General features: G+C 36.9%; 2 protein-coding genes across 2 annotated transcripts; both read right to left on the bottom strand.

The window, feature by feature from the left end:
• Nucleotides 1-14,744: 14,744 nt before the first annotated feature.
• On the bottom strand, nt 14,745-22,913 carry LOC149248974 (uncharacterized). Its single transcript, XM_089456144.1, has 3 exons — nt 22,661-22,913; nt 15,959-16,088; nt 14,745-15,840 (listed from the first exon to the last, which is right to left on the bottom strand). The coding sequence occupies exons 1-3, from the start codon at nt 22,893-22,895 to the stop codon at nt 14,994-14,996; spliced, it is 1,212 nt and encodes a 403-aa protein (XP_089312270.1). The 5' UTR covers nt 22,896-22,913; the 3' UTR covers nt 14,745-14,993.
• A 44,300-nt stretch (nt 22,914-67,213) lies between these two features.
• On the bottom strand, nt 67,214-68,025 carry LOC149248975 (amino acid transporter AVT3B-like). Its single transcript, XM_089451550.1, has 3 exons — nt 67,912-68,025; nt 67,628-67,699; nt 67,214-67,477 (listed from the first exon to the last, which is right to left on the bottom strand). Exons 1-3 carry the CDS (start codon nt 68,023-68,025, stop codon nt 67,214-67,216), a joined length of 450 nt encoding a protein of 149 aa, XP_089307676.1.
• Between the last annotated feature and the right edge of the window lie 4,064 nt (nt 68,026-72,089).

Consider the following 72,089-nt stretch of genomic DNA (forward strand, 5'->3'; position numbering starts at 1 on the left):
GTTCTAATAAAAATATTGTAAATGTGTGTCTTGGCACCGTCATTCTTTTCCTATTCATCATTACCATCTTTCCTCATCCATTCAACATCCCCAACATATATCCCACATTACAAAGCAGGTTTAGCCATTGGCTACCCTAGCCTAACACTTGGGATTCCATCCCCATCCCAACAACAAAAGGTACTTAGCCTGGCCCTACAACCCATCTGACTTTATTGATTCCCACTCTTGGAAATTGTTCACTCTACACCAACACTCCTCCCTTGGCCAATTGTAGCCACCCATGGTACAGACATTATTGCTACAACTTCCCATCCTACACTAGTTGGCCCTATTATAGACCGTTTCCTTCACCCATTATGGCTACACTAATTAATCTTACACCAAATGTTTCCTAAGATTACTTTTTTTAGCTAAATGCTTCATCTACTAGAGAATCTTCATTGATTTCTAAATTATTCACGGTGAGGTCATTTGTTCATGAAATATTTATCCATAGTGAATGAAATTGATTTTAGTTGTCTTGATTCAATTGTGTTCTTTAATTTTTCTAATTATTATAGGGAGGAATCAAAAGGAGGTCACAGTTGTAGATGAGGGAAACTGCCGCATCACTTGCATTACTATATCTAGTGATGTTTCTTATATTGAATTATAAAGTATCATTTTTTTTGTTAATTTATAGAGTTATGAAAAATAATTTGCAGGAATGTTGTTTTCTTTTCTAGTCTCTAGAAGGGTGAACAACTCCAAGATGTAAGACGACTTGATTTTTCTCTAGCTTTAAGAGAATTAAAATTATATATTGGGATGCACTTGGTAGTGTCAAGCAAGGTGGGAGTAAATGACTGAGCTACTACATATCTTAGCCATGATTTTCCATTTTGGGCATGAAGAGCCACTTTTCATCTATGGCATGAGCTATCATTTCTCCATGATTGGGCATGAGGTGCAATTATTTTTTTTGGGTGCAACATACCATTTTCTATCAAATGTATGATTTTGACATGTGTATAATGATTTTATTATGATTCATATTTTTTTGTTAATGTTATGTTATTATTCTATATTTTTTTTCTTATTTGATGTTTATGATTGAATCAACTGTGTAATTTTAGTGTTCAGTGTTAACCTAATCATAACCACACCTTTATATTTTTATTCTTACCATGTGTAATGGATTTACCATTCATAATCTATATCAACAATTGTGAACATGTGGAATGTATAGCATGTATAAGACTAAGAGTAATTGTGTGCATAAACATAATGTTCATATTATTATAACCACAGTTATAAACTACGAACTTGTCTTTTGATTTAATATTTCCCTACGTATGTGATTTTTATACATGAACATTAAAAATATTAAAAATATCATTATTTGGATAATATTGAAATTATTATTACTTCAAAATTTAAGGAGAGACTGTGGGGTGATAAAGAGTTAGATGAGAAAAGGAAACAAAGATATTTATAAGGAAATGATTAACTCCAATCTCAAAAATCAAAGTATCTCTTCAAATTCAACCCAAAAAATGTTTCCTAAATTTGCCTTTAACTTTTTCAAAAACCCCCACCTTTGGCTCAAGTGAGGATGATCCAGGTGGGTATTAGTGGCCACCCACTAATTCCACTTGGATCCCCTCTAGTGCTTCTTTCAGTTTTTTCAATTTCCTTAATTATAACACAGTTTACTATTTTTAGCAGTTTTTTGGGTCCTAAATTTCCGGAGCCGTTTTGAGGCCCTAAACGATGTTTTTTGGGAAATCTACCACCAACGATTTTTTTGTGTAAAGGTCATCTTTTCCGTCATAGTCCTCGGAGAGATCTTTCCAACGGGCTATCATGCATGTCAAACGGAGATAATACGACCAATTCGCGACCTCGGGAAGTTGAGTACCAACTTACCCAAAAACGGGGCCCACAATTTGGCGTTTCATCTTCTAGGGTTAGGTTTTGGAATGTGAAGGGTTTTCCATTGTTTCTCAACAATAAATAGGCCTTCGAGCCTCATTGTAGCATAGTTCAGAGGCATGTAGCCACACATCTCTTCTCAGAGATAAGCTACCATCGCCCTAGTTGGTTTATTTCCATTTCTGGTTGTAAGCATATTTCAGTATTTTCCATTAATGACATGAAGTATTATTTCTGCTGCATCTTTGTGTATATGGTTATCTCTGTAATTTGTTGCATTCCTATTTAAGTCTGGATCAGTGGTATCAGAGCGGTCTACTTTTTCTCTGTTTTTCTTTGCATGTCCCCAACGAGGTCGGGATATAAGGAGTTAGGGCTTGAGCTGGTCAAACCTTTGCAAGACCAGCCTCGTAAACCCCGACAGCCTCCCATGGCGGATGAGAAGAAAGACGAGGGAGCAGGAGATCCTATCAAAATCTTGCTCGAAGAAGCCCTCAAGCGACAACGGAACGCGATGATGGACAACTTTGCCCAAATCCTTCAGCGGCTACCCAAAAGTGACGTATCGGCTTCGAGTAGCTACTCTGGAAATGCCATGCCCTTTAAGGTACAAGTTAATTTTGAAATCCCCATATTCGAGGGTCAAATAGATGCAGATGTTGTAGATAAATGGTTAAATCTGCTAGAGGGTTATTTTCTGTTCATGAATTTTCGAGTCAGGAAAAGATTGTTTTCGCTCTTCTCAAAGCAGCACCCCACATCAAGGACTGGTCGGAAACCTACTGCGAGCAGAAGGATGAAACTACAGGCTCGCTATTTTTAGCCGCACCCACCTGGAATTCATTCCGGGATGCCATTAAGGAGCAATACTACCCTGTTGGAAGCTATGAGGACGAATACATAAAGTGGACCACGCTGCGGCAGGGAAGGGATCAAGATGTGCCGGAGTTCACCAATCTTTTCCATACCCTTCGCACGAAGTTGGGTATCAAGGATTCAGAGCAGCATTTGATAATCAAATACCGCGGCTGCCTGCATAAGTACATCTAGGAAGAAATGGAATTCCTGAACATCTCATCGCTAGGCATAGCATACCGATATGCCATCAAGATTGAGTAGAAGTTTAAACAAAAGAAGAGAGACTTTGGATCTGCGAATCCAAAGCAAGGGAAAGGTGCCCCTAAACCATAGAACAAAAGACAAAGCCAAGGTGGGGAAGCCCAAGACAACCCACCAAAGCTACAAGCAAAGAATAGTGCCACATAGCCGAAAAAGGACACGGGAAAATGGTGTGAGTTCCATAAGAGCTCCACTCACAACACAAGTGAGTGTCGGGCCAAGCAGTCACTGGTGGCTGAGCTAAAGGTTTCAGAATCAGATGCATGTTCCAACTTTGAGTCAGAACCTGACAAGGGGAATGACAAAGAAAAGCAGATCGTTGATGCGGATCCCAACGCCACTATTGCTACTACCAAGATCCAGAAAAATGAACCCGAAGATCCAGAGGAGGAGGAGCCTCTCTTCCACTCCTAGATGTGGGTAAGGGGCTCCCCGCTACAGTTCATTGTCGATAGCGGGAGCCAAAAGAATCTCATTTCAACGGAGGTCGTGAAGCGGTTTGGCTTACCAACCATAGCACATCCACAACCATACACCATCGGGTGGCTGCACCAAGGACGAGATCTTCGCGTGAGCCAACAGTGTCGCCTTCCACACAACATCAAGCCCTTCACAGATGAGGTATTGTGTGAAAATGCTTCGCTTGAAGTTTGTGATGTATTATTAGGACAACTATACTTGTGGAACTGACATGCTGTGTATGAATAAAGGCCCCGTGCTGTTCTTATTACATTGGGAAATCAGCTGTACATGATGCCAGAGGTAGCACTGCCTACTGCCATCTCTTTGAATACTGCAAAAAAATGCAGTAAGCTCATTTCCAAAACTGGAAAATTTGTTTTCCTGATGATACGCCCTCAAGGAAAGAAGAAGACGGTGGCCACAACCTCCAGACAGGGCCCCTCTACACGACAACTACAGATGGACAAGGTCATGGAGGAGTACGAGGACATTTTCACCTCCCCCATAGGGGTTCCTCTGCACTGTCAGGTCAAGCACTCCATCGATCTGACCCCAGGTGTGCCGCTACCCAATGGACCAATTTATCGACGCTCCATTCTGGAGAACGATGAAATCAAGAGGCAGATTCAGGAGCTGTTGCAGAAAGGCCACATCCGTCCGAGTTCATCGCCTTGTGGGAGCCCAATTATGTTGGTACAGAAGAAGGATGGGACTTGGAGACTCTGTATTGACTATCGAGCACTGAACAAGATCACTGTCTGTAATAGGTACCCGATCCCGTGGATTGATGACCTCCTGGACCAACTAAAGGGGGAAAAATATTTCAAAAAGATTGATCTGAAGTCAGGATATCACCAGGTACCAATCGAACCCTCTGATGTGTGGAAGACTTCCTTCAAAGCCAAGGAGGGCCTTTTCGAATGGTTGTTTATGCCTTTACGGTTGACGAGTGCTCCTGCAACCTTCATGAGGCTAATGGATGACATCTTATGGCCATTCACCAACTCATTTGTAGTGGTATACTTGGATGAAATTCTAATCTTTAGCCAGAGTTGGGAAGAGCACCTCCACCACATCCGACAGGTTCTCCAAACACTGCGGCAACACAAGCTATGTGCCAATTTAGAGAAATGCACTTTTGGCATGACCCAGGTTCAGTATCTGGGATACATTATTGATGAACAAGGGGTGCATGTGGATCCAGCCAAGATCAAAGTCATTCGGGATTGGCCATCTCCAACCACTCTGACAGAGCTCCGCAGCTTTCTAGGTCTTGCCAACTTCTACCGCAGGTTTGTGTTAGGGTTTTCCCATATCACTTGGCCTTTGAGTCAAGTCACCAAGGGAGGAGCGAAGGAAAAATTCTTTTGGTCTGAATCTCAACAGAAGGCATTCATAAAGTTGAAAGATCACCTCTACACGGCACCAGTGCTCGCGTTACCAGATTTACAACAACCATTTGAGGTCAAGAAATATTCCTCTGACTATGCTATTGGGGTAGTCCTTACTCAACACGGGCATCCAGTGGCATATCACAGTGAAACACTTTCAGACACAGTCCGGGAGTATCCCACTTATGATAAAGAGATGTATTCCATTGTGTAGGCCCGTTGACAATGGAAGCATTACATTTTGGGGAAGGATATGGTCATCCACACAGACCACTGACCCCTGTAGTTCATACAGACCCAAGGGAAATTGCAGAATGATCGCCATCAGAAGTGGTCCACATACCTGCAACAGTTCCATTTGAATATCAAGTATAAGAAGGGAAACACTAATAATGTTGCAGATTGCCTGAGTCGACCACAGATCATGGCGTTAACCACCGTGCTCAAATCTTGTGGGCACGAGACTTCTAATTGGCCACTGCTCTATAAAAGCGACCCTGAATTCGGCCACACATACCAGAACCTCTTGGAGGGTCAGCATGTTCCAGATTTTCACCTCCAGGATGGCCTGTTATGCCACCTAGGTCACCTTTGTGTTCCTTCAAGTGAGCGTGCCAAGATGATTTGGGAAGCACACTACAGTCGGGCTGTTGGGCATTTTGGGGTCGAAAAACAATGGCAGTACTGTAGAAGTAATTCTATTGGCTGAATCTTCGATAGGATGTCGGGAAGTACATCAGGTCATGCACTGCCTGCGCCATTGCCAAACCAGCCATTAAGAAGCAAGGCCTCTATACCCCGCTGCCTACACCTAGTCGACCTTGGGAATCCATCTCCATGGATTACATGTCAAGCCTTCATTCCACTAAGAATGGAAATGATTGTGTTTTTGTGGTCGTCGACAGGTTCTCAAAGATGGCCATTATGGCGGCCTACAAGAAGAATATCACAACAGAAGCCACTGCTAAACTCTTCCTTGAATGAGTGTGGGTACTCTCAGATCGGGACAGTAGGTTCCTCAGTACATTTTGGTCCAGTCTCTGGTTGATGCTGGACACCAAACTCACTAAGTCCACAGCCTTCCATCCTCAAACTGATGGCCAGACAGAGGTTGTCAATAGGATGATCGTACACATTCTGCGCATGTACAACTCAAAGCATCCACGCACATGGGACGAGAGCCTCCCCTATGTTCAACATAGCTACAACTGGGCTCTCCACAGCTCGACTGGCCACAACCCTTTTCAATTGGGCTTGGGATTCCAGTCACTATGTCCCATCGATGTGGCCATGCCATTTGCAGCTACTCATGTAGATTCTGCTCATGTCCAGTCTGAAACAGATAAGGCGAACAACTTCATTGAGCACATCCAACATATTCGTCAGCAGGTCCATGACATTCTAGAGAAATCAAATGCTAAGTACAAGCAACGACATGATCATCATCGGGTGCCACGCAAGTTTCAGGTGGGTGACAAAGTCTGGTTGCATTTGCAAAAGGAATGCCTTACCGGAACCTATCGGAAACTTAGACCACACCGATATGGCCCTTACACCATTACCAAGGCTGTGGGAGACAATGCATTTGAGCTCATCATTCCCCCATTCCTTGTCCTACACCCGGTGTTCAATGTCGACTGCCTTCGGCCATACTTTCCACCATTACTAGACACATTCGACATTGCAGAACAACTCACACCCACAGAGTTAAATACAGCTTGCATGGAACAAGTTGCAACTGATCGGATCATGGAGACACAGATCAACCACACTCGCCAGCAGAATATCCAACTGTATCGAGTTGTCAAAGCAGGACAACTCCTTCACCAGGGCACGTGGCTCACCAGGGACCAAGTGCAATAGAAGTTCCCTCATCTCACGGAGGAACTCAACGCAATGGGGACCATTGCTTCCTAAGGGGGGAGGAATGATCCAGGTGGATATTAGTGGCCACCCGCTAATTCCACTTGGATCCCCTCTAGTGCTTTTTTTAGTTTTTTCAGTTTCCTTAATTATAACACAGTTTACTATTTTTAGCAGTTTTTCGGGTCCTAAACTTTCGGAGCCGTTTTGTGGCCCTAAACGACGTTTTTTGGGAAATATACTGCCAACGATTTTTCTGTCTAGAAATCATCTTTTCCGTCATAGTCCTCGGAGAGATCTTTCTAACGGGCTATCATGCGCGTCAAACAGAGATAATACGACCAATTCGCGACCCCGAGAAGTTGATGTACCAACTAACCCAAAAATGGGGCCCACAATTTGGTGTTTCATCTTCTAGGGTTAGGTTTTGGAATGTGAAGGGTTTTCCATTGTTTCTCAACAATAAATAGGCCTTCGAGCCTCATTGTAACACAGTTCAGAGGCATGTAGCCACACATCTCTTCTCAGAGATAAGCTACCACCGCCCTAGCTGGTTTATTTCCATTATTGGTTGTAAGCATATTTCAGTATTTTCCATTAAGGAAATGAAGTATTATTTCCGTTGCATCTTTGTGTATATGGTTATCTCTGTAATTTGTTGCGTTCCTGTTTAAGTCTGGATCAGAGGATGACATAAGGATGCCTAGTCTTGGCTTGACTATTGGGGGATAACAGAAGAGATAATTTTACAAAATATGGATAGTATTCAAAATATTACTACTTCATTATTTAAGGAGAAATAGTGGGGTGATAAAGAGAAAGAGTTAGAGGTAAAAAGAAAACTAAGATATTATAATGGCGTGATTAATCCCAATATCAAAAATCAAATGTATATGTCTATATTAACTAAAATGAAGAAGAAAATGAATATTGCTAAAATAAGAACAAATTTTCACAAGCTTCATAGTGAAACTTGGCATTGTTCAATTCCCAAAACACCATGGAATGGAACAATTTGTCACCTTTATGGCACTAAGAGGTATAAAAATGAAAAAAACTTTCTTATATTTTCCATCTTATACTCAAATTTGATCTAATTTTTAAATATTTGTCACACTATCGGCCTTCTTGACCTTTTAAGTCTACCAAAACTATGGTGATCTTGGAATTCTTTTTCTACTGCAATTAACCCATATAAATAAGATGATAAAGAATTTCAAGTAATATCTTACCTTCATAAGATTCAATACTGATATAGGTGTATATCATCAACCACCCACCTATTCCCCTACTTCAAAGCATAGTTCTTCACCTTCAACATTTTTCTATATTTTCAATAACTAAACTTCTAGGGCCATTTTATGCCCCAAATGTTTTTTTTTTTACGTGGAATTGCACTTGTCCATAGTTGTAAGCTCTGGTCTAGGCCCCATCCAAATGTGTACTTCTTAGTTAAGCCTTTCCAATGGGCTACTAAGTGTGTCAAACAGAGATCATATGGAAATTCCACAATGTAGGGAAGTTGATGGACCAACTAACATCATCGGGGCCATAAAACATTTGGTGTTTCATCTCCAAGGTTTAGCCTTTTTGATGTTTAAGGTTTCTTCACTCCTTTATGTTAGAAATGGCTTTTCAGCCTCATTGTAATACACTCTAGTAAATGCACATATCCATCACATCTCTTCTTAGGGATAAGCTACAACTATTCAAGAATGTTTGTTTTATTCTTCATTATTTACACTTTCAACACATTCCATTTATTACTAAAAGTCAAGTTCTATTGTATCTTTTTGTTTCTATTATAAAAAGGTATTTCATTTCATTCCCTTGATTAATCAAAATTATATTGACCATACAAATATTAGTGGATGTTAATGATCACCATCATCAAAATCATATATAAACTTAAAATATATAGTTATGATATTATAGATGAAGAAAGATACATTTGGTTTATTAATGGGTGATTGTGATGAGGGAAACTAGTCTCCCCGCCAGTTTAATGATTATAAGTGTGATCAACATTATGTCTAATTTATCTAATAAGCTTCAAAAAAGTATCTTCACAAAACAATAGTAACTAGATTATGACCTTAACATAGAAGGGACGTTGGATCTACTCCACTACCTTCCCTTCATTGGATACCATGTCTAGCTTTTCCAAAGGTTACCTTGGAGCTAAAGGATGGTCCTCCCCCTTAGAAATGATGTGCTGGTTGGCCACCAACCTTTTCCTCCTAAAATTGAATGAATTTTTGCTCTATGACCTGAGTTACCATGAGCCCCACAATAAAGACCCACATAGCATCTCCAACTTGGTGTAAAGAAATATGGATATTATGCAAGATATCCTCCACATGATCTTGATTTAGTCAATCTATCATATCTCACATGTGTTCATGGGATATTAAAGAGAAGTAGTATTTCAAATTGATATTGATAAATACATCCCAAAATCTTTTATTTGGAAGCCCCTCCCAATGCATATTTTCAATAATAATAAAAACATTACTTTAACTAGTACCCATTTTTATATTGCTAATACCTATAAACTCCTTAATACACCTCTCCACCCAACCACACCCTATCCTTCTTGCCCCCTAATACCTACAATATGTTGACTATACTTTTGATAATTGAAAACACACCTCTATGAATGAATATGATAATAAATTAGTCAATAAGGTGAATCCCTTGTGATATCCTCATGGGCTACCTGGGTTCTCTCTAAATATTGAGATGTATTGCTCTTTAGGACCTAATATGTTTCAATAATTTTGAAGTATTTTATCTCTATAGAGTGAGAATGGATAATGTTAGATACCCAACCCTATAATATTCAACAATCTGGTCCTCAATTGGGTCCTTCCTCCTATAATCCATCTCTATATTTATCTCCTCAATCACTTTTTTCCCCTTCGAGCACTTATGATGATATCATTTTTCTACTTACTAGGCATCTTCAATAGGTCTAGAACGGTGGGTGTGATGTGTAGAAGATGAGAAATTTAAATAGTTCTTCCCCTTTCTCCCTCCTCTCAATTTCTCTCATCCCCTCACCATTATACCTTGACGAATAAATAACTTCCAACCAACATGACCCGCACCTACCCTCATCCCACTTAGACAATGAGATAAAAATAGGGATCCTTAAACAAGGAGTGTCACTAGCTATCTAAAACTAACCTTAGGATATGAGTTGAAGTACTCGCATTGTCAAGCTTAACCTATATATCCTACTCTAAAGGGTCCTTAAATCTAGAATAACCTCAAATGACATAACAGGAATAATATGCAAAGGCAAAATGATAACATAAAGAGTCCAAAAAATAACTATAAAAATATCAAGCAAAAGCATACCCTCACTAGCCAATCCCACCATGCTTAATGAAAACCCTCACTAGCCAACCCCACCATGCTGAATGAAACTATTTTCATATCCTATAAATACCTAAATCCCTTCAAAGTACTAATGCATCTTTTCTAGTCATAATATCACCCTTTGAGACCATATATCCTTTGCTAAACAAAACCTACATCCATATTACTCATTGTTAGTGATGGTAAGGTTGTAAGCCAAACCTTTCCTACATCATGATGGTATTAAACATAGAAGAAGCTCACACTCCACCCTATCATTCCATTGCATGTCTAATCCGAGTAGAATAACTATCCCCTATCCTAGTACATGTTCGTGTGTGTGGCCATATGGAAAGGTGGATGCATAACAAGTTAGAGAATAATGTCCTCTTTGGTCACTATCCCAATTAATAAATACAATCAATTTTCTTTTATTATAATTTAATAAAAATATGAGAATAAATTTTATTGAAATATTATTTTTGTTTTATCATAATTTAATAAAAATTAATTATATACTTTATTTATTTTAAATTATAAATAAAATTATTTTTAAATTATTTTTGGTTACTTTGAAAAATGGTTGTCATCATTATTTTTATGAAATATTTACAAATGATTTAATATAGTTAAAATACGATATTCTAATTAATTTAAATATTAGTTTAATTCTGTTATTTTTTATATATTTAGAGTGCAATTTAAATAATAAAAATCTAGAATTTCCCCATAACTTTATCACTAAGTAAAAAAGAGAAAATTTAAAATCATTAAATTACAATTTAATCTAAACCTATGTGTGTGAGGTTAGGTTGATTATCATTGAGTGGTATGTTATTTCTAGAATCTAAATATAATGGGATGTTATCACCTACTAGGTTTGTGTTAATCTCTGATTTTGGATGCCCTTTGGAAAAGTTTAATTTTGCCAAAAATGACTTCCATGCTAAATATACTTTCACAACTCTATGTTATCACCTACCATGTTTGTGTTAATCTCTGATTTTGGAAGCCCTTTGGAATAGTTTAATTTCCCCAAATATAACTTCCATCTTCATCTCTTTTCTAAAAAGTTTAAACTTGAAATCATATAAAATTAAATTCTAATCAAACTAAGTAATTTAAATCTCATATATTTTATATGAGATAATTAATAATTTGTTAAAACTATATAACTATAAAATGTTTACCAATAATTTAATATAATGTTTACCAATAATTTACTATGGAGGAAGCGTATTAGTCTGAACTATAAAATTTAATATGGACGAAGCATATTACTCTAAACTGTAAATATTGCCATATATACTAATACGTTCACTATTTTTTTTAAATCTAAAATATAATTACGCTGTAAGGCGTTGCCCTCTGAAATCAACTCCCCTCTTGCCCACCTATCATTATTGTGCACCATGACATTATATGTTAGACGATTGGAAAAGACTCAACTATTCAATTAGGGAAAAGTGGTTACCAATTCGTTGCAAGTTGTATACGGTTCCAAATCATAAGTAGCAGCTCATCCTAATGCCCTTGTAGATGGCAAGACTCTTTTCAATGCCACCAAGAAACAACCAAAGCCAACCAGATTGATGGTGAATCTGTTGAAATCATCATCATCGGAAGAAGAACAGAAAGACACCGTTTGCGAACTCCGTGTGTGATGTTGTGCTTGGTATTCATCGATGTGTACAGTGGTGATGCCGAGGTTCAAATCCCCACCATCAAGCAAGCCATTGGTGTTCTAGCAGCCTTTCTCTGAGCCCTGAAACCTTTCCTGATCTGGACTGCATTTCTTGATCTGACCCCCCCACACGTAGGAAACCTTTTCTTATCGCTACACTATGGGATTCTGATGGGCACTACATAACCCCAACTGAGCCATTTTAAAACCCATCAATGTATACCAAATTCATCTATTAAGTATCTTAAGGTATGTAAAGATGAATGTTCGATAAGGTTCAATTTGAGTTAATTTATCAAGAGATTATAGAGTTAAAGAATCTACAGATTACTATGGCTATTATTTCAAATAAATATGGTCTTATTCTTAGTATGTTACACAATGTAGGTTTCCTATATCAGTTCCAACCTTGGAAGTATGGGATTGGCCAATCTTTACAAGACCGTAAGGGAACATAGACTAATAGCATCATATTTTATCTCATTCAGAAGCAGAAAATGTTAAGGGAGTGCTTTGGAAGAGGTATAAAACACATGCAGTCTTGCAGAGAATCCAACTCCATCCTATGGGAAATCCCCTCAAATATGACCAATAGCAGTTTTTGAAGGTTACTCATGCATGAATCAACCGGGAAACGAAGTTATACAAAACCCTTCCTTCTTATTCATGTGAGCTCACTGATGTCAAAATTCCTTATTTTATTCCTGCGCTTATTCTCTTTGTACTGGGACCTCATGATGTTCATGGCCAGGGTGTATTGCTCCTACACCTATTTTTGTCGACTGTGGAGCAGGGCAGGGTAAGCCCATAAGCACCTTCGCAACAAAGGGAAGAGGTAGAAGAGCATTTTGTTTGCAAGTGCAATCACATTCCCTCACTAGGATTTGGAGATCCAAGAATTTAGTTTTTCTCAGTGAGGACATCTGATGTTACATGTAGGCAAAGCCATCATCACCAAATATCTCATATGCATGTGCTAAACACAAATGTCAACCAAATTTTGGGGATCAAATTTTGTCACATGAAAGTCATGCAGTCTCCATGACCAACCAGAGGATGGATGGCGAGGACATATAACAAAGCAACTTAGACGGATATCTACTTATAATGGGACATAGATTCATCCAACAAGTTGCAGTATCATAAGGAAAGAGATCAAGAAAATAATACTACCTATCCTTTATATTAAGACAAACGTATAGAAAGTAGGATATTAGCAAGGCTTGTAGCAACTGTGTCATTTCTAACAATATGGGACTCTAAAGGAAGGATTAAAATTTTTATGATGCCATTATAGTGTTATAAATTTCAGAAGTTGGTAGTATAGGCAAGAAAAGAAGGAATGAATTGCATATAGCGATTTTCATGATAAGATGTGCATCATAAAATCAAATACTTAGATATCATCAACTTCTATTTGAGATATTGTAACTAACAGCTGACACTGTTTTCCTTGTTAAATCTATTTATAAAACAAATTGAACAAATTTAGAGCATTCAATACATCTATGAAAAAATATCATGTCATAATTTTTTTGGTTCTTAATGTATAGAAAGAAGTGGGGTACTCTATGGTGGAGGTGGGGGAAGATCCCTGTAAGTTTAATGTATCTAGAGTTAAGACAGATGAATACTGGTTGAGAGAACTTTGTTTTCAATGTGCATACGGGAAGTACTGTGGCCGGGAATTTAAGTATGAAGTGTTATGATTGCAAAAATTATTGTTCATATTCTTAGGTCTTATTTCAATTGTTGACGTAGCTACTCCACTATTCCCCTGCCCCACTGTATAGATCCCAAAATTTTCTTAATTTATTATGATCACAGAAGCCTAAATTCAGAAAGTACTTCATATTGGATGATTCTGAGGAAGTGGAGAAGACAATGGATGACTCCAAGGAAGTGGAGAAGACAATGAGAAGTTGCCAATCAAGCACAGTGTCTGTTGACATTGTACATATCTCATGACTTGGAATACATTTTCTTTGTTTCTTGGCATTCAGATTGTGCTATTTTTGGTGTTTTTAAATCTAGTTTATTTTAATATTTTTTTTTTAAATTGATTATTTGGACTATTTAAATAGTCAAAATTTAAGGACTAAGTTTCATGAACAAGTTTTCTTTCAAAGTAAAATTCAAAAATCTCAATTTTATATGTTTGTAGTTGATGGGGATTTTCAACTGTGATATATATATATATATATATATATATATATCATTTCATTCTAATGAGATCCTCACTATTCAAACAATTCAGTATATGCTTCCTTGCAACTTACATATAGATAGGCTTAACAAGATTTCCATGTTGACATGGATCCATATTTATGTTTGGGTCAGTTCTTCTCAATTCACGCCATGATTGCACCTTGAATTCTCAATGTTCATCATAAATTGTGAAACAAACCTTTGTACAAATCGTCGCATTGATATGGGAAAATCCTATGCCCACTGAAATGTCTCATTAAGGCTTTCATGCCTTACATTGCAATTTTGTAGAAGCATGACTTATGCTTCCAAGATACACTTGATAATAAAATAATAATAGCAAACGAAATCAAATTGTGGGATACTTCTCTTACTTAATAAAAAGATAATGACTCTCGTTCGCCCCAAAAACTTTTATCTACAAATCTATGGCATTGCCTTGCTGCTTTTTCTTTACAACATATGATGCAAATACTAGTTATTATAATAACAAAACATACATAGTCATAAATTTACTATTATTTTTTTAAATCTAAAATATAATTATTATAAAAAAAACATATATACTAATAAGTTTATTATTATTTTTTTAAATCTAAAATATAATTTTTATAATAACAAACTACAACCCCATTGCAAATATATAATAATGAAATTTAAAATATTTAAATAATATTTTTTTAATACTATATGTTAAAATATACACCGGCTGAATGAGGTCATGAATCACTCTCCTGTGCATACAATCATATTAGAGTATTGACTTAAAAAGGTCGAAAGTAAATTACAAAGGATAACCCAAAGGCTGAATGCTCTGCGTTGATTGACTGGTTAGCTATAACAGATTTGATCTCGTGGCTACAGTGTAAAGGTGCACTGTAGCGTTGGCTTCCTCGTTGCCCACTATTAAGCAATCCTATTGATCACCAACCACTACTTCTCCCATCCAAGGCAACTCTTACCTCTTCTGCCTAGCGACATTAATGTCAATCATCCTGATCTTGAGACTGGATTTTAAAGTACTGATCAAAGTCGGCCAATAAAATTGCTGGCGCACTAAATTGGGAGAGGGGATTATGTGGAGGGTATGGCTCAGCTCCTGGATAAACATTACTGAAATCAGCTGCATTTGGATAGGAATAAGTACCGCTCCATGCGTTTTTTCCAGAAGATGCTGTGAACGACAGATTGTCGATCATCATGTCATTGTCATTTTTATAAATGACATGTCCATCGTTTTCACTTTCCCCTTTCAACGAGTCGCTGATCTCAACCAGAGCTGGAATGGTGACTGTACCGCCGAGATCGTTGTTTGCAGAGCCTGGCGCTGCAGGCGGCAGCAATGTCCTCCATGTGTCTCTCAGTTGATCGTATCCGGGCGATTTTGCAGTTTGAACAGTATGTCCTTGCGCTTGCAGACCCGGAGACGTAAAAGCCTCTGTGAAGCTGTCATTGGTGTGATCAATCAACAGTTGTGAACAAGAAGTTTGGTGGTTGTTGGTGCAGTCTACATCAATTACATCAAATTGCTCATGTTTTAAATCGAATACGTCCTCAACACGATAGTGCTGATTTTCTGCAGAGGCAACTACATTAAAGATGTTATTAATTGACTGCATGTGACTGTCCGGAATAACCCCCAACGGCTTGGCAGAGTGAAGCGACATATAAGGATCTGGAGCGTGCGAGGGAATATTACATTTTGTGTTGTTACCGTTGGGTTCCGTGGAGGAGGAAGAGAGAAGCCCTCCCTTCCTCTTGATGCAAGAATTCCAATAGTTCTTGATCTCATTGTCTGTACGTCCAGGCAAATGGACAGCAATTTGAGACCACCTGCGTAGGTAATGCCATTCATTTCCAAATCAAAGGAAAGGAAAGTGAGCATGGATTCACTGGAACAATTATTAACAAAGAAGATTAGGGAAGAGCAGGAATTGACAAAAATGGAAACCTGTTGCCGATAAGGGAATGCAAATGTCTGATCGTTTGGTCTTCCTCGTAGGAAATCGGGCTGTGGTTAAGGCCAGGTCGTAAGTAGTTCATCCATCTCAGCCTGCAGCTCTTTCCGCATCTCCGCAGACCTGTATACACGTTCAGAAAAAACTTATAAGGTGCTCTACCACTCAAAGTTGTCTTTTATTTTTGCATTTACTGAGTTTATATATTTTATATTTTGGTTTTTCAGTCACTGCTAATATAATTTTTAGGTTATATTAATATTATATATATTTTTATTTAAATTAAAATTTTAAATATATGAGCTAATTTGGTTTTTAAAGTTATACTGAATTATATAAATTTAGCCATTTAAGTGTCGAGTTTCCAGAAATTTAAATTTAGCCATTTAAGTGTCGAGTTTCCAGAAATTTAAATTTATTTATTCAATTTGACCAGTTTATATTGTGTGGTATTGGATCGAAATTTATTATTGTATTGTGTTTGTATCGAAATTTATTATTGTTTAGATCATTGGTTTAGGTTTTTTTTTCAGAGGGAAAATCAACATATGGCCTAAGCCGGCAGATATTTACAACATATGGCCGAAGCCAGCAGAATTCAGAATATTACGGCATAGCCATTACAAATCAAAGGCCGAAGCCAGCAGATAACCGTCGTAGGCCGAAGCCAGCAGATACGCGGGGTCCACAGCAGATAACCGTCGAAGGCCGAAGCCAGCAGATTTTATATAATGAATTTTTGAATTTATAGTTAATATATATTTTATTGGGATGTTGGACAAATTTTTCCTGATGCAAATATCCATATAAAAGTATATTTTTCAAATATAATTGTTTGAAATTTAAATTAAATAGAAAAATTAGTATTAACACAATACAAATAAATACAAGTTTAATAATTGCAAAAAATATTTCATAGAAATCTGTGCATTGCATATGAGAGTAACTTTTTGTGACTTTTCTAGCTTATATCTCTCAACATTACCATCAAGTGCTTTCTTCAATGTGTAGACTCATTACATACAACAATTTTTCTAACTTTAGAAACTTTTACCATGTCAAAAGTTATCAACTCCTTTCTTCAATGTGTAGACCCATTACATACAACAACCTTTTTAACTTTACAAACATTTTCCATGTCTCAAGTTTTATTCTTCTCTACATTTTTTCTTTCATTGCCACCTTCCATTTGGAACTATGGTTATTACTTCCTAATAACAAGAACGTCCCGATTCAATGGTAACCAAAATAGCATATGAAGTAAAATTGATATACCTTGTAGGAGGGTTTCTCTCCCTTGTAGATCTTCAAAGTTTTGGTTGTGGGATTACGACATTTCCCTGAATGTCTTTAGCACTTATTACTTTTTTATCATTAAAAGTTTCTTTTTTCTTAGTTGTGTCTATAGATAGTTGGGTTTCCAACTGAATTTCTTGATTTAATGACCCACGTTTTTGCACATATTCCTATTCCAAAGGATCTGCTACACTTTCTAACTTAATGAGAGGAGATTAATCAAATATCACATCGTTGTTGATGATAATGTTGTTGGTAGTAGGAGCCCAAAATATATATATCCCTTGGCAACATCATGATGCCCAACAAATATATCATTCTTTGATCTATGGCTTAAGTTACAATGTTGATTCTTAGGAGTAGGAGTGCACACTTCACAACCAAAATATTTAAATTTAAATAATCATTAGGATGAATTTCCGAGATCTTTTCAGGGATTTTACAATTTGTTGCGACTAATGGTGATGAATTTACAAGATAAAAAGTAGTAGTGACTACTTTATGTCCACAACTCTTGATGCAAATTGACATTGTTGAGCATGCTTTTTGTTCTTTCTAGAAGAGCCATCTTCATGCTTTCTTCTATGCCATTTGCTGGGGAGTATATACAAAGGTTTTGTGTGTCACTATCCTAGGTTCTTTCCAATATATTTTTAAATTCTAAAGAACATAGCTCACCTCCATTATCTATTCTTAAACATTTGCTTGTTTTCCCAATTTTATTTTCTACCATTAGTCGAAATAGTTTAAATGTGTTAAACACATCAAGTTCTCTTTTGACAACATAACCCACACTTTTCTCGAGAAATCATTTACTAATGTTACAAAATATGACGATCCTCCAAAATAAAGAGTAGGGGATGTCCCACAAACATTAGAATGAATATAATCAAGAATTCCTCTACTAGCGTGACTACCTACTTTAAATTTACGTCTACATTTCTTTCAAAATATACAATGTTTGGATAAATTCCAATCCAGATATTTCAAATTTGGAAGTAATTTATGGTTCATCAGTACTTGTAGTACTCTTTGGCTCATATGTCCTAGTCAATGATTCCATAAATGAGTGGATTTAGTTGCATCTTCACATGTTGTCATCACTTTATTAACATAGATACTTCCATCTAGCTTATAAAAATTTCATGTCTTAGCACCATTAATAACCCCCAAAGTGCCCTTGGATGCTTTCAGTGCTCCATTGTGAGCTATAAACTTATGACCTTAGAATTCAAAGCTCCCAAAAATATCAAATTATTCTTTAATTCAAGCACATCTATAATAATGGTTAATGTTCTTATAATACCATAACAAATTTAAATTTTTGGCGCTTCCCACCTAAACAATCTTACAAGAAATACTATTTCCCATTAGAACAATTAAACCATCATTTTTTCATATTAAGAAAACCAATTTCTATGTGGACACATATGATGAGAGGTGCCAGAATCTAACAACCAATCTTTATAGTGTTGAGAAACATTACTATAGAAAAAACTTCATCAATCCTACTTAAGTTTAATTTATTTGGATCTGCCTCATTTTGATGTCATCCTTGGAATCGTGTCTCTTATCACAATCCTTCTTAACATACCCATTGTTGTTATAATACCAACATCAAATTTTACTATTTTTTCCTTTGGAATTTGATCTAGATGTACCTCTCGACTTTTCTCATTTTCCTTGTACTCACCTACAGTAGTTTTTTCTTCTCATATAAAGGTTTCAATACTTGATGTATTCCTCATCGCATTAAACACCAATACTCCAATAACATAATCAAATTCAAGAGCTTCAATTAATCTAATTAATCGAACTTACAAAATAATCCCGTGATTCAAAAAATGAACACGGTGGTGTAATTTCCTTATCTTCACAATCGATTTTAAAATCCATGCTATTCAAATTACAGGCAAGAGTATTAATCACATTCAAGTGATCTACAATTTTTCTGCCTACTCTCATTTTCAAACTATATAGCTGCCTCTTCAACTATATCTGATTCATAAAATTCTTTGTGATATAAAATCCTTCTAACTTGGTCCATAAGCCTATTGCTATTACTTCTCTAATTATGTTAAACACGACAACACTAGCTAGACATAACTGAATTGTACTAAGGGTTCTAACATCGAGACCCATCCAATCTTCATCAGTCATCATTGCACATTTATTCTTGTTGCCCCTAATGCCTTCTACAATCATTGTTATACTAGTAAATCTCATATTTTTAATTTCCATAATTCAAAATTATCTTTGCCATTAAATTTCTCAACTTGAAATTTAGTATTTGTCACCTTTTCCATTATTCTCTACACGAAAGCTCTCCATCATTTTTTTGTGTCAATTTGAAAAAAAAAATACTTTCGCGACCCCAATTTTTTAGTTTAAAAACCTTATTTTAGAGAAACACGATTTTTCATAACTTGTTTTTTAAACCCCTAAAAACCTTATTTTTGAACTGATTCTCAAACTCAATTACTTGGAAAGTTTATGTATATTACTAAAATATATTTAGCCTTCACCTAAATTTAACTTCCATCTAACTTTAATTAACTATATACACTTGTACAACATAAAAACATACCGTGTTCCTTTGACTTCTCTACATCTACAGTCGACGTGTGTTGCGTGGGGAGTCATTCTCATAGCTCAACTTCTTAATGAATTCAGTTCTTTTCCAAGGTTCTTTCATTTTTTTCTCACTATGACCTTGCTCGACCTCTTCTAAACATGGCTTGGCTAGGGTTTCAGGAATAACCTTTATTTTGCACATTGGTAACAGACCCTCCTTTGCACACAAATCAAAGACCCGATGGCTTCCAAAACTATGGTTTTTCCTTTCCCTAATATGGTTCAAAGGCCCAACCTCCTCAGTAGCTCTCTTCAACCTGAAAACCCTCAATGTACTTGACATAATTCTTTGTGATAACTCTCTTCCACTCATTGACCCTCACTTTGTCGAGTGTTGTAGCCCTCTATGGCTCTCTTCCCTTGAACTCAACAACAATCTACGACTCCATTTTCACCCACAATTAAGTCTTTGATTTGTAGTATATGGCACCCTTCAACAACTCCCTTTTCACCCACAATTACCATCTATACTCAACGTCATGCTTAGATGTCCTATGGTACTTTAGGACACCAATTCTTTAGGAAGAAAACTGACATCAAGAGCTACCTTCATGTCGATTCATACCATCATTCATCCCAAAAATTTGGGGTCCTTAACACTCTTGCTGTTAGAGCCCTCACAATCTCTGATGTCGATCACCTTGATGAGGAGATTAAGCACTTAACCTCTGTCTTTAAAGATATAGGATACAAGGAAAAAGATATTAAAAAGGCTATAGAAATGGTTGAAGAAAAGGTCCTCTCTAAGGGCCCTAAAGAAAATTGCGGGAAAATTTATCTTACATTCATTCAAGGGGTTATGGATAAAATCGCCAAGGTTCTAAGAAATAATGACATATTCACTCAGTTTACGACTTGTGGAACAATTAAGCAAAAGATGAGATCTATCAAGGATAACATCGATCAGCATGAGCTCAAGGGAGTTGATAAGATTGATTTTTCTTGTGGAAAAACTTATATTGGATCGACAGGGCATTCCTTAAAAACTAGACTTAAAGAACATGGAGCAGATATCAAGAATGGAAGATCACACACTTTAGCACTTGCAGAGCACTCCTCAAAAACCAAGGATCATGTTTGTCTCGAGAGCACCAAGATTATCTTTAGGGAAGATCATTATCCAAAAAGGAAAATCAGAGAGGCGCTTGAGATTAGGAAATGTCTGAATAACCTCAACAAGGATGGTGGGCATGAGATAAATGAAAATTGGCTTGCAGTGATTAGACATATCAATACTTCCAGGTCTTCTAAGATATAGTACTCAAGTATGAACCCTCTTCCCTGACCTTACTCTCTAATGATTTATGAAACATAAATAAATTAATAAATAAATACTTATAAAGAGTAATAAATGGATTTAATTAATAATTAAAAATTACTCCTTATAAGAAATTTATTAAAAATTATAAAAATTATAACAAACTCGTCATGAATTAAGTACTAATTATTAATAAATTAATAATTAATTATTAATAAATGATTATTTATTTATAATATGTTTTCATAATAATTATTTATTTGCTCATTAATAATTAAATTATTAATCATTATTAACTAAATAATTAAATAATTACTATTAATATTATTATTATTTATTAGTTAATAATCATTATTATTTTATTTGTAATATATAAAAATTAATTCTATTTATCAAAATTAGGACTTTCTCTTAGTAATAATCTTGTTATTACTAATAGATATTAATATTAATTTAACATAATAATTCTAAATAAATAAATGGTTATATATTTCATCATAAAATTAATATAATATAAATTAGTAAATTACTATTACTCATTTATTATTAATATTATTTATAAATTAATTAATTTTTCAGTTTTTAATAAATCTTTATCAATATTAGTTTACTAATAATTAAAACAATTGTTTTATTAAGTTAGTCTTTCATATTAAAGAGATATTAATTTATTACATATTTTATAAAATATTCTAATAATAAGTTTTATAAAATTAATTAAGTTGAGGATGTAAATTACACTTAAATTAAAAATCTGTATGAAATAAAAATATTGGATATTTGATAATAAAAATTAAAAGCAATGATTATTAAATATTATTTAATAATAAAACAATTAAATATAATAAATTAAATATTTTTATCTATTAATTAGTCTTACTTAGACTTAGGTTTAGTTTTTAAAAGTTAAGTAGATTTTTGTTTGTATGCAATTATGAATTAAGTATTTATTTGTTCTGGAATTAAGTATTTATTTGTTCTGGTTGGTAAGCTCATCTTTCAATCTATCACTCATGTCTTAAAGATGGATCCCCTTTGAAATTAACAACTTCGACAAGAGACACACAATACTATAGATGATCACCATAAAAAATCTCTAAAAAAACAACTAAAAAATGTAAAATCTAATATAATCTATATTTTTATATAACTCCTTTTACATGACTTATATTTTTATATAAGTCCGTAATCTCTCGGAGATCGTGTAGAGACGCACATTATCAGATCAACCTAAATAAATAAATAAGTTATTTTAGATTTAAAAATTAAATAGATATTGTATTATTGAACATGGCTCCAATACTATAAATTGAAAAAAGAAATTGTTATATATAGAGTCATTTGTATTTCGTTGATCTATATACCGACACTAAATTTTTTGGGAAAGCAAAAGAGTAATCCGCTGAATGTTACGGTTGTCACTCAGCTATTTAAAGATATTGAATTGAAGATAGCAGCAGAATAAAATTGAAATTAAAAGGGAATGGGTACTTCATTGTTTAATTACCACTTTGCTTTGCCACCCAATTCCAGGAGCAGCCCATAACGTACTTCTTCATCATATAATTGATGAGTTTCTCATCTTCTTCAGCTGACCAGCGACCTTTTCTCATTTTTTTTCCAAGGAAATGGGATCCCTTCTCCTTGCGCTCGTGTGATTTGCCTACCGATTGATGCTCTATCCAAGTGATCGAATTTGGTTGTGTTCTGGGACTCTTCTCGTCCAGGATTTTTAAACACATGCACCATAAGAGTGATTGAAAATCCTGCAGAGGGATGAACCAATACCGCGTAGTGTATATATATATATATATATATATCATTTTTACTCATTTCTTCTCTTCCTTCGGATGACAGGAATCCTACCGCATATAACATCTCAACGAACATTGCAGAAAACGTCCAATCACTCACTTGAAGTTGAAAATGATAAATCATATATTTTTCTGACTATTTGCCACATTTTTAAACACAAGCACGACCAGAGTGATTGAAACCCCTGCTTCATGGAATATTATACATAGTATTCGCCACTTTTACTCCCTTCCTTCGGATTACAAGAACCCCAACTCTCTACATATCAACGAACATTGCAGAAGACGTCCTACCAGTTACTTGCAGTTGAAAATGATAAATCATATATTTCCACTTACTCCTAATTCGCCCCGTGCTTCCATGTTCACAAAGCAATCTGTGTTCATAATACGTGGCTTGAATTTCCACCACATACGTATAGTTGTTGAATATTAATAAAATCAATTCAAGTCAAGATCAGCTTTAATTCTTCCCCAGCTTTTCATAGTCGGAGACCTTCTAGTTGAATTGATTCGCAAGCATTTTATTTGTCATCGACGGCCAAAAAGTACAAGTTACGTGAAATAAATTATTAGCACAGTATATGGATGACTCGGCTGTAATTTGGTGAAATCGAAAACCTACTACGCGATATATAATACCGTTAATTATTCAAAATCGTCGTAATTTGGAGAACCAATTCCAAGTGGTTTGGAGATTTCATACAATTTCATTATCAATTAGTTTGGAGATTTCATAAAATTTTGGTTTCAATTAGTTTGAGGCATTTAGGTTTTTAGACCGTGAAACATGGAAGTACTAAGAACATAGGAGACAACAAATTTTTATGTCATCTAAATAATTATTTACCATAATGGTCAATTCAAGAAGACGAGAAAAATCTTTATTAATTCTCACTAAAGTTTGTACGTGTTCTTTCGCATATTTCATGACACTGACGCGAACGTACAAGTTGGTCCAGCGCAGGAGTCTGATCAAAATCAAACTACTCAATGAATGTGATCGTTTACATAATTTTCGTGTTCGGTTTAATGGTTTCTAACCAAGTAAATCGACGAGTTAGAGAAATTTGTAGTAATATCTGATTGGCAAGTTGTTAATAACAAATCCCATCTTTGTGTTTGTGTTGATCATATAACACATCTAAACTCTCTGCGGTGATCATATAACACATCTAAACAAAAAAACAAAAAATAAGAAAAAAACATTTATAATCCATTGAAGTTTTTTTTGTTTCTTTCAATTATTTGATTTTATAAGTTAAGGTTTGATTTATTAGAAACTTTTGGTTCTCTTAAATATAGTTATAGGCAAAATTTTACATATATAAAATTTCGATAACCTCTAATTTAATTATCTTTTTAATTTTATTTTAATGAATATTATTTGTAGATCGGTTCTGCGTGAGTGGTAGATCGGTTCTTCGGCTATATGCGGTAACCATTCATACATGTGGAAGAGCCATATTATATCTGCGGTATATCTGCGGCTATCTCTGTGAGTGGTAGATCGGTTCTGCGGCTATCTGCGAGGGCGCTCCATATCTGTGGCTAAACTCTTCCCGTTCTGCGCTATTTCTCTGCGGCTCCAGATCGCCTCTTCTGCAGTTAGTTTTGATTACTTACATAGTTCCAGATCGCCTCTTCTGCGGCTCCAGATCGCTTGCAGATCGCTTTAGTGGCTTACGATCTTTGGCTCCTGCGGCTCCTGTTCGCTGTGGGCATACCTGCAGTTATCACCGTGCCTGCAATCCTGTGATCGGCGCCTGAAATATGAACAGAGACTGGTTTTCCAGAAGGGGTCTGGGGCAGCCTCTTCGCTGCGCTTTCATTTGAGGTTCTAAAGTTCTTCAGCCTGGCCATCGGGGGTGCTGGGATTAGGGTTCGGGTTTGGTCCAGTGTCCACTGCAGTGAGCTCAGCTGAGTTCTCTTCCTCCATTGATGATTTCACGGCTTCCATTTGCAGTCTGTCTGGTCTGACGTAATGCTGGGTTTAATGTAGTGCTGGGTTTAAGCTGGAATAATTGATTGGTATAATTAAAGTGGGTAACACATGGTCAAAATTTAACAAATCAAGTAGTTAACTGCTGTGTTGTCTTGTTCCCGAGTTTGTCTCTGCTACTGTTTGTGATTACAAATCTAATATTCTGCGCTATTTCTCTGTAGCTGAGTTCTAATCCTCTATAACTAGATCTAGATCTAACTCTGGGGCAGCGTTCTAGATATAGATCTAATCTTTTCCGACTAGATCTAGATCTAATCTTTTGTCTTATAACTGTACGGTTGGGTTCTATAGGCAAGTCGCGAAAATAGCTGGTAGCTCAGTACCATCAGCTCTGGAGGGCAAGCTTCTGCCCATATTGTTAGTGAAGCCCGAGCACCCACTGTCAAGGTGGTCCAGGCCTCACTCGATGAGGCTTTGAAGTTTTCTGAAAGTGCCCTAATTTGTCATTTCTGAAAGTGCCCTAATTTGTCGGTTCAATGGTTTTTGGCCGCGACTAACAACTCTCAACAATTGGATCTCGGAGGTATGGAACCCTATCATTTCTGATGAAATTAATATCTACCCCTGTGCTAGGGGTTTCTTTATAGTAGATTTTAAAAATCCTGAAAGCACCAGTTTGGGTGAGATTGCCAAGCCTACCCTTGCATCTATGGAATCTCTCCTCGCTAAAAGCCATTGGAAATGCAATTGGGAAATTTAACTGTAGGTGTCCAGAAACAGAGTAATATGCCAGAACCACATATGCACGCATTTGTGTGGACATGGACTTCAGTGCTGGATTCCCAGCGGAAATAAACCTAACAAGTAAAGATTATGTGTGGAACCAGAAACTCGATTATGAAAGTGTCCTCTTCTGATGTCGATCCTGCTTTGAGATAGGCCATCTAGCCAAAAATTGCCCAAAAGCCTCCTAGAAAAATCCTGGTAAAAAAAACCACCACAGATCTACTTGGTGGGAAGGAGCACAAAAAGAACACTACACTATCATCAAAGAAGAATACTCTAGAGAAAACTCTGAATCACAAGAAATTGGGCAAGGCAGAAACAACTCCCAACACAACCATGGAGAAAGCCCTGCCCAACAACAAAAAAGTGCACTCGACAACCCCTCAAGTATCAACAGTTATGAGGATTCAAATATCGTGCAAAATAAATCTTCATTTAACAACAAAGCAGATCTCCTAGACCAAACTTCTTCTCCGACTATCTTCAAAAGGACGAACACAATTGATCACGAAGCTAAGACACCATTGTCTCAAGAACCAGAAGACATGAAGGAGATGCAAGATAAAGGAAGTTGGAAGACCGTAGAAAAAAAAAAGAGCTACAACACCACTCTCGCCAAGAAAGACGAGGAGCCAGACAATTAAAAAAAAAAATATTGTAGGTCTGATAGACCAATTTGGTCTCAGTGGACGGTAACCACTATCATCATCATCATCGTCATCAGAATTGAGGCTTCTCTAATCCATAACTAGTATATGATAGGGGTTTTGACTTAACTCATATTATCAATCAATTGTCGACGCATTTTGAACTAACAAGTGTGGTTCATCGTCAAGACAAGTTGAAGAACCAGATCATGGATGCATGTTAAATAGAGAGAGAAGATCATCCAACTACTATATTTGACTAGGAAACGACTATAATAGACTAAGAAACAACTATATTTGACTAGACTGGACCGAAGGATAGGGACAACGACTATATTTGACTTGACTTGACCAAGGGATGGGGATAGGGAGAATTAGTTTAGATAATTTATAAGTTAGTTATTTTATTATTAATATTATCAATGAATTGTATTTAATTATGAATTGTATATAGATAAAATGTTATAATAGAATATAGATAATAAAGGTTCATTAAAACTAATATAACTTAAATCATATCAACTACTAACCCTTAGGAGAGAGAATATATTATTACTATTTAAGATAATATTTATAATTAATTTTATTTTATTTAAAGGTTCAAATATTAATATTATATTATTAAAAGCATAGGGAATAAATCAATTAATAAATTTGTTAGAAGAATAACTAACTTATTTAGTTAAATAACCCAATTTATTTAATAATAGCCCTTAATATATCAATGAATAAGTAGTAAAGATTTATTAAAAGAATAACTAATTTTGACTTTTAATCTTTTCTCTTACAACCCCGAGGAGAAAGAAAGGAGATAATATTTATAATTAACTCATTTTATTTAAAGGCAAAAATATTCAAAATTGTAATATTAATAGTATTTGGACTAAATAGTTTATTAGAAGATTAACTAATGTAGTTAGTTAAATAATCTTACATTTGAAAATACTTAAATACATATAAATTTCAAGCATTTGTAATTGTTTTTATCTTTTTTTATATGTTCAACTCTTACAATACGACACACCCCCTTTGATGTGCCATTGTACATCTTCTCCTCAACTTGTTGTAAGGGTTTCCTTAGGATGTTACATTGGGTTTCTTGATAAATAAGTATTTATCATGTTAGATTGTTGTAATAAAGTTATAACTTTTATAGGAATTCATTTCTCTATTATTCTTATATATACAAAATATAAAAAAATTCTAATTATTTTATATACTAATGTTGATGCACCTCAATTGCAATTATAATTATTCTCAATTTAATTATCAATGTACTCATTCAATTTTAGCAATGTCTTAATGATAATGTGAAAAATCAAACTTTAAACTGAAAACACCTTTTTGACATGAAAGGATCTCATGCAATTCCTCCTTCGTATAATTCCATGATTCAAGCAACTCTTGATTCAAATAAGTATTGTGCTTAATGGATCTACAACTTTCCACTTAATGTGCTTGTTCGGTTCCCACTTAAATATGTGTCAAAGAACTAGGAACATAACAACATAATCATAGAGAATTACACCCAAGTACAAATGTCCTTAAGTCCCCTTATTCAAATTTTAAGAAATGTCTAGCACAAGTATCAAAGAATTTCATTTTAATGTGATGTCATCCTTGCGATCACAATGGCGTGCCCAAATAAATTAAGAATCCTTGCATGGTTTTCTTGGAAATTTCCCAAATTCATAGCAGCATCCACATTTGATTAAATCAATATTAACCCTAGGGAATCAATATTGTCACAAATTTATCTTTCAAGATTTTATTTTATTTCCTCTAAAAAATCTTCAAGCTATTTTTCCAAATATCTCAAACACCTTTTACAATAAAATACATTTTTCTTTTGTTTTATCTCAATAAAAAACAAAACACACATGTGCACGTGCTTGCATGCACGTGTACGCACACACACACACAAAAATAACATAGAAATACATATTTCCTTTTAAATAGTATCATCCAAGATTGCTAAAAACATTGTATTTATTTTTTCAATGGATCTTTCCATTATCTTTCCAACTTTTTGAATTCATGCTCTAAGGGAGAAGTTCTGCAAACTTCATTTAGATTAAAAAATGATAAATTCCCTTTGAGATTGAAGATTATACTACTATTTTCAAGCCATGTGAATTCAAAGTATAGGCATATCTTCACCTTAGTCTACACGTATTATGGAGCTACGATATTAAACCTCCCATGCAACAATATCATGGAAATATCATGCCCTCAGTTCCATGGATCACTACCATTTATCTACTAATCCCTTAATACCATAACAACATATGATACCATGCTAAGAAATAAATCAAGCACTACATAGGTCATTAATTGGAAAAAGGGGATTATTCAGTCTTCAACAATATATTGATATGATGATATCAATTTATAGTACATGTATTTTGACCACCTTTAATCTAGATCTCATTCACAAATGATAAGTGAAGAACAACAACAACTCATAAGAAGGTGATATTGGACTTCCTAATTGTTTAGAGAATCATATTCTAACAATTTCTTGCTAATCTTGTCCAAGATGGTTTGATTTATTTGGGTTTATCTTACCCTTACTATCACATGAACCTAATCATGAAAATAGTCAACTTAGGAATGTGTATAAATTTATTGTTTTGCAAATTTCAAAATTATTTATGAGAAATCAATTACAATATTTGCATGTTTCTATAGGTTCTAATTTTATATATTGAAAATCCATTTCCACCTTTCGTTAAGAGATTTCTCCATTAACAATTTTTACACGGCAAGTTAAATATTATTCCAATGTAAATTTTATTATCTTATTTTGATTTATTTATTGTAACATTAACATAGTCAACTTAGAAATATTTATAGATTTATTGTTTTGCAAATATCCACATTATTTATGACAAATCAATTGTATTGTTTTTGTTCTTCTACAGATTCCAACTTCGAATAATGAGAAACCATCTCCACCTTGGGTCAAGAGATCACTCCATTACAAGGTATTACATGGAAAGTTAGATATTGTTTCGATGTAAAATTTATTACCTTATTTTGGTTTATTTCATGCTTTTGTTCTAATTAAAATATTGTAAATGTGTATCTTGGCACCATCATTATTTTCCTATTCACCACTACCATATTTCCCATCCATTCAACCTCCCCAACATATATCCCACATTACAAAGCAAGTTTAGCCATTGGCTACCCTAGTCTAACACTTGGGATTCCATCCCCCTCCCCACAATAAAGGGTACTTAGCCTAGCCCTACAATCCATGGGGATTTATTGATGTCCACTCTTGTAACTTCTTCACTCTACACCAATACTCTTTCATTGGCCAATTGTAGCCACCGATGTTGCGGACGTTATTGCTACATCTTCCCATCCTACACTAGTCCGCCCTATTATAGACCAGTTCCTTAACCCATTATGGCTACACTAATTAAGCTTACACCAAATGTTTCCTACGAGTATATTTTCTAGCTAAATGCTATGTCTACTAGACAATATTCATTGATTGCTAAATTATTCACAGTGAGGTCATTTATTCATCAAATGTTTATCCACTATGAATGAAATTGATTTTAGTTGTTTTGATTCAATTGTGTGCTTTAATTTTTGTAACTATTATAGGGAGGAATCAAAAGGAAGTGAGGGTTGTAGATGACAAAAACTAGCTCATCACTTGCATTCTTATATCTAGTGACGTTTATTATGTTGAATTATAAAGTATCATTTTTTTTGTTAACTGAGAGAGCTATGCAAAATAATTTGTAGGAATGTTGTTTTCTTTACCAGTCTCTAGAAGGGTGAACAACTCCAAGATGTAAGACGACTTGATTTTTCTCTAGATTTAAGAGGATGAAGATTATATATTGGGATGCACTTGGTAGTGTCAAGCAAGGTGGGACTAAATGACTGAGCTACGACATATCTTAGCCATGATTTTCCATTTTGGTCATGAAGTGCCACTTTGTGTCTATGGCATGATCTATGATTTTTCCATCTTTGGGCATGAGGTGAAATTATTTTTTTTGGGTGCAATAGACCATTTTCTATCAAATGTATGATTTTGACAAGTGTATAAGGATTTGATTATGATTCTTTTTTTTGTTAGCGTTATGTTATTATTCTATATTTTTTTCCTATTTGATGTTTACAATTGAATCAACTTGTTTGTTGTTAACCTAATCAAAACCGCACCTTTATATTTTTCATCTTACCATGTGTAATGGATTTACTTCATAATGATGCATATTTTTCATTCAATTATCTCAACTGTGTACATATATCAACTCCTATATTTCATTAATAGAGAAAATCTATATGAACAATTGTGAACATGTGGAAAGTGTAGCATGTCCAAGACAAACAATAATTGTGTGCATAAATATAATTTTCCTATTATTATAACCACAATTATAAACTATGAACTTGTATTTTCATTTAATATTTTCCTACGTATGTGATTTTTCTACATGAACATTAAAAATATTAAGAATATCATTATTTGGATGATATTAAAATTATTATTTCTTCAAAATTTAAGGAGAGATTGTGGGGTGATAAAGAGATAGAGGGGAAAATGAAACTAATATTTTTATAAGGAAGTGATCAACCCCAATCTCAAAAATCAAAGTATCTCTTCAAATTCAACCCAAATAATGTTTCCTAAATTTTCCTTTAACTCTTTCAAAAACCCCCACCTTCGGCTCAAGTGGGGATGACATAAGGATGCCTAGTCTTGGCTTGACTAATGGGGGATAATGGAAGAGATAATTTTACAAAATATGGATAATATTAAAAATATTATTACTTCATTATTTAAGGAGAAATTGTGGGGTGATAAATATAAAGTGTTAGAGGGAAAAAGAAAACTAAGATATTATAATGGCGCAATTAATCCCAATATCAAAAATCAAAAGTATATGTCTATCTTGACTAACATTAAGAAGAAAATGAATATTGTTAAAATAAGAACAAATTCTCATAAGCTTTATAGTGAAATTTGGTATTGTTCAATCCCCAAAACACTATGGGATGGAACAATTTGTCACCTTTATGGCACTAAGAGGTATAAAAATGAAAACACTCTCTTATATTTTCCATCTTATACTCAAATTTGATCTAATTTTTAAATATTTGTCACACTATGAGCCTTCTTGACGTTTTAAGTCTACAAAACTATGGTGATCTTGGAATTATTTTTCTAATGAAATTCAACCATAGAAATAAGATGATAAAGAATTTCAAGTAATCTCCTACTTTCATAAGATTTAATAGTGATATAGGTGGTTATCATTAGCCACCCACATATTCCCCTTGTTCAAATCATAGTTATTCATCTTCAACATTTTTCTATATTTTTCACTAACTAAACTTCTAGGGCCGTTTTAGGCCCCAAATGACTTTTTTTTTAACGTGGAATTGAACTTGTCCATAGTTGTAAGATCTAGACTAAGCCCAATGAAAATGTGTACTTCTTAGCTAAGGCTTTTGAATGGACTACTAAGCATGTCAAATAGAGATCATATGCAAATTTCACAACCTAGGGAAGTTGATGTACCAATTAACTTCATCGGGCCATAAAAACTTTGGTGTTTCATCTACAAGGTTTAGGCTTTTTGATGTTTAAGGTTTCTTCACTGCTTCTTTATGTTAAAAATGGCTTTTCAGCCTCATTATAATATGCTCTAGTAAATGTAGATATCCATCACATATCTTCTCAAGGACAAGCTACAAACACTCAAGCGTGTTTGTTTCATTCTTCATTATTTACACTTCAAACACATTCCACTTATTAATAAATGTCAAGTTCGATTGTATCTTTGTGTTTCTATTATAAAAATGTATTTCATTTCGTTCCCTTAATTAATCCAAATTATATTGACCATACCAATATTAGTGGACGTTAATCATCACCATCATCAAAATCAAATATAAAGTTAAAATATATAGCTATTATATTACAAATGAATACAAATACATTTACTTTACTAATGGGTGATTGTGACGAGGGAAACTAGTCTCTCCACTAGTTTAATGATTATAAGTGTTTTCAACATTATGTCTAATTTATTTAATAATCTTCAAAAAAGTATTTTAAAGAAAAAACTAGATAAATAATATAATAAAAAAACAATAGTAACTAGATTATGACCTTAAAGCACAAGGGGGATTGGATCTACTCCACCACCTTCCCTTCATTGGATCCCATGTCTAGTTTCTCCAATGATTACCTTGGAGCTAAAGGATCGTCCTCCCCCTTAGAAACGATGATTTGGTTGGCCACGAACCTTATGCTCCTAAAATTGAATGGATTTGTGCTCTATGACCTGAGTTACCATGAATCCCATAGTAAAGACCCACATAGTGTCTCAAACATGCCCTAAAAAATTATGGATAGTATGCAAGATATCCTCCACATGATCTTCATTTAGTGAATCTATCATATATCACATGTCTTCATGGGATATTAAATAGAATTAGTATTTTCAATCAGTATTGATAAATACATCCTGAAATCCTTTGTTTGGAAGCCCCTCCCAATTCATATTTCCAATAATAAAAAAAAACATTATTTTAACTAGTACACCTTTTTATATTTCCAATACCTATAAACTCCTTAATACACCACTCCACCGAACCAAACTCTCCCCTTCTTGCCCCCTAATACCTACAATATATTGACTATACTTTTGATAATTTAAAACAATCCTTTATGAACAAATATGATAAGCAATTAGTCAATAAGGTGAATCCCTTGTGATATGCTCATGGGCTACCTGAGTGCTCTCTAAAGATTGAGATGTATTTTTCTTAAGGATATAATATTTTTCAATAATTTTGAAGTATTTTATCTCTATAGAGTGAGAATGGATAATATTAGATACTCAACCCTATAATATTCAAGAATCTGGTCCTCAATTGGGTCCTTCCTCATATAATCCATCTCCAACTTTAGCTCCACCATCACTTTGTTTCCCCTTCAAGCACTTATAATGATATCATTTTTCTACTTACTAAGCATGTTCAGAAGCTCTAGAAGGGTGGGTGTGATGTATAGAAGAGGAGAAATTTAGATATTTCTTCCCCTTTCTCCCCCCTCTGGATTTGTCTCCTCTCCTCGCCATTATACCTTAATGAATAAATAACTTCCAACCAACATGACCCGCACCTACCATCCTCCCACTTAGAGAGTGAGAAAAGATAGGGATCCTTAAACAAGGAATGTAACTAGCTACCTAAAACTAACCTTAGAATATCAGTTGAGGTATTCACATTGTCATGCTTAGATTATATATCCTACTCTAAAGGGTCCTTCAATCTAGAATAACCTCAAATGACATAACAAGAATAATATGCAAAGGAAAAATGATAACATAAATATTCCAAAGAATAACTATAAAAATATGTAGCAAAAGCATACCCTCACTACCCAACACCACTATGCTTAATGAAAGCCCTCACTAGCCAACCCCGCCATGCTTAATGAACTATTGTCATATCCTTTAAATACCTAAAGCCCTTCAAAGTATTAATGCCCTTTTATACTCATAATATCACCCTTGGAGACCACATATCCTTTTCTAAACAAAACCTACATCCGTATTACTCATTGTTAGTGATGGTAAGTGTTAGCTCTACTACAAATTTAATTAGTGGAGGGTCAAAGTAGGTTTGCTAGTGCTGGTTGTGCTTTCAAAATGTTCGCAGCAGTGGATTTCTCTTTCCCCTTCATTTTCCTTATTCTCCCTCGTAAACCCTTAATCTCTGTTTTCCTCCTGAAACCTCTTGATTCCCCGCCTTATCCATATTCCCCTGCTTAATTCATTTTTACCTCACTACGTCTGTTTTATCTTTTTTAAACTTTGGATAGCACTTTTCCTGGTTCCCAGGTGTTTTTGTTTAAACACTGTAAAGCCTGATAACCCATATAAACCCGTGTAAATTCATTTTTATTCAGCCTGGGCACTTAACACGCAAGACCGCGCCCATATTTACCCTCTATCGCCTTTGAAACCGCAGCCATTGATCACCGTGATCCAACGGTCTACATGCCTTTTCCCACTCATTAAACATCGTTTACTTTCCTCGCCGCCTGACCGTCCATCGCAGATCAGACGGCTACGCTTCCCCCGATCGCGCAACCTGCGCACGCAATAGCCCATGGGGGGGTGGTTTTGGGTGACCACGTGTCATAATTTGATTGTATTGCGCCCTGCGATATGGGGGAAACCGCCCGCCACAAAAAAACCGTCGTCCTGTACGATTCCCCGACCATTAACCTGTGCACGCTTTCCGATAGCGATCACCATCGGATTTAACGTGTCTAGATCCGACAGCCCTTGTTGCTCCCACGCGTATGTCTCCCGATAGCTCCTTCTAATGCGATCTCCATCGTCCGATTATTTAATCCAATGGCTAAGAATTATTCCCGACCTGCTCATTCTTCCACCATGAAACCTTAACTCCCGACTGCTCCCTGCTGCTCGAGGAAGGATGAAGTCATCAATTACCTATACTCAGCGCATTCAATTTGCAACCACTGTAGTTGAAGAACAACACGGGTAAGGATGAAGAGGACGACCTCGAGTAGTGAAAATCATTTATCAGGCATGGAATTTCATCCATAATTTACTCCAGTTGCCCGAGAAGGACTTCCAAATATCAGAAAAGGCCGATTTGTTCATTAAGCCATTTTTTATTGTAAATGTAGTTGGTGGTCAGTTATGACCCCTCCACGCATAGGTTAGTAGAGAAATTTTGTAATCAGCCTCTATATATATCGAAAAGACAGAATGTAATAGGTTGACGAGTGTTATTTTGTTGTAAGGTTCAACTTCTGGAGATTGTAACTGTTGTGATACCTGCAACGTCTGGTCTTCATTTTCAGCTAATGCAAGCTTATTTTGCTGTTAATTGCTCAATGTCAACCTCTTCTTATTGTTCCAGGCTGTGCCTATTTTGCATTTATTCATGTGCTGTTAATGTTTAGCATTAGAGGGGCTGTCATCCCACCTCTGTGTTAGGATTTAACATGTATCATTGAATTTGTTTGCAGGTTTCTATTATTTTAATGCCAGAGAGCTGTCATCCTGTCTGTGTATTAGAAAACAGATTTACAGACCTTTTAATTGGTTGCAGCTAGCCATCACAGGGTCCTGTGCATCTGCTGGTGTGATCAATGTTCTCCGTCATCACATTTTCTTTAAAATTGTGAGTAATTGGTGGTTAAAAGCCTTGTAGTCTGGGGGTGTTCACCCATGTTTGGGGTCAAGCACAGTAGAAGTGATTATCTGGCTTGAATATGCAGCATTTCATTCATTCATCCACAATTTATCCAACATTTTGTTGAGTTTGTAATTTTCCGCAGCATCTCTGATATACAACCTAGGAGAGTTTCTTGGGGTGATAACATTAATTAGCACCATTGCCGGGGAGAAGAGATTGAAGCTCAGCTTCCCTGGGAGAATGACACAGTTCCAGATTTTGATGATAGACAAGGTCTGGGCACACAATTTGGTTCTAATCATCTATCTGGCAACTCCATTGGAGGATGGCCAACCTTTGGTGACTCCATATTGCAGTTCTAATGTAGTTGGTGAGACATGTTCAGAGATATCTTCAGAAATCATCAGCTGAACTATTGCTTGATCCTGAGAAGATCGTTTAGCAGAAGAAAATATCATAGTAAGGAGCATCAGAATCAGGTAAGCCTTGGAATTTTTATGTATCTCTACTAGTGTAGAAATACCTTTAGAGATTCATACAGCTCCTTGTTATTCATTTCCCTTACGGACCTCAGTTGAAAAAAGCATCCATGTTTTCCATCATATTCCTCTGTTTCTATCATTCTTTTCATTGATTCATTCCACTCAGTGCACCAGTATCATTTCGTATACCTCAGTCATGGTAGGCCAGCAAGCCCTCACCAAGATAGAATGAATAGTTGCTGCTAGGTATGGACCCTTAGTCTTGCCCACCCCTTCGAATGCCATGCCTGTAGGAGATTATCAAGAATTTATGCCAAAGTTTACTGGTGCAGAACGAGTAACAACTAAAGAGCATTTAGAATCCTTTTACAGCTATGCTGGTAACTTGGATATCAATGAAGAGGATGTCTGGATGAGTGTTTTTGTCCAAATCCTAGATGGGGAAGCTAGAAAATGGTTTAGAAATTTACCCCCTAGGTCTATAGCAAACATTGAGGCCCTAGCTGATGTATTTTTAAAGCTCTGGGGAAATAATAAAGATATGCTCTTTTATCATGATGAATTTGGGAACTTGCAGAAAGAAGATGGTGAGTTGCTGTCTGATTTCAATATCAAATTTAATCATATGTACAGCAGAATTCCAGCTGAAGTAAGACCCACCCCTTCTTCTTCTTTGATCACTTATGCTCAGGCCTTCGATTCTCAATTCTGCCTATTGTCAAGAGAAAGAAGATGCACTTCTTTGGCTGATATGCAAAATGCAACCTTTGAAGTAGAGGTAAATATCATTGCTGCAGAAGCACTCGAAGGTGACGCTGAAAGGAGAAGACAGGGAGGTGTATCCTCATCATCCTCAGAGCCTGAGATCGATGAATTAGCCAGGATGATAGAGCTATTGACCTCTGAAGTTTCCAAGCTAAAGGTCGAGCAGCATTTTGATGAAGTAGGAGGTCATTGTTCCATCTCTTTTCCAACTCCAAATCCATACAGAGGAGCAAATGAGCATTTGCAGATTTTGCAAAGAAATAAAGTTACAAATGAAGATAAAGGGGTAAGGCCCCTTTTACAGAATATAGTCATGGAAGAAGTGCAGCGTGAGGAGGAGGTCCATGTTTTGGAAGGTGCTCCTTTCCTAACAAGGGCTACTTATGAGAAAGCAATATCCAAAGGCATTGCTCAGAAATTTGTTGTAGTTGTAGAACAAAAAGTTAACCAGTAGTGGCAGCCACCAGCAGATCCCTTCCTCCAAGAATTCGAGCCTAACGCTAGCATATCTTCTAATGGCTATGCAGATCTGCAAGTTGAACAACTTGTTGTTATTCCCAGCACAATGATCAAGAAGGGAGAAGAGAGCTCCCCATCATCTTTTGCTTCTCTGTCTGCTCAAATGACAATCCCTCATAGTTGCCCCTTGAACTCTGAGGTAGGAAATAGCTCAATGCTCAAGGCTGAGACTGATCACCTCAGTTTTGATTTTCTAAAGCCTACTCAGGTAGCCTCCATACAGCTTGAAAGGGCAGCTTGCTTGATGACAGATGAAGAGGATGTACAGTGTTGGAATCCCTCCTTGGATGAGGACTGTTCTAACAAAGATTCAGGAGAAGAAAATGTCTTTGTGTCCCCTGCACAAGAAATTGATGGTTCATCATTCATATTAGTTATGCAGACCACAGATGACACAGATAAATACATAGCATTCATGGTTATCCAGCAGGTGTACAAAGGCTCCTATGAAAAACATCCAAGGAGGAGAATACACAAAAGGGAAATGAAATTTGATCCCTATTTATCTATCAAGCTCAAATGTCCTAAATTGTTTGAGGTAGATGATCAAATTAATCCTGTTTTGCAACTCTATGATGAAGGGGACGAGAGCAGGAGAAACAATTTTGATGGTCCATCAATTGGCCAATTTTTTAATATTTATGTTGTTTAAGGCTCTCAAGCCTTAATGATTGTAATCATGTTCTTTTACAGGTTTCTATTGTAGGCTTAGTTGACTCCATGCCCAATGGATACTAGGCATAGTTTTGAAAGTTGATTTTGCATGAAGGCATTGATCTGCAGGTTCTTGAGACCTCACAGGGAGGATCTCATCCCCAGAAGGAGCCAGTGTTAGCTCTGCTACAAATTTAATCAGTGGAGGGTCAAAGCAGGTTTGGCAGTGCTGGTTGTGCTTTCAAAAGGTTCGCAGCAGTGGATTTCTCTTTCCCCTTCATTTTCCTTATTCTCCCTCGTAACCCCTTAATCTCTGTTTTCCTCCTGAAACCTCTTCATTCCTCGCCTTATCCATATTCCCCTGCTTAATTCATTTTTACCTCACTACCTTTGTTTTATCTTTTTTAAACTCTGCATAGCTCTTTTCCCGGTTCCCGGGTGTTTTTGTTTAAACACTGTAAAGCCCGATAACCCGTTTAAACCCGTGTAAATTCATGTTTATTCAGCTCGGGCGCTTAACACGCGAGACCACGCCCATATTTACCCTCTGTCACCTTTCAAACCTCAGCCATTGATCGCTGCGATCCAATGGTCTATGTGCCTTTTCCCACTTTTTAAACATCGTTTACTTTCCTCACCGCCTGACCGTCCATCGAAGATCGGACGGTTGACGCTTCCCCGGATCACGTGACCTGCGCATGCGATAGCCCACAGGGGGTGGTTTTGGGTGTCCATGTGTCATAATTTGATTGTATCATGCCTCGCGATATGGAAACCACCGTCGTGCTGAAAGCAGTGCGGGGAAACTGCCCACCGCACAAAACCGTTGTCCTGTATGATTCCTCAGTCGTTAACCTGTGCGCGCTTTCCGATAGCGATCATCGTCGGATCTGGCGCATCCAGATCTGACGGCCCTTGTTGCTCCCACGCATATGTCTCCCAATAGCTCCTTCTAATGCGATCTCCATCGTCTGATTATTTAATCCAATGGCTGAGATTTATTCCCGGCCTGCTCATTCTTCCGCCATGAAACCTTAACTCCCGACTGCTCCCTGCTGCTCGAGGAAGGACGAAGCGATCAATTACCTATACTCAGCGCATTCAATCTGCAACCACTGCAGTTAAAGAGTAGCACAGCTAAGGACGAAGAGGATGACCTCGAGCAGTGAAAAACATTTATCAGGCATGGAATTTCATCCATAATTTACTCCAACTGCCCAAGAAGGATTTCAGAATATCAGAAAAGGTCGTTTTGTTCATTAAAACACTCAAAATTGTAGCAGAGGCCCATTTCTGATTGTAAATGCGGTTGGTGGTCAGTTAGGACCCCTCCATGCATAGGTTAGCAGAGCAATTTTGTAATGAGCCTCTATATATATCCAGAAGACAGAATGTAATAGGTTGATGAGTGTTATTTTGCTTTAAGGTTCAACTTCTTGAGATTGTAACTACTATGATACCTGCAGCGTCTGGTCTTCATTTTCAGCTAATGCAAGCTTCTTTTGCTATTAATGTCTCACTGTCCACTTCTTCTTCTTGTTCCTGGCTGTGCCTGTTTTGCATTTATTCATGTGATCTTAATGTTTAGCATTAGAGGGGCTGTCATCCCACCTCTGTGTTAGGATTTAACATGTATCATTGAATTTGTTTGCAGGTTTCTATTTTTTAATGCCAGAGAGTTGTCATCCTATCTGTGTATTAGAAAGCATATTTACAGACCTTTTAACTGGTTGCAGCTAGCCATCACAGGGTCCTATGCATCTGCTGGTGTGATCAGTGTTCTCCATCATCACATTTTCTTTAAAACTGTGAGTAATTGGTGGTTAAAAGCCTTGTAGTCTGGGGGTGTTCACCCATGTCTGGGGTCAAGCACAGTAGAAGTGATTATCTGGCTTGAATATGCAACATTTCTTTCATTCATCCACCATTTATCCAACATTTTGTTGAGTTTGTAATGTTCCTGAGCATCTCTGATATACAACCTAGGAGAGTTTCTTGGGGTGATAACAATAAGGTTGAGAGCCAAACCTTTCCTACATCATGATGGTATTAAACTTGGAAAGAGCTCCATTGCATGGCTAATCTGAGTGGAATAACTATCCCCTATCCTAGTGCTTGTTCATGTGTGTGGCCACATGGAAAGGTAGATGCACAAGAAGTTAGAGAATAATGTCCTCTCTAGCTACTATCCCAATTAATAAAGAAAATCAATTTTATTTGATTATAATTTAATAAAAATTAATTATATACTTTATTTATTTTAAATTATAAATAAAATTATTTCAAAATTATTTTTTTTTTACTTTGAAAAATGGCCATCATCATTACTTTTATGAAATATTTACAAATGATTTAATATATTTAAAGTACATTATTCTAATTAATATAAATATTAGTTTAACTCTCTTATTTTTTATATGTTTGTAGTGCAATTTAAATAATAAAAAACTAGAATTTCCCCATAACTTTATCACCTAAGTAAAACAGAGAACATCTAGAATTATTAAATTACAATTTACTCTAAACCTATGTGTGAGGTTAAGTTGATTATCATTAAGTGGTATGCTATTTCTAGAATCTAAATATAATGGGATGCTATCACTCAATGCTAAATACACTTTCACAACTAGATGTTATTACCTACCAGGTTTGTGTTAATATCTAGAAGCCTTTTAAAATAGTTTAATTTCCACAAAAATAACTTCCATCTTCATATGAAATTTGAACTTGAAATCATGTAAAACTAAAGACTATTGAAACTAACTAATTAATATCTCATATATTTTATATTAACTAATTAATAATTTGATAGAGCTCCATAATTATTAAAATGTTTACCAATAATTTAACATGGAGGAAGCAAATTACTCTAAAGTGTAAATATTGCCATATATACTAATATTATAATAACAAAACATATATACTAACATGTTTATTGTGTCGAGAGGCACTCTACAATCCAATATCAGGTAGATCTCACATAAACGTAAACGCAAATGTAAATATAAAAATACACGTGAATGTAAACATTTAACATTTATTGTTTAAAATTTAACATTTTTAATCTAATGTGGTTCTATTTAGAAATCAATCTAATTATTATTATGTATAAACACAATATAAACTTAAAATATAGAGGTTTATGAACACTAAAAAAATAGGCATGGTAAATAAATAAAAATATAAATAAGCTGGACGTGTGGTAAATAAATAAAACCCCTTTTTATACTTACTACAAAAGTATGGTAAATAAATACAAATACAAATAACTAGAGGTATGGTAAATAAATAAAACCTCTTTTTATATTTAGTCCATAAACCCATTTATATTTACGAAGACTCAAGAAAGAGGTTTTATTTAAGTGAAGCCTATGGGCCAAATACTATTTTAATACCATGGACAGAATACGATATTTATAAAAGAGGTATTGTAAATTAACTAGCATTGGCACCTAATGTTGCAAAGGAAACGCCGTAAGGGATAGTGTGTGGAAGAATATTGAAATGTGAATGGGCTTTTTTGAAAGCAAGGGTTGATGATAATGAATTTGAATTGAGGAAGCCATGACAAAAACCCGATTCAGGGGTTAAAGTGCCTATGAAATGGAATAAAAGTAGTCATACATATCCATTGAACTTGTTTAGATACCTTAAAGATTGCCTAGTTGAAGGTGAAGTTAAACAAATGAATTCACGCGAACAACAACTGGGTATCCATATCGATATACAAAATTTTAAGGAGAGGCATGTTAATCTTTTTAAACAACATTCTAATGTATTTGCCTAGAAATATGAAGACCTTAAACCATGTCACATTGTGATGAACTAAATCCCTGCCAGGATATATTCCTTATGACGCAATGCGCTTAGGAAGTTTTGTTGTTGGAAAGTTTGATTGGGCTGCATTGAATTAAGCAAGGCCGAAACATTAATGTTGACGTTGTAGCTATAGTTGTTCTGAATGTTGTTGAATCTCTTTGCAAGTTTGGTTTCATCGTGCCCATATGCTAAGGAGAGGGTCCTCTTGAGATAATTGACTTTGTTGTCATTCTCCACTGTTAATTCTTCTTGTTTTGGGACAACTTCATAATGGAAATCGCTATTGTTGTCATTGTTATTGCTGAAATTGTTGTGAGAGAGGTTGGAGAACTGGACTTGAGGTAGTCTGCTACTGTTTCCATTTCCATCCATGGCTTCATCGTTTAAGAAACCATCTATGAAAGGATCGTCACTCTCCAACAACCCACTGAAAGAGGCAATGTTGGGTAGTTGCAGTTTGTTTTTCTAATAAATATCAGGCAAAGAAGCCATCACTTCATCTGCACTTGATGATTAATCTCGTTCTACCCCTTGTACTCTCTGAGAATGACCATTTTTCTTGTAAATTCGGCACATCACCCAATCATCAAGCTGGAGAACAGAAGTACCATCAAAATCAACAATACCAATTTTAGTTGAATGAATCAATTCCTATTCATAAAGAATCGAAACACAAGAACTGTGAAAAGAAAATCATTCATATTGATCAATATTCAAGAAGACATCATTTTGTAGGGTGTGTTATTTGTATTTACACAATTGATTTTTTTATCCAATCAACTATGCTATTCTCTATGCTTTTACTGGGTTCCTTCATCACCACCATCATTGGGAAATTCATTTCCCTCTCGAGGTATGAAACAAGTAGCAATTCCCAATTGATCTCACACTACCACCACAAAGAAGCTAGCAATCCTGATATACGAATCAAACCAGCCATCCTATCAAGCGATCCATGTAGTTCTCAATCTATAGCTTTGATAACCCAAAACTCAAATATTTTATATTTAATATGCATAGAAATTTTCACATTAATATGTCTGGATCTCATTCTAAGATCTTTATAGATCTCATACAGAGGTAAACCAGATTTTTCATACTACGACAAGCAATATTAGCAAGTCTTGGAGTCTCTCTTATGTAATGTCTCCTCCTTATTTGATAGAGTTGATGTTGTATGAGCATCGACTGCACTGAAGGGATCATCCAATAGATAAATGTCAACATCATTATATACTGCTCTAGCCAACTGAATGTTGGCATTATGACTAAAGTGTTGTCCTTGATGGCAACCCATTCAGGTGACAGGTCACTGTTCTTCAAGTCAACAGCAGAAGTTGATGATCAGCTATCAAATATTGAAGGAAATAAGGAGGACGCAGGTATACCTTACAGAAAGTGCGTACCCGCAGGTACACCATGCAGAAGCCGCGTCCAGAGACGCAGGCCAGCCGTTCAGGAGGTGCGTCCACCCAGTGCACACATTTTAAGGCAGAGAAAAGCACACGTGGGGGTTTCTTGTGTTTTACTCTTGGTATCTAGTTGACGGTATTGTGTTATTGTGGTGTCGGCTCATGGTATTGTTCCATGATTTGAGGAGGAGCTTGCCTATATAAAGCAAAGGAGATCATTTGGTTTATGTATGTCTTTGGTTGAATATCTTATTGGGTGAGATCTGGTCTAGATCTAAAAGGCGAATCTACTGAAGGATCGAGATCTCTTTGGCGCAAGATCAGATCTGTAGATCTGACTGTTTGGGTTACACTTAAGTCTTGAAATCATTCATACCCGAAAGGACGCAGGGACAGTGAAAGGAAAGTGCACCGGGACGCAGTACAGTAGGAGGATACCTGCGTGGGGACGCAGGGTAGACGAAGTTCAGGTGCATCCGGGACGCAGTTCAGAATCTGGAGATCTGCGTGGGGACGCAGGGCGACCAAGGTTCAGGTGCGTCCCTGAAGCAACAGGACGCGGTGCGATAGTGTCTTCGGGTGCGTCCTTGCAGCAATAGGACGCGACGCGATAGTGTTTTTGGGTGCGTCTCTGCAGCAACAGGACGCAGTGCAGTTGAAGGAACAGTGTGTGGGCACGCAGCACAGCAGAAGGATCGCTGCGTGTGGACGCAAGGGAGCAGAAGGTTAACTGCGTCTGGTCGCAGGCCACATAAGGGAAAACTGCGTCTCTGTCTTAAGATGTTCTATTGATTGAATTTCTCTGTTGATAAGGTGTTCTGGGTTAGTTTTGTTATTACTGATCTGATAACTGTAGTGGACTGTAACTGTTATGTACTTGATGATCATTTGATGCTTTATGAAAAGAAGTAGGGGGTTGTAGCTCCCTTCCAGGAGAATACTGGAAAACGAGAGAGAGTTGTAGCTCTCTGCAGGTTGCAGCCTGCGTACTGGTAAAGGACTGCACCAGTACAAAATCATTGTAAAAGAAGTTTCTAATTTGAAAGAAGATAGAGACATATTGCAGCAGGTGGTTTTCACCCACATTGGGTTTCCACCTTACATCTTGTGTTCTTTGGTGTGACTATCTATTTTCTTTGTTCATGCTCATTATTTTATGGTACTGACATGCAAAAATAATTCAAAGATCAAATAAGGAAGATTTATTAAATTGCTAGATAATACTGATTCACCCCCCCTCTCAGTATTATTTCCAACAATTGGTATCAGAGTAGGTCCTTCAGAGAAGCTTGATCGCTTGAAGGTAGATCGTTCATCATGAGCAACTACGAGAGAGAAGCATCAATCAGGCCACTGGTTTTTGATGGGACAAACTTCAATTATTGGAAGGTAAGAGTTACTGCATATCTTCAATCTCTTGGTACAGAAGTTTGGGACATTGTAGAAACAGGCTATGCTTTTCCTTCAGCTACTCCTACAGATCCAGCTGAGAAAAAGAAGTATGAAACAAATGCAAAAGCAGTCAGTACTCTATTAGGAAGTATATCCCAAACGGAATTCATGAAGGTAATTCACTTCAAATCAGCAAAAGAGATATGGGACAAAATGGTCACGAGCTATGAAGGAGATGAACAGGTAAAGCGAGCTAAACTTCAAACTCTCAGGATTCAGTATGAGACTCTCAAGATGTATAATGATGAAAGTGTGGCTAATTATTTTCTTCAGGTAGATGAGATTGTTAATTGTATGAAAAATTTGGGTGAAGAATTAAAAGAGGCTATAGTAGTTGAAAAGATTCTAAGATCATTATCCCCCAAGTTTGAATCTAAAGTATCTGCAATAGAAGAAAAGGAAAATCTCCGAATTCTCACTATGTCTCAGCTACATGGAATTCTAACTGCTTATGAAATGAGAAAGGGAGGTCCATCAGACAGAAGGGAAGCTGCTTTCAAGGCATCAGGCAAAGAAGATTACTATGAAGCAAGCCATGTTCCAGAAGAAGAGGAAGAAGAATCAAATTTTGTCAGAAATCTTCAAAGGGGTTCTGGAAGGTTCAGAGGTAAGCTACCTTTCAAATGCTTTGCTTGTGGAAGAGTAGGTCATTATGCTGCAAAATGTCCTTATAAGGATAAAGGGAAGGAACCTGCTAGATGGAACAAGAAACAAAGTGCAAATAAGAAAAGCTACTACACCCATGAAGATAGTGATGGTCTATCAAACAGTGATGAAGATGAACGAGGTAATGAATATAAGTTATTAATGGCACTTGAAGATGATGATTATATGGATGCTATAGATGTGGATAACCTTTATGATGAAATCACTAGACTCAAGAGATGTATAGAAGAAAAGAATGTGATCATTGATACTCTACAATTTCAAATTGATGAAAAGGAAAAACATCTTGAAAAACTAGAAGGAGAAATTGTTGGTCTTAGAAAAAAGATTGAGAAAACAAAAGCTATTAATCTTAAGTTTGTCAAAGGATCTGAAACTTTGGATAAGATTATCAATGTGCAGCGGTCTCCTCTAAACAAGACAGGTCTGGGCTACAATGGAGAAACCTCTCAAGCATCCACCTCAAAGAGTTATCTTGATGCAACAAGAAGAAATGAGCAAAAGAACAATGAAGATCATCAGGTAAAGCAGGGACGAATTACAAACATAAACTATCAAGGGCAATCCATCTTAAGGGTGAACCAGCCATAGGTAAAATCTTCTCAATTTGGTCCAAGAATAGATGAAAATAGAAATTACAATCAGTTGGCTGGTAGATTCGATAACCGCAGAAGTTTCTTCAATGGACAATGCTTTTCTTGTCATAACTTTGGTCACAAAGCAGCTCAATGTGTTGCATATAAAACAATCATGACTAGGGAAGCTCAAAAACAAAGAAGTATAACAGGGATTACAAGAAGGACCTATAACAACTTTTCGGTTCTTGAAAATGAAGTTGAATGTTCTATTTGCAATAACTTTGGTCATGAAGAATCTGAATGCAGGAGCAGGTTTCAGCAGAAAAAGGAGCAAGCCTCAAGCACCAAAACATGGAGAATAAAGGAACCTCAAACAGAAAGATGTGGAATAGCATTTTATGCAGAGGGACAGGAAAATCTATGGTACATTGACAATGGATGTTCGAAGCATATGACAGGTGATAAAGAAAAACTTGAATCTTATTCTGCTCTAGAAAAGGGAAAGAAAGTCTCTTTTGGAAATGATACTCCTACAACTATAAAAGGAAAAGGCATTGCCCAGTTAAAAGAAAAGGTCAAAGATGGAAATGTTTTGTATGTTGATGGATTGAAGCATAATCTTCTAAGTGTCAGTCAGATGTGTGATCAAAGAACCGAGGTTATTTTCAGATCGAATGGATGTCTTGTTCGTGATCTTGATACAGGTAAAACAGTACTCAAAGGCAAAAGAACTCCAAATAATCTGTACATATTTGAAGAAGGACAACAACAATGCTATCTGAGCAAGGATGAAGAGCACTGGTTATGGCATCGAAGGTTGGGACATCTAAGCTTCTCACAAATAAGGAAAGCATGCAAATATCAGGCAGTTCGCGATCTTCCAGATATCAAAATTCCTGACAACACCATATGCAGATCATGTCAGTTTGGAAAACAAACCAGAACTAACTTTCCAGAGAAAGAAGGATCAGCTAGCATGCCTCTTGAGCTAGTACATATAGATACATGTGGTCCATTCAGGAAAAGAACACCCAGAGGAGAGGAATACTTGATATTATTTATTGACGATATCTCCAGGTTTGTCTGGTTGGGACTTATGAAGCACAAAGATGAAGCATTCGAAAAATTCAAATCCTTCAAAGCCTTGGTTGAAAATGAATCAGGTCACATAATTAAGTGCCTCAGATCTGACAGAGGTGGGGAATTTACTTCAAATGAATTTTTCGATTTCTGTGATGAACATGGGATAAGGAGAGAATTCTCTAAAGCTAGAACTCCTCAGCAAAATGGAGTTGTTGAAAGAATGAACAGAACAATCCAACAAATGGCTCGTGCTATGCTTGATGAATCAGGAACTCCCGCAACTTTCTGGGGTGAAGCAGCACATGCTGCGGTTGTTATTCTCAACAAAACAAATGTCCGGGTGAACAGCACTCAAACTCCTCATGAGCTTTGGAGTGGCAGGACTCCTTCGGTAAAGCACTTCAAAATCTTTGGGAGCAAATTCTATATCAAGAATACTGATGAGCAGCTTGGCAAACTTGAACCTAGGGCAGATGAAGGCATTCTTCTTGGTTACTCTCCATATAGCAAAGCATACAAGTGCTACAATAAAAGACTTGGCAGAATTGTTGACAACATTGATGTAGTGGTTGATGAGAAGGGATACATTCCTAGGCAAGTCCATCATGAAGACATCGAAGAAGATGAAGGATACCCTCAAAGACAGAATGATGAAGAAGAAGAACCTCAAGAAGAACCTCAAGAAGAGCCAGAGGAGCAAACAAGAATAGAAGAAAAGACTCCATCCAGATATGTTCAGAAGAATCATCTAGAATCTCAGATTGTGGGGCAGAAAGAAGCAGGTGTGCAAACAAGAAGAACAGTTGCAGAAGCCTCAAGCTATTTGGCATTACTCTCCTCTACTGAACCACAAAATGTGAAAGAAGCATGCAAAGATGAATGTTGGGTGAAAGCAATGGATGAAGAACTTGAGCAAATCGAAAAGAACAACACTTGGGAGCTGGTTCCTAGACCAAAGGATAAGAATGTTATCGGAACAAAATGGGTCTTCAAAAATAAATTGAGTGAAAATGGAGAAGTAATTAGAAACAAAGCCAGACTTGTTTGTAAAGGGTATGTGCAGCAAGAAGGAATAGACTTTGAAGAAACTTTTGCTCCTGTTGCAAGACTTGAGGCCATCCGAATGTTCCTTGCTCTCTCAAGTTTTCAAAACTTCAAAGTATTTCAAATGGACGTGAAATCAGCCTTTCTGAATGGAGACTTGGAAGAAGAAGTGTACATTGAACAGCCAGATGGGTTCATTCTTGGAAATGATCCAAATCTTGTATGCAGATTGAAAAAGGCTCTCTATGGTCTCAAACAAGCTCCAAGGGCTTGGTACTACCGGTTGGACAAATATCTTCATCAACAAGGTTTTTCAAAAGGTTCAGCAGATAGCAATCTGTATATAAAAGTTGAAAATGACAAATTGCTAATACTTGTTGTGTATGTAGATGACATTATTTTTGGCAGCAATGAAGAAGCTATGAGTCAAAGCTTTGCCTCGGTCATGCAGAAAGAATTTGAAATGTTCTTGCTAGGAGAACTGACATATTTCCTTGGTTTGCAAATCCAACAAAAGGAAGAAGGAATCTTTTTATCTCAAACCAAGTATCTCAAACAGATTTTGAAGAAATACGGCATGGAAGATGCAAAACCAGTATGTACACCCATGATAACAGGATGTAGTCTTAGTGCAAATGATGGATCTGCAGCAGTACATCAACCAACCTACAGATCTATGATTGGAAGTTTACTATATTTGACAGGTACCCGACCGGACATCATGCATGCAATTGGAATAGTTGGAAGATTTCAGGCAAATCCGAAGGAGACTAATCTTCAGGCAGTGAAGAGAATTTTCAAATATCTTCAAGGGACTCAAAATTATGGCTTATGGTATCCTAGAGATACAGATCTTACTCTTCATGCTTATACAGATGCAGATTGGGCCGGAAGCGTGGATGACAGGAAAAGCACAAGTGGTGGTGCGTTCATTATGGGTTCCAGACTGGTATCCTGGTTCAGCAAGAAACAGAGTTCGATTGCCTTGTCTACAGCTGAAGCGGAATATGTTGCTGCTGCATCTTGTTGCACCCAACTTCTTTGGATGATGCAGACTTTGCAGGATTTTCAAATCACTTGTACACCACCTATCCCCATCTTATGTGATAACACAAGTGCAATCAGCATCTCAAAGAATCCGGTTATGCATTCAAAAACCAAGCACATACCAATCAAGTATCATTTTCTCCGGGAACAAGTGCTTGAACAGAAGGTCAAGTTGGAGTATGTTCCTTCTAAGGAACAAGTTGCTGATATTCTCACCAAACCATTGCCCAGGGACACCTTTGAGTACCTCAGGCAAAAGCTGGGGGTTGTTGATGCATCATCTTGTTGTTGAATCTTTTCTGATTGATGGTACAAGTTCAGGGGGAGCATATAATGCATTGTTGGCATTATGGAGGATGGTCAGAAGGAGGTCTTGGAAATAGCTGCAATATGTCTCTATCTCTTTCATGGTGGATTATGGTTCTTTGTTGCAGATCTGGTTCATATTCAGGGGGAGCATGTTCTTAGGGGGAGCATACTCCTTTTGCCCTTGATGTCAAAGGGGGAGAATGAAGCTGAAGTTTGTGAGGTTGCCATCAAGTCCAAAGGGGGAGATTGTTGGCATTATGACTAAAGTGTTGTCCTTGATGGCAACCCATTCAGGTGACAGGTCACTGTTCTTCAAGTCAGCAGCAGAAGTTGATGATCAGCTATCAAATATTGAAGGAAATAAGGAGGACGCAGGTATACCTTACAGAAAGTGCGTACCCGCAGGTACACCATGCAGAAGCCGCGTCCAGAGACGCAGGCCAGCCGTTCAGGAGGTGCGTCCACCCAGTGCACACATTTTAAGGCAGAGAAAAGCACACGTGGGGGTTTCTTGTGTTTTACTCTTGGTATCTAGTCGACAGTATTGTGTTATTGTGGTGTCGGCTCGTGGTATTGTTCCATGATTTGAGGAGGAGCTTGCCTATATAAAGCAAAGGAGATCATTTGGTTTATGTATGTCTTTGGTTGAATATCTTATTGGGTGAGATCTGGTCTAGATCTAAAAGGCGAATCTACTGAAGGATCGAGATCTCTTTGGCGCAAGATCATATCTGTAGATCTGACTGTTTGGGTTACACTTAAGTCTTGAAATCATTCATACCCGAAAGGACGCAGGTATAGTGAAAGGAAAGTGCGTCGGGACGCAATACAGTAGGAGGATACCTGCGTGGGGACGCAGGGTAGACGAAGTTCAGGTGCGTCCGGGACGCAGTTCAGAATCTGGAGATCTGCGTGGGGACGCAGGGCGACCAAGGTTCAGGTGCGTCCCTGAAGCAACAGGACGCGGCGCGATAGTGTCTTCGGGTGCGTCCTTGCAGCAACAGGACGCGGCGCGATAGTGTTTTTGGGTGCATCTCTGCAGCAACAGGACGCAGTGCAGTTGAAGGAACAGTGCGTGGGCACGCAGCACGGCAGAAGGATCGCTGCGTGTGGATGCAAGGGAGCAGAAGGTTAACTGCGTCTGGTCGCAGGCCACAGAAGGGAAAAATGCGTCTGTCTTAAGATGTTCTATTGATTGAATTTCTCTGTTGATAAGGTGTTATGGGTTAGTTCTGTTATTACTGATCTGATAACTGTAGTGGACTGTAACTGTTATGTACTTGATGATCATTTGATGCTTTATGAAAAGAAGTAGGGGGTTGTAGCTCCCTTCCAGGAGAAGACTGGAAAACGAGAGAGAGTTGTAGCTCTCTGCAGGTTGCAGCCTGCGTACTGGTAAAGGACTGCACCAGTACAAAATCATTGTAAAAGAAGTTTCTAATTTGAAAGAAGATAGAGACATATTGCAGCAGGTGGTTTTCACTCACATTGGGTTTCCACCTTACATCTTGTGTTCTTTGGTGTGACTATCTGTTTTCTTTGTTCATGCTCATTATTTTATGGTACTGACATGCAAAAATAATTCAAAGATCAAATAAGGAAGATTTATTAAATTGCTAGATAATACTGATTCACCCCCCCTCTCAGTATTATTTCCAACACTGAATCCTCTGTTTTTGTCCTCCACTCATATTCAATCTCTCTCCCCAATCTCAGTCATATCTCCATGAGAAAAATTCTCTATATCCTTGTCTAATGCACAAGCTTTTATTGCCTTTTTGTATTGAATTTTGTCTATTGGTTTCCCATAGAGTATGTTATCTCTGACAGTACCACTCTGAATCCATGTTGTTTGTGCCACGTAGGCAACATTGCCATATACTTCAACCTGCACGTAGTCCAATCAAAAAGTTTATGGAAGAATTTATGTATATAGAAAGCAAAAAAGTTGCATCTACAATCTTGTTGAACTATGAAATGGTTACTTTTGCTCAAGAAGAGTAGTTAATGCTCAACTTACATCTGAAATTTTTGGGATTTCTCCAAGAATTGTATATAGCACAGCAGATTTCCCTGATCCCACTGAGCCACAAATTGCTACCTTTTCTCTAGTTTTAATGTGCAGATTTATTCCCTTCAAATGTTGGCTTTGTCAATGAAGATTCTGGATCCCAGCTAAGTATGGCTTGATGAATTTCGATGGTATACTGGGATCCGGCAAGTGCTTTCCTCACAACAGAATCTGGTCTCAGCTCATCATATTGTAAGAACTTGTCCAAGACGATCTAAGGATACTTTAACCTGAATTAATATAGCCAAAACTTCAGGTAGCATTCTCACTGGATCTTGTATCACACGGAATGTTGCAAGCACTGTAAATATGGTTGTGGCAGTTAACGGTGGATCCCCTATGATAGGACACCCGGCAAAAACTATAGATGCAGTAATGATGGGTGACATCCAGTAGAGTATGGTACCACATGTTCTATTAAATTGTGCTAAAGACAACCATTTGAACTCCACAGCTCGGATATTTTCTATCAGCTCTTTAAATTTTTCTGCCCATGCTTGTAGTTTGATTATTTTCATACTATTAAGAATTTCAAATGTTATTCTGAGTCTTTCATCTTGTGCAGTCATGAAAACAACTTGGCACTTCTTGAGGGTTTTGGCCTTGGAAATTTGAGTTGTAACTTAAATTTGTAACATTAATCAATCATCATTATACATCATTTTACAATTTAATTAATTTAATTGCACCAGATTTTGCAATGGAAATGCCGTAAGGAAATAGCATATAACATTAATTAATGTTTTTTTGACAATTTTTGAGAGTCAGAAAAATATCAAGAAAAGGCAAGGACCATGCTACAGTGAAAACTTACATCTTGCTACCTCCGAGTAGGACCAAGCTCTAATCCTTGAACTCTATTGGAAAAGTTTAGTAAGCACAGAGTTTCTCCCATGTCATTTCCATGAGGACTAATTAGTACAAATAAAGTCTTTGTGCATCCTCCTGAGTGAACATGCATCATATTGGTGTTAGATGTTGTGGAAGGACTCTGAGACAAGACAATATCATACCATCTCTATATGAGCTCATTCCTTTTGCCATCAGATGCCAAAACATGGCTCCTCCACTTGCTCTTCCCATGCTAGCAGAAGCATATATTTGTTTATAAATCATATCAATTAAATTTTCTCTCTAGTCGACGCCGAATCCTGGGTCTTTAGAGGATTTCCTTAAATCTACAAACAAAACTAGTTTCTTCAATATTCTGCTTCCATCTTCTAGATGGTTCTTTATCCAACCTAACTGAACAGTTAATAAATAAGGGTAAACTTCTCTTTGTATTAAGACTGATGCCCTTCCAAACGAACTTTCTTTGTGTACAGAGATATGCAGTGAATAAATAGGAATATGTTAATAAACCCCAATTTATTTCCCAAAACGATAAGAAAATAAGGGAAAACTCACTTCAGATATTCTTAATGCTACCGTTCCATCTTCACTTAGATTGTGGTGGAAATAGGAAGCTTTCCCGAAGGATTGCATGAAGAAAATGAGACAGCATTAATAAATTCAGTTGAATTTGGAGGAGATGAAATTGATGGCAAGGCAAATCTGTTAAAATTCAATGATCAAATATGTTGAATAAATCTGCCACTATTGGAAGAGGAACATCTAATCCCATGAAGCCACTGATGCACTGGGCTGAAGGTCCCTCACCAATTTGAAGAATATATGGCTCTCTAATGATATTGCTCAAAGGAAACCAAGAAAACAATGTTCTGACACCACAGGGCATTTATTATTAGCTCCATATTTTCTAAAATTTTCATTTTCTGTCTTACAAACATTCTAAAGCTAAGTCGTCCTCTTGCATAGATGAAGATGAACAATTTGCAAATGATGAGGAGAATTAGGGGTTTAGAAATATAAATTTCCATGCCTGATAGTTCCTAAAGAATATCCCAATAACTATAGCACATATAAAGAGCATTTTCTTTGTAGGAAAAGAAAAGGAAAATCTGTTAAACTTAAACAATCAAATATGTTGCATAAATATGCCACCAATGATGTTGAAACAATACATTTATATTGGTCTCACAAAGAAGCATGAACCTGCCAAGTTCTAATGCAAAAACATTTCTTAAAATGTATATATGGAAATGTGTTCATCTCTTTATTGGATGCGTTGTACATTTGATATTCATGAGTTCTCTTCGTGGGCGCACTTCTTCTTTCTTGGAACGCACTTAATGTTTGATTCTTGGTGACATGCTTGGATTTTTCAACACCTGGATATTTTCTTGTTGGCTCTCTCGGTCTGTTGGCTGAGATTTGAAAAGTGGAATGACAAAAACCAAAAGTGGAATTGCGTGGGGGTGGTTCCCTGGGAGTGAGCTTCACCAATGCACAATATACACCTAGTAGACTTGAAACCCAAATAAACCATTCCTAAGAGATATTTGATATGACCATTGAGAAAGTTTAATCTAGTTGCCACCGACAATATCACAATCATAAAACGAAGTGCAAATAGAACATTGCTTGCCCATCCATTCACTATTCCATCTCATTGCTATGAACATATATGCCTCACATTCATTACAGAGCCCGGGCATTGTTATGACTACAATTCAATGACTTTTGTTGGTGCAATTAAAAACATTGTGTGATAGATGCAGCAAAAGGTGATAATGCCCATGTCATAGTACTCACACTAAGGTATGCCATTGATAATCATTGAGTAATGAAACCCTATACTATCTTGACTACAGCTCGACTATGATGCAAAGAATATAGTGAAAAAATCTTTGGGGCATATACTAGTTGTTATGAGAATAAGAACACCCAATAAAGCTGTTGGATTTCTGGAAAAGCTCAAAAAGTTTAACTGTATTATTTTTCCCAAAAAATGTTACAACATCCTCAATCCAATAAATCATTCATGGGACTTTAAACACCCTAAGTAGCTAAAGCTTCCATCTTTGACCTGCTTCTCCAACCCATGAATGCCTTGATAAGCATTTCTTCTAGGGCTTCATCTTCCTCAACTTCTTTCGGCAAACTCTATGTCTCGCTCCTTATTACTCACATAATGAATATATGTTACATCACCAATTCCCTACATGTAGAAGCTTCTTTCAATGGTGCATGTAGAATTGCTGCCAAAGGACAGGCTAGATATGTGTTCAAAAAAATAGCAACAAATTATTCATTAGCATGTATGCAGAGGATCTTTAGTACAGATAATGAGGAAGACGGACCCTTCATTATGGCCTTCTCCTTAAGAATGTGTACGTCCAAGCTGCGTTGTCTTTTGATTTGGAAACCTTTGCAAGCACATGACATTCTCACAATAAATACCATCCAGAGGATTACTACACATTCAAAGTTGTTATAGCCATCCCCTCATCCTCCATAGCTTATATCTTTATGGGAAGAAGAAAAGATGATACCTCCCAAGAATGAAATGAAGAGTTGTTCCAGCCTTGTACATTAAGTGCAGCTACTGGATCTTCAACAATGTTGACAAATACAACATAATTATTACATTGACCATCATCGACAACGACTTCATGACTTGCCACAACCGCATTCAATCATCAAATTGGGTGTAAAAATGGTTCCATTATGACATAAATGAAATTGTGTAATTTGTAGAGATTCAAGACTAATTTCCAATTAGCATGAGGCCTTATTATGAATGTATGATCAACACTTTTCAAATATAAATTTCTATGAGAAAACAGTGGCTACCATTCAGGATACAAATAGATCTGCTGGGAAACTTGACCATAAATCACTATTAGAACATTGCACACATGAGTGTTGTGCATAAGAAAACTGTTAAGTATCTTAACAACACGATTACATATAGCATAGGCAGGTAAGGAATACATCACTTGAATAAGTTATTCCCTTGATATCTTGCAGACAATGTATCCATATTCTACCATTGCAGAAGCAAGTGTTCAATTTTTCTCACGTTTCTAAAAATGCAGAGAATGTTACCTCATTTTTAAGAGTAGGATCACATTTTTAAATGCCAAACCTAGGATCGATAACACTCAATAGAGCCCCGTTGAAAGAAATAATCACAAGTGTATCAATGACATTCCTTTCTTCTTCCTACAAAGATGGTGGATTTATGGAAAAGCTCAAAAATTTTCACTGTATCATTTTGCCAAGAAAATGTTACAACATCCCCAATCTAATAAATCAGTGATGGGAGTTTAAACACCCTAAGTAGCTAGAAGCTTCCATCTTTGACCTGCTTCTCCAATCCATGAATGCCTTGATAAGAATTTCTTCTAGGGCTTCATCTTCCTCAATTTCTTTGGGAAAATCTATGTTCTGCTCCTTATTACTCACATAATGAATATATGTTGCATCACCAATTCCCTACATCCAGAAGCTTCTTTCAATGGTGCATGTAGAATTTCTACAAAAGGACAGGCTAGATATGTGTTCAACAAAATAGCAACAAATTCTTCATTGGCATGTATGCAGAGGATCTTTAGTACAGATAATGAGGAAGACGAACCCTTCATTATGGCCTTCTCCTTAAGAATGTGTATGTCCAAGCTGCGTTTTCTTTTGATTTGGAAACCTTTTCAAGCGCATGACATTCTCACAATAAATACCATCCAGAGGATTACTACACATTCAAAGTCGTTATAGCCATCCACTCATCCTCCATAGCTTATATCTTTATGGGGAGAAGAAAAGATGATACCTCCCAAAAACGAAATCAAGAGTTTTTCCAGCGTTTTACATTAAGAGCATCTACTGGATCTTCAACATTGTTGCCAAATAGAACAGAATTATTACACTGACCATCATCGACAACGACTTCATGACTTCCCACAACCACATTCAATCTGAAGAAACAAAGTTGAATATCTCGAACAGGTGCATTAAATCACTAAACTGGCTGTAAAAATGGTTCCATTATGACATTAATTAAATTGTGTAATTTGTAGGGATTCAAGACTAATTTCCAATTAGCATGGGGCCTTATTATGAATGTAAGATCAACATTTTCCAAGTATAAATTTCTATGATAAAATAGTGACTGCCATTCAGGGTACAAATAGATCTGCTGGGAAACTTGACCAGAAATCACTATTAGAAAATTTCACACATGAGTGTTGTGCATAAGAAAACTATTAAGTATCTTAACAACACAATTACAAATACCACGGGAAGGTAAGGAATACATCAACTGAATAAGATATTTCCCTTGATAGCATGCAAAAAACATATCCATACTCTGCGATTGCAGAAACAAGTGTTCAATTTCTCTTTCTTTTCTAAAAATGCAGAGAATGTTACCTCATTTTTAAGAGCCGAGTCACATTTTGTAAATGCCAGACCTGGGATTGATAACACTCTAGAGAGCTCTGTTGAAAGCAATAATCACAAATGTATCAATGACATTCCTTTCTTCTGCCTACAAAGATGAGCACCCCCAATCACACCTGTATGAAGCCACTGATGCATTGGGTTAAAGGTCCCGCACCAATATACTGCTCTCTAATGCTATGGCTCAAAAGAAACCCAAGAAAACATTGTTCTAACACCATAGGGCGTTTATTATTACCTCCATATTTGCTAAAATTTTCATTTTCTGTCTTACAAACATTCTGAAGCTAAGTTGTCTTCTCTGAGCATAGATGCAGATGAACAATTTGCAAATGATGAGGAGAATTAGGGATTTAAAAATATAAATTTGCAAGCCTGCTAGTTCCTAAAGAATATCCCAATAACTCCAGCACATATAAAGAGCAAATTCTTTGTAGGAAAAGAAAAGGCAAATCTGTTAAAATTAAATGATCAAATATGTTGCATAAATTTGCCACCAATGACGTTGAAATAGTACATTTATATTGGTCTCACAAAGAAGCATGAAACTGCCAAGTTCCAACACTAAAATGTTTCTTAAAATGCATATATGGAAATGTGTTCATTTCTTTATTGGATGCGTTGTGCATTTGATATTCATGAGTTCTCTTCGTGGGCGCACTTCTTCTTTCTTGGCACGCACTTAATGTTTGATTCTTGGTGACATGCTTGGATTTTTCAACACCTAGATACTTGCTTGTTGGCTCTCTCGGTCCGCTGGCTGAGATTCCAAAAGCGGAATGAAAAAAACCAAAAGTGGAATTTCTTGGGGGTGGTTCCCTGGCAATGAGCTTCACCAATGCACAATATACACCTAGTAGACTTGAAACCCAAATAAACCATACGGCAAATTGACTTGAACAAAATTTCATATTTCTGGCACATTTCTGATCCTCTTAGATTAGCCATTTTCTTGGCTATTTTCAAACTTAGTTTTTACTTCTGTCTCTTCCAGTTTTCTCTACAAATCATTGCACAAACAATTTCCATTTAATGGCCCCTCAAACAGTAGATTCAATGAACCTTTTACCAAGCGAAATCATACCAATTTCCATGGCTAATTCGTGCTAAAATTTACTATGTTTTGGTCGCTGCTTCCCCAGCGAAATCGTGCCTCTGTCACTGGCATTTCGTGCCCCTTCAATACAATGATTTGATGGGTGCCTTACCAGCTAAAAATGCGCCCCCTTTTGTTGTGACTTGGTTGGTAAATTCTCAGCAAAATCATGGATCCAATCCTAGTGAATTTTTATTCTTTTTATACTCCATCAAAAAACGAATCTCTTGGCTTTGTCAACCATGTCTGCAATTATAAATTTGTGATATTACCTCCCTGACTTCGCATATTACATTTTTTTTCAACCTTCACTAATTTCGTCTTACTAGAACCTGGTTGTCCACGCATCTGCCTCTGCTCACAACTTAGCCATATTTTCATTCTTGGTTTGATCAAATATCACCGGTGATATGTTTCTCCCATCGATAACCACAATAATTGAAATCTTGCTTGTAAAAAACGTTATCAAAGATTTAAAACATAATTGAAATCATTTCCACAAAAAACGCATTCAAAGAATTAAAGTACAATGGGTGGACGCTATTAGATGCTATCATGACTAATACCCGCAGGTGTTAGGATCCTATAACTGCATAGGTAGAGTTAGGCTATATGAGAGCATGTGGGTAAGATGGATAGTGTATTGATTAAACATTTAGTGCACAATTACTGCAAGTCTTACCATCGACGATTGTGTTGTTGTTGGGCTAATGTGCAGGTTCGGACACGATCTTAGCCGTTCCAACAGTGCCGTATTTTTCCTGGCTATGTAAACTGCTTTTAGCAACTTACCTTCCTGGAAATCTTGTGCCCATTTAGTGCAGTTATCCACTAACGCGTTCCCCACACTCTCTATGCAACCACCGACAATGTCTGCTAAAGCCCTCTGTAATTCATCGACCACTTCCATAAAATTCCCTGTTGAACTGCAATTAATGTTCTTGTATAATCTGTATAAGGCGTTCCCTACCCTTGCCTTCTTCCAATCCAGAGAGTCTCCTCCATGTTCAATCACCGTAACTTTCCTTTTACTTTCTTCTGCAAGATTATCGATTGTAGCAGTTGCATCTTCCATGTATACAACACTTGTAGTATCCAGAGCATTCTCTACAGTTTGTTCCTGTAATGTTTTGAATACACTATCTGATGCTTTACTCAGCAAGCTATCGGTTGTAGGATTTGAGTCCTCCACCAAATCCATTAGTTCACATGCCTCAGAGTATGCTTTTAAAGCATTTCTCCCACAACCAGGAGACAACCGAACGATTATATTGACCAATGAAACCGCTGTTAGCTTCAATGACAGTTTGCTCGCGTATATGTAATGCTCTTCCACATCTAATACAGGGCCAGGATCTTTTTTCCACAAGAACTTCAAACCTACCTTATTTTGTAATTTTGTAGGATCCAAACTCCGTATACCCACACATCTTGTCAATTTTATATAGTTTCTCAGAAACCAGATTAGGGTATCGCATTCTCTACCATCCATGTTGCCCTCTTTCACAAGTTCCATTGCTTTCTTGATGGAATTTCGGTTTGTTACAAACACGGTCCAAGGAGCCCCCCACAGAAGGTCCACGTTCTCCAAAATTGGCCTGTATTATGAAAAATCCCCATCCTCTATTTCACCCGGCTTTGATAAAAACTTTGAGGATATTTTCTGCATACACCTATTATCCAACACAAACTCTGCGATAAACCAACAGAGTTTACTAGTATAAACCATAAAAAATTGCAGCCAATACACACATCACAACAAACCCCATAAAAAGGCCCATAAGAAACGTATTTCTATTCCTTCAAAGCCAATCATTTTATTTACCTTTTCATCAACAATACTTTTCTGCTTCTTGGATGCTGCTTCCTGCAACTCAACGATGTACCTGGTCCAAAAGTCCTCTACCTAGAAATAGGTATACCATCTTTCATTTGGATTCCAGCTTTGCCATCTTCCATAGTGCGCTATAGAGATAAGACATCTCCAGCCGATGATTGCCCACCCTACCAGGATGAATACGACTTCCATGTTTGTTGTGATGAATTTTAACCGAGATTTGACACCAGGAAACACATCTATAATTGGGCCCTAAACAAGCCATCCGAAGATTGAACTTAAAATGAAAATTGTGACTGCTACTGTGGCTGACGCGTCTAACACTGATCTTGCAATTATGGTTTTAGGATAACATGCACGAGAGACAATCCAAGATTTGAGTACCAGATCTTCTACTACCTATAAGGAGTTCTCTGTAGCGTTACCTTGATTTTCCAAAATAATGGGAAGTTTTTGAGCGATGATATCCCGGATGCTTTTATTGGCTATTGTTGTAGAGCTGAGGAGGAGAAGAGGCCATGCTAAGGATATTGATACTATCACACTAGATACTATAAACGAATATTTCGTAACCTCCTTGGCGTGTGGCCAAAAGTAGAAGTAATAGGTGATGACAAATAAACTAGATTCATGAAAATGAAGATGTACAGCAAAGAACACGGAGAAAATGTGGACGAACATAGTGAGACCTAGAGTAGTTAATTTGCCCCATGAATCTTCATAGCTGGGACGGGCCATTCTTGGCAACAAGTAGGCAACTATCACACATAACATTACCTTGCTGCTACGTATCGTATACAAGCTATTTTTAAGTACCTCACCATTCAATGGCTGTGGATTGTTCAAGATCTCTTTTAGTAAAGTGCTTCCTGCGTTCAGCAAGTTCATAACCTGGATGGTGAGAGTAGTGAGGAGAAGCACGTGACCAGGAACCCAATGGACCCTTTTTTTCTTGCTTTCAATGTATCCACTCCAAGGAGGCTAATGAATACTAGCACTCCAACGAAAAGCCCGAGTAACTCTGCAAATTGATCCAGAGTGAGAGGGGTCTCCTTAAGCTGGCCCTGAACTTTCATGATTCAAGTGAACACAACGGCTTGCGAGAGGAAGAACTTGAACATCCGACGAGCTTAACTCGGTTGCATATTCGTTGGCCCTGTCAATGTGGATAGCGGGGCCCTCCTCCGTCTCCGTTAGACAGAGACGTGATGCTCATGTCGAAAACCTCCCGCGGAATCTGTGCTAGAGAAACCCTGGCCTGTCTCTGCACTGTACTCTCGACAGCCTGTATCGAGAGGGGCTTGAGACTCAATTTAAAATTCCTTCCTACAGCTCACCCTTATCCCCAATTGCCCCATTATCTTCTTCCTGTCCTTCCACTCCTCGTCCTTCTCCCCTACTGCCCCTTTCTCCCACAGCTCGCCTATTTCGCACACAGAAATACCCAGCTCTAACAGAGTTGCCGTGAGAGCCAGAGTAAGCTATTTTGGGGCCAGAGGAAGCTATTCTGAATTATGCAAATCGTGTTTGTGGCCTTTCTTCCTAATCAACCCCCGTTCCCCATAGCTCGCCCAGTTCACACACAAAAATACCTAATCTCACACCCTGTTTCCTCTAGAGATAGAGGAAGCCATGCAGGTTTCCGCTAGAGCCATAGGAAGCTATAAAGGTTGTCAAAATTGCAGTCTGTTTCCTTTTGCTTAGGGCCACTGAATATACAATGTTTTGATATCGATTGTCTATTAATTGTGGGTTTATTTTTCCTCATTCTTCTGAACATGAGTTTATATCTATTTTTCCTCATTATGTAACCTCTTTGATGATGATGATTTACAATGTTGTATAAATTATTGTTAGGGATTAGTTTTGCTTTGCTGACTCGGTTGGTGTATCTCTCAACCAATGTTGTATAAATTATTGTTTCAGGGATTAGTTTTGCTTTGTTGACTCTGTTGGTGTATCTCTCAACTCTGAAGCCATTCTGAAGCCACCTGATTAATATGAATCTAAAATATGTTGGGATTCTCACCGTGGCAGTGGGTATAGCCACTGTTGTTTTTTTGGTGGGATACAATTTTATAGGCGCAAGCTTCTTGCAGGCAGCCCCATCACTCATATTTCTTGCATTGTAATCTGTATTACAAGAAAGAGAAATATCAGCATGCCTTCCAATACGAAGTTTCTTTACAAGAACCACTATATAGAATCCGTTAAATTAGGCCAAACTACGCTATCACACAAATAATTGTCAGCGAGTTCCAGATTTTTAAATCATTTTATGAGTTAGGACTCTTAGTCCAAAAATATCAAAGATAAAGCAGTATTAATAGATTCTCAGTCTTAAATAACTATCAACCCAAACCCATTTGTGTATACACAATTGTATCTTGATATCTACTTTTGGTTGGCAATGCGTTGTTTTTTTGACAAAGCAGCAGCTATGGTGCAAGGCTCCTCAGAAAAGTATACTAATACACAGGGAAATACGAATTCAAATCCATAAAAAGTCTACGCAATAACTCAAGTAGAATAAACACTTATAAACTCAATTAGAATAAACACTTATATTAAGAATGGTTTCCATCTGGTTCTCTTGCTTAATCTGTGAAATGGTTGCAGTAAAACAAAGTACATCTTTGTTGATAAAGCAAGGTAGTGCCATGGATAGAAATGTCGGATCACAATTCCAGGCCCAGGCTTTTCTTGTGGCCCTTTCCAGACTTTGTGGGTTTGTTCTCCTAATTATATATGATTGTTGCCTTGTACTTCTAGCCAAAAGAATAACAGGAAAGGATCAACTGTTCTCCAAAGGGTTGGGATACATGTAGCAAGACACAAAGCCTACTTGATAGTTCTAGAGTTAGAACGCCTCTGTGGTTATTTGTTTAACTCCACAATTCGCTATCTTTGGAATATCTGAGATATTTACTTTAAAGGATTTCAGGAATATTTCTATGATCAAGTCCCTGATGGCGTGGCAAGTTTGGTTGTTTCCTTCCATATGAGTATTCTGAGAGAGGCCCGTTTTCTGAGTAGTGTCAGACAGTTTCATAGTTGAAAAAATAGGCAAGCTAAGCTATCAATGACTGTTAGGAAATCATTTAAATGAGTAAATTGCATTATTTTTATAGAATGTTTAGAGATATTTAGTGCCATCAATCTATGCTTTTATGTTTCTAATGAAAAATAAATGATTTAGGTTTGATATAACAAATTATACATAAGTTTATCTTTAGTGCATAAAGAACTACACCTTATATGAAACATAAATAAAGACTTTAGTCCCTCTAAATATGCATGTTTCATTTTAGAAGTTGTTATGCATTTTTCGTCCTAGAAACGTTTAGAGTCCATCCACTCATCTTCCATAGCTTATATCTTTATGGGAAGAAGAAAAGGTGATACCTCCCAAGAACGAAATGAAGAGTTGTTCCAACCTTGTACATTAAGTGCAGCTACTGGATCTTCAACAATTTTGCCAAATACAACATAATTACCCATAGCTCGCCCAGTTCGCACACCAAAATACCCAAGCTCACACCTTGTTTCCTCTAGAGATAGAGGAAGCCATCCAGGTTTCCGCTAGAGCCAGAGGAAGCTATAAAGGTTGTCAAAATTGCAGTATGTTTCCTTTTGTTTAGGGCCACTGAATATACAATATTTTGATATTGATTGTCTATTAATTGTGGGTGTATTTTTCCTCATTCTTCTGAACATGAGCTTATATCTATTTTTCCTCATTATGTAACCTCTTTGATGATGATGATTTACAATGTTGTATAAATTATTGTTAGGGATTAGTTTTGCTTTGCTGACTCGGTTGGTGTATCTCTCAACCAATGTTGTATAAATTATTGTTTCATGGATTAGTTTTGCTTTGCTGACTCTGTTGGTGTATCTCCCAACTCTGAAGCCATTCTGAAGCCACCTAATTAATGTGAATCTAAAATATGTTGGGATTCTCACCGTGGCAGTGGGTATAGCCACTGTTGTCTTTTTCGGTGGGATACCATTTTACAGGCACAAGCTTCTTGCAGGCAGCCCCATCAGTCATATTGCTTGCATTGTAATCTGTATTTCAAGAAAGAGAAATATCAGCATGCCTTCCAATACGAAGTTTCTTTACAAGAACCACTATATAGAATCCGTTAAATCAGGCCAAACTACGCTATCACACAAATAATTTTCAGCGAGTTCCAGATTTTCAAATCATTTTATGAGTTAGGACTATTAGTCCAAAAATATCAAAGATAAAGTAGTATTAATAGATTCTCAGTATTAAAAAACTATCAACCCAAATGCATTTGTGTATACACAATTGTATCTTGATATCTACTTTTGGTTGGCGATGCGTTGTTTTTTGGACAAAGCAGCAACTATGGTGCAAGGCTCCTCAGAAAGGTATACTAATACACAGGGAAATACGAATTCAAATCCATAAAAAGTCTACGTAATAACTCAAGTAGAATAAACACTTATAAACTCAAGTAGAATAAACACTTATATTAAGAATGGTTTCCATCTGGTTCTCTTGCTTAATCTGTGAAATGGTTGTAGCAAAACAGAGTACATCTTTGTTGATAAATAAAGGTAGCGCCATGGATAGAAATGTCAGATCACAATTCCAGGCTCAGGCTTTCCTTGTGGCCTTTTCCAGGCTTTGTGGGTTTGTTCTCCTAATTATATATGATTGTTGCCTTGTACCTCTAGCCAAAAGAATAACAAGAAAGGATCAACTATTCTCCAAAGGGTTGGGATACATGTAGCAAGACACAAAGCCTACTTGATAGTTCTAGAGTTAGAACGCCTCTGTGGTTATTTGTTTAACTCCACAATTCACTATCTTTGGAATAGCAGACATATTTACTTTAAAGGATTTCAGGAATATTTCTATGATCAAGTCCCTGATGGCATGACAAGTTTGGTTATTTCCTTCCATATGACTATTCTGAGAGAGGTCCATTTTCTGAGTAGTGTTAGATAGTTTCATAGTTGAAAAAATAGGCAAGCTAAGCTATCAATGACTGTTAGGAAATCATTTAAATGAGTAAATTGCATCATTTTTATAGAATTTTTAGAGATTTTTAGTGCCATCAATCTATGCTTTTATGTTTGTATTGAAAAATAAATGATTTAGGTTTGATATAACAAATTATACACAAGTTTATCTTAAGTGCATAAAGAACTACACCTTATATGAAACGTAAATAAAGACTTTAGTCCCTCTAAATATGCATGTTTCATTTTAGAAGTTGTTATGAATTTTTCATCCTAGAAACTTTTAGAGTCCATCCACTCATCCTCCATAGCTTATATCTTTATGGGAAGAAGAAAAGATGATACCTCCCAAGAACGAAATGAAGAGTTGTTCCAGCCTTGTACATTAAGTGCATCTACTAGATCTTCAACAATGTTGCCAAATACAACATAATTATTACACTGACCATCATCGACAATGACTTCATGACTTCCCATAACTGCATTCAATCATCAAACTGGGTGTAAAAATGGTTCCATTATGACATAAGTTAAATTGTGTAATTTGTAGAGATTCAAGACTAATTTCCAATTAGCATGGGGCCTTATTATGAATGTAAGATCAACACTTTTCAAGTATAAATTTCTATGAGAAAACAATGGCCACCATTCAAGATACAAATAGATCTGCTAGGAAACTTGACCATAAATCACTATTAGAACATTGCACACATGAGTGTTGTGCATAAGAAAACTGTTAAGTATCTTAACAACACGATTATAGATAGCATAGGCAGGTAAGAAATACATCAGCCGAATAAGTTATTCACTTGATATCATGCAGACAACATATCCATATTCTGCCATTGCAGAGGCAAGTGTTCAATTTTTCTTTCTTTTCTAAAAATGCAGAGAATGTTACCTCATTTTTAAGAGCTGAGTCACATTTTTAAATGCCAAAGCTTGGATCAATAACACTCAAGAGAGCCCTGTTGAAGGAAATAATCACAAATGTATCACTGACATTCCTTTCTTCTTCCTACAAAGATGAGCAACCCCAATCACACCTGTATGTGTGGTGTTCACTTTTTCTTGGACCAGAAGAAGCTGAAGCTCACAATATTTTCGGATATCCTCTTGGTGTCAAGTGGTTTGAACACCACAAAGCATCGACTGTAAGCAGGGACCACATAATATTCAGAACTACAATATGAAGCAAAGGTAAATTTCTTCTAACGTTGGCATTCCACTGGGGGTTTTGTCCATTGTAATGATCATATAACACATGTGGACTCAGACGGACCCGAGAACTAAAGGCAACAGGGAATGATACCTATTATCCATGGTTGACTAGAGGGAAATGCAATTGGAAGGTGATCAATCTACAACAAAACTGATATGAGTCACCAAATCAAATAAAGCAGCTTAAATTTATATTTCCTTTGGGAAGGACTCAATAATAGAAATGAGCATAAGTGCAGAATGGAGAATTACATGGTTTGACGAATATGATAACCTTTTAAAAAATATTAGTCACAAGGCATTGTGATGCACAAGCAAAGGTATGAAACAGTTCTCAATTTATTGTCTCCCATAAAATGCTTGCCAGACTTAAAATTAAAAAATCCAAATGCTGATGAGAAACATCAAAACTCAAAAACTATTATCATGCATCTATAACAGCATTAAAAATAGGCATTCTGTCACTAGTTCAGTTCTCAAGTGGAAATGATTATTGAGACAATTTGCCAAAAAATGTCAATCGAGGTTGTAGGCAATAAGGCACCTAACAACAAACAAAATCCACAAAGCCATAGATAGAAATGAGCTCTCTTGCAGAAGGAATATTTACATGATTGAGGGAGAAGAATGCCATGAAGGCACCTCCTCCAAGCTTTTCTCACCAAGATTCTCTCCCCATCTCAGATTGCTTATGGTTCTTCTTTTGAAAGAAAAGATATCCCACCACCAATGTCGCTACAGTCTTTGATAACTCCCTTTTGAGTTACAAGATATGAGCAAAATTTCTGTATTTTTTCAATTACGAAAATGGCCGGAACCTATGAAGCTCAAGGACCAAATATAACTCCATGCTTATTGGGTTTTCATGTTCTTTACATGGCTTGGAACCTCGACCCTGGCCAATTATAAGAATGTTTATTTGCTATAGATTTGAGTAATAGACGAAACAGACCCACCAATGCCAAAGACAATGCCGAATACGATGAGCAAGGCATCAACAAGGATCCATATCAGAGATAATTCATGCCAACAAGCATGCAAATGAAACAGAGCAGGAAATAAAAACCCAAAATACAAACAACACTGCTCCCAATCAGAGATAAAAAATCTACAAATGAAGGGACCAGAATTGACGCTATTGTTATCGAGAAAATCGCAAGAGATATGATCATGAAGGAAAACTCCCCTTTGCTAAACCTCCCTTCTAGGACTTCATAAACAAGATTCATCATCAGTGGAAATGTGAAGAAAAGGTTTAGACATAGGGAAATCTGAACAAAATCTATGATCTAGCTTTTCCCCAAGTTCAGAGTCACCATATCTCTGGTTGCACTTCCAAAAGCAATATACTCGAATGCTCCGAAACCTCCATAAATGACAGCAATGAAGAGAAATGCAACGGCCAAAACTCCACCAAATCTATGATTTTTCTCCATAGCTAATTCCAGGGGAAAAATCATGCTTACCCCTTCAAATGCATAGATTGCTACACCCACTCCATAAGGAATAGCAGAGAAACCAGTGAGAGACTGAACATCTGGACCCACAGTACTCTATATGGACAGCACATCTTGCACCACAACAGTTAGCATTGCAGAAATGTCAACAATATCTGCAAAAATACTAAAAGGGGCCAGATGGGTAAGGGTTTGAATCCCACTGATGATGAGCTCCAGTGGAAAAATGGCCCATATGAAGCCTACCTTCCTGGTAACATCCAACGAGGTAGACAAATAGACTCCATGAGGATTCAACGAGAATTCTTGGGACTTCACCTACAACAGATGAGAAAATAACTACGAGAAAAGGGCATTCCCCTGAAATTTCCTTTCCTTTAATTTCAGTAACATTTAGGAGCTTTTCGAGAGTAGTTTAGCAATGCTAACTCTCGTGTGTCGGTGGCACTAGAAGCCTAATAATCTTCAGATCTGCAACACCCACAAATATGCCTCAATTTCAACACAAACACGGGCAAAACGTGCACTACCTGTAATGGCGAAATCTCATAGAACTTACGCGTGAGAACCGAAGGAGGTAATGGCGTAGAAGAATTGGAGACCATGACTGTTGAGTCCTTCATCTCGACATCTTGAGTAGCCATCCTGGGCTTGCTCGTTAAACCTGAAATGGACCATTTTCGACTGTAGAGTATCATGGATGGCTTGCTCATTAAACCTGAAATGGACCATTTTGGACTGTAGAGTATAGTCCATGAATTCAAGAAATGGTGTTAACCCCGCATGCACCCTTACCTGAACGATTCTTTCCTTCGCAGCGAGGGAAACAGACCATCACAAGGACCAGAGCTTCACCTACAATAGATGAGAAACTATTTGTAACTGTTTTGATCGACGGTTCAAATTTTTGTAATCGTCTAATATCTAATCGAACGGTGTCCAAGGATGACAAGTAGGCAAAAAGGGGGATGGATTCCAGAGGGAAATGCCTTATGGCATAATAAAAATATAGATAAACAAGAGGTATGGTAAATAAATAAAACATTTTTTTATATTTACTTCATAATTCACTCAAAAATGAGGTTTTATTTAAGTGAACCCTATGGGCCAAATACCATTTTAATACCATGGACCAAATACCATATTTATAAAAGAGGTATGGTAAATTAATAAAAAATATAGATAAACCAAAGGTATGCTAAATAAATAAAACATTTTTTTATATTTACTCCATAATTCACTCAAAAATGAAGTTTTATTTAGGTGAAGTCAATGGGCCAAACTATTATTAATACCATGCACAAAAACCTTATCAACTCTAATATTAATAATAATAAAAATAAAGTCGACACATGGTTTTGACCCATGGGATTCATGTCAAATGTAACGTCCATAAAGAGGAACCTAGACACTTGGTAGCTCAAGAATAAAAATGAATCTATGCTGATTATTATTTTTTAAAATCTAAAATATAATTATTATAATGACAAAGTACAACCCCGTTGCAAATATATAATAATAAATTTTAAAATATCTACTTAATATCTTTCTAATACTGTATATACCAGCTTAATGAGGTCATGAATCACACTCTCATGTGCATACAATCATATTAGAGTATTGAGTTACAAAGCTTGAAAGTAAATTAGAAAGGGTAACCCAAAGGCTAAATGCCCTGCATTGATTGACTGATTAGCTATAATAGATATGATCTAAGAGTAGAAGAATCGGCGGTATCTCGTGGCCAACTCGTAACTCGGCCTGCTTCACCTTTACACTGTTACGTTGGCTTCCTCGTTGGCCATTATTACGCAATCCTGTTCATCACCAACCACTACTTCTCCCATCCCACCAATCGTTGTTTTTAGAGCTCTCTCAGTTGATCGTATCTGGGTGATTTTTCTGATTTTCTCCATAGGTAACTATGTCCAATACGTACTAAACACGATAGTGCTGATTTTCTACAGAGGTTACTACATTAAAGATGTTATTAATTGACTACATGTGTGTCATACTCCCAATTTTTTTTTTTTATTAAAATGCATTAATGACCTATACATAACCATTGTTGTTAGATGCCATGTATGCGTACATAATCTCATGCCATTACTTCAGATGGCATGTATTATATTAGATTTGTGCAAATTCAAAGCAAATTAAATTATCCCATCAACGTGTACAAGGATCCATCTACCAACGAAGATGGCAATCCTCAACATTTACTCTGGGTTACGGAGAGATTAGATATATGCCATCAATTGGAGTGTGGGAAGACGAGTCATTGGTCCAGGACCGTCGAATCCGCCACCTTATTATTGTTAGATTTGGCATGTTGCATTAATGTCTGTAGTATTGTACGTGGCAGGTGCACCGTAGCCCAGCATGACTATTGCCTCGAGATCCCTACTCAATCGACGGTTTGGGAGTCAGATCTACGATCCAACGGTGGTGGATGGCGCAAGTCTATTCACATCACTTGGTCTCTTCGCAGAAGCTCATTCCTCTGCCATTTGCCTAAGCTACCGCTTGGATGCCATTCTCGTTCATGGGCATGTGCATTCGGCTCCCGGATTCCTATTCGCTACCAGATGGTGTCTAGGCCGCTACAGCCTGAACCATGCACCTGAACTAGGTTACAGGTAAGCCATCTTTGTTTCCCACATGCAGCGACGTATGAATCTATTAAAATTGCTCGAAATTTCTTTGGTTTTACTCGCCTTGTATGAAACAAGAATTTTCATTGTTTAGTTGCTAGATTATACCATTTCTTCTGTGCACAGTCCTCACATGTCCACCCTCGGACTTGGCTTCGGATCGGAACTCAGTGCTACAGGGATGGGATCAAAGCTCCAATGTTCCAGGTATGAGGTCTCTCTATGGGTGGTCGAAGTATGTCAATTGCTTTTCCCCTCTTTTCTTCCTCAGAAACTGCTGCGCGAGGGTTCTTAGACTGAAACTGTGTTTGGATTGTGCACATGTTTCTTGGGTTCTCAGACAAATTGTGTTGTACAGGGGACCAGCCACATCGATGCGTCTCTCAGGCTTAACGCCTCCGGCTAGTTCAGTTTGCATTTATGCTTTTAGTTATTTGGGTCCCTTTTAGGTAGAAATCGATTCTGGAAATCAATGGGACCAAGCCCTCTGTTGGCTTTCCCGATTTTTCTGTAGATGTATCTACTGTATTATTCCAGTTTTAATTTAAGTGAAACACTTTGGTTCTGGGTAATATTCGGCCTGGTGAAATATGCCGAGAGCCGAACTCTTACGGCTTCTAGACAAGTCGGTTTCTGCTACTCATGCAATATATATGTATTTATATCTAGTTCCCCTGACTTTTTGTAATGGATTTAGCTGTAATATTGTATGGTTTCATTGATTTTCCTGATTAATTGGAATGTCATGGTGAAGTATTCGGTTTATTGCATGGTTTGTTCGAATATGATAAATAATGGAATCATCCCCTCCTGGGTCAATGCATCTGTGGAAACATATTTTGCTTTCCTCTATGTAATGTTATATGTTATAGCTTTTTGCTATGATGCCTCACTTTCATTGAATTGCCAGTTTCACTCACAGTGACATGATTTTCATAGTTACAAATTCCACGTCTTCTGTTCTTGTAATTGCCTACTGAGGTTCTTTAATTCAATAACACATAAATTACTTACCCACTCTCACCTGTGCTATTTCTCAATTCACTCTGTAGATTATAATTACAGCTACCCAGTTTTGTTTTGGCGTATATGAATTTTCCCTGTTACCTTGCGGAACCATTTTGGGGCAGAATGCCTCAGTTGAAGTTTACTTTTCTGTTGTAGTGTGAATTCTCTGTACAGTCATCTGTCTGTCTCAGATTCCCTAAGGTGATGGTAATAGGTTATTGCTGTTGGGATTTAATATTCGCATGGCCACTGAGCATAGTCGATTTTGGTTTTAAAGGATGGTTATCATGTTATAACCTAACAGAAAGTAGTGTAGCCACCCTGCATAGGCAAGCTCCTTTTGAATGTGTTTTCGACTTCATCCTCAACAACATTTAATTCTTGGAGTAATACCCTATGCATAAGGTTCTGGAAACACTACCCTACACCTAGGGTTCTGGAAAACGGAACCCTACCCCTATGGTTCTGGGTATATGAACAATATACATTATACTTTCTTTCTGCAGTCGACAATTTAACTCCAACTATGGAGTTCAGAATAATAATTCCTTCTGGCCTTACCTATTCACTCATGCACAACTTGCCTTCTTCCATGACACTCTGCTTCATTTCTCACGTGAAATGGGATGGTTTACGTATTTACATTGTGCTCCCTCAGCTGGACGCATGTTCGACTACACTGACCCTCACAGTACCTCTTTCATTTTGGGTCCCCATTTATTGACTTAACAGGACCCTGGGTAAAGACCCCATTTACCCCTAACTCAATCCTAGATAAATAACTGTAACATTACAATCATCTAATACAACATGCCTCATCAATGTTTTAAAGTTTTCCTTTTTTTTTAAAGAAACAAAGAACAGTTCAGCCCTTACCTGAGTCACTGTTGCTTGCTTAAATACTTGAAAAGCTGAGATTACCTATGTTCATCTCTGTTCATCTGCTTTCAATCTGCCACCCATCCATGAGATTCGTCCTTCGGGACCAGAATCTCCCCCCTTGCTCTCTTGCAGGACCACTGTCCGCAGCAAGATATTCGCACTTA

This window comes from Pinus tabuliformis, chromosome 7 (assembly GCF_031772625.1).
Source record: "Pinus tabuliformis cultivar Carrire ecotype Pingquan chromosome 7, CPIR1, whole genome shotgun sequence".
NCBI classification, from domain to species: Eukaryota; Viridiplantae; Streptophyta; class Pinopsida; order Pinales; family Pinaceae; genus Pinus; species Pinus tabuliformis.

Bases quoted from the DNA above. Each gene is read 5' to 3' on its own strand.
- LOC149248974 (XM_089456144.1), bottom strand. From the start codon at position 22,895: ATGTGTTTAAAAATCCTGGACGAGAAGAGTCCCAGAACACAACCAAAT. The intron at 16,089-22,660 runs GTAATTAAACAA...ACGTGTATACAG, and splicing joins TTGGGTGGCAAAGCAAAGTG to GTCTGCGGAGATGCGGAAAG. The intron at 15,841-15,958 runs GTTTCCATTTTT...TTACCTACGCAG, and splicing joins CATTCCCTTATCGGCAACAG to GTGGTCTCAAATTGCTGTCC.
- LOC149248975 (XM_089451550.1), bottom strand. From the start codon at position 68,025: ATGGCTACTCAAGATGTCGAGATGAAGGACTCAACAGTCATGGTCTCC. The intron at 67,700-67,911 runs GTAGTGCACGTT...CATCTGTTGTAG, and splicing joins ATGAGATTTCGCCATTACAG to GTGAAGTCCCAAGAATTCTC. The intron at 67,478-67,627 runs GTAGGCTTCATA...CTGTCCATATAG, and splicing joins CGTTGGATGTTACCAGGAAG to AGTACTGTGGGTCCAGATGT.